The sequence below is a fragment of the Monodelphis domestica genome, chromosome X (assembly GCF_027887165.1).
Source record: "Monodelphis domestica isolate mMonDom1 chromosome X, mMonDom1.pri, whole genome shotgun sequence".
In the NCBI taxonomy this organism is placed as follows: Eukaryota; Metazoa; Chordata; class Mammalia; order Didelphimorphia; family Didelphidae; genus Monodelphis; species Monodelphis domestica.
In genome coordinates, this window is record NC_077235.1 from 1,590,522 (window position 1) to 1,660,506 (window position 69,985).

The 69,985-nt window shown below is 48.6% G+C and overlaps 2 protein-coding genes and 1 long non-coding RNA gene across 8 annotated transcripts; 1 reads left to right on the top strand and 2 right to left on the bottom strand.

Annotated features, from left to right (window-relative positions):
- Nucleotides 1–14,561: 14,561 nt before the first annotated feature.
- LOC103098855 (short transient receptor potential channel 5-like) lies at nt 14,562–54,209 on the top strand. Its single transcript, XM_007507621.3, has 6 exons — nt 14,562–16,834; nt 17,298–17,442; nt 19,008–19,149; nt 42,665–43,001; nt 44,454–44,593; nt 49,679–54,209. The coding sequence occupies exons 3-6, from the start codon at nt 19,069–19,071 to the stop codon at nt 50,003–50,005; spliced, it is 885 nt and encodes a 294-aa protein (XP_007507683.3). The 5' UTR covers nt 14,562–16,834; nt 17,298–17,442; nt 19,008–19,068; the 3' UTR covers nt 50,006–54,209.
- On the bottom strand, nt 23,679–28,092 carry LOC130456148 (C-X-C chemokine receptor type 3-like). Of its 5 annotated transcripts, none has more exons than XM_056809428.1 (4): nt 27,542–28,092; nt 26,078–26,164; nt 25,716–25,812; nt 23,679–25,259 (listed from the first exon to the last, which is right to left on the bottom strand). In XM_056809428.1, the coding sequence occupies exons 3-4, from the start codon at nt 25,722–25,724 to the stop codon at nt 24,168–24,170; spliced, it is 1,101 nt and encodes a 366-aa protein (XP_056665406.1). In that variant the 5' UTR covers nt 25,725–25,812; nt 26,078–26,164; nt 27,542–28,092; the 3' UTR covers nt 23,679–24,167. The 5 variants fall into 5 exon arrangements, with proteins under 5 accessions (XP_056665406.1, XP_056665405.1, XP_056665404.1 ...); XM_056809427.1 differs by having other exon boundaries at nt 25,716–25,912; XM_056809426.1 differs by having other exon boundaries at nt 25,716–25,912; nt 26,078–26,183.
- Nucleotides 28,098–31,301, bottom strand: LOC130456149 (uncharacterized). 2 transcript variants are annotated; one of them, XR_008914662.1, is made up of 3 exons: nt 30,608–31,301; nt 29,580–30,218; nt 28,098–28,822 (listed from the first exon to the last, which is right to left on the bottom strand). It is a non-coding gene; the product is annotated as an uncharacterized LOC130456149 (long non-coding RNA). The 2 variants fall into 2 exon arrangements; XR_008914661.1 differs by having other exon boundaries at nt 29,580–29,732; nt 29,852–31,301.
- Nucleotides 54,210–69,985: the final 15,776 nt, after the last annotated feature.

The following is a 69,985-nucleotide window of genomic DNA, read 5'->3' on the forward strand; positions in this document are numbered from 1 at the left end:
AGCCCCCCACCCCCACCCCGGGACATAAGCCCAGCCCATATGATCCCGGAGCTCGAGCCTCTCCATGAGAAGAGGATGCTCTTTCCCCTTTTAAGTTTAAACTGACATCTTTCCCCATACGTTTGCCTCGGTCTTTTATTCGAGGAGCTTCCCTGCCTTCCCTCCCTTCCTTCCTCTCCCCACACACTGAGAAGGCAAGAAAAACAAAATCCACTACAAATCTGTATCCATGCCCAAAAAGAAAGAAAAGAGAATATGTCACAACCTGCACTCTGAGTGCACCAACTGTCTGTCTAGAAGTGGGCAGCACATCCTGGGGAATCGTCGGGGGCCATTGCACTGATCAGAGTTTCCAAGGCTTTCCAAAGAGGATTCTTTGCAAAATGTTGCTGTCTTTCTTGAACATTTTCTCCTGCTTCAAATATCACTTTTCAAGGGGTTTTTAGGCTTGTGGGTTACAGAGGCAGAATGGGGGCTGTAGGAAATCCTATAGCTCTGCAGGAGTGGGGTTTCTGTCACTGGAAAGCTTTTTTTAGTTTTTTACATTTTATTTTCCCAAATACACATAACAGGAGTGTATGGGGTGCTCAGGGAGGAGTAATATCTTTGGTATGGAGGGCTTGTCATGCCCTCCTAGGGCAGCTCTCCAGCCTCTGACCCTCACCTGACACCCAGCTCTCACTTGTGGCTCCCAGTAGCTGCTAGCATGTGGCAGCGGCCACACCCCGGGCAACGGCTTCGACAGGCCGGCTAAACCTTGTGAGGGTAGCCATCGGGTCGTCGACCCCTGGTGAACCAGGGCTTTGCTCACCCAGCATGTGAAGACTGCTTCGGCGGAACAGACAGAAGAAACCAACAAGAAGGTTCAACGGCTGAGAGGGCGACGCAGCAAAGCACTGTGGAGTGCTCAGGGCGTGTTGGAGCACAAAAGACAACACGGCCATCCAATGCAGCTGAGGAAGTCTCCAGGTGTAATGACTTTTTGTGCCAATGGGCCCAGGCTTCCAACGCTGAGAGAGCGGGACTGTCTCTGTGCATTGACTTTTCCACTTAAATCTTCATGCACAAGTGTCTTTGTGCACAAAAACACACAAAGACAATCGTCATCCTCGGTTACCGAGAGACTACGACCACACGTAACAATAATCTTCGACGTATGTTTTCCAAAATTCTAAGATCCAAACCATCTCCTCCACTCAGAGACAGTAAGCAATGTAATCTGGGCCATACATGTATGTGTATCATCACGCAAAACACTTCCATATTGGTCACTGTGGCAAAAGCATACTCATACAAAACCCAGATCCCCCAATGAAGCCATCAATACACTAACGTGAAAGATAGGTAGTCTGCTTTTGATCCGCAGCCATCGATCCACCAGTTCTTCCTCGGGAGCTGGAGAGCATTCCCTGTCACAAGTCTTTCAGGATGGTCCCACTTCCCAGTACTGCTGAGAGTAGCCGAGTTTTCACAGTGGATCACTGCCCAAGATGACCATCACTGTGTACAGCATTCCCCTGGTTCTGCTCATTTTGCTCTGCATCAGTCCACAGAGGTCTTTCCAGCTTTTTCTGAAAGCCTCCTGTTCCCCCTAGCTTCTAGCAGCACAATAGCATTCCATCACCAACAGTTTGTCCCCAGTTGCAGGACATCCCCTCACTTTCCAAATCTTTGCTACTACAGAGAGCTGCTATTAAGACTTTGTTCAAGTAGGTCCCCCCCTTTTAGGATCTCTTTGGGATACAGGCCTCATTGTCACCTGAAATCTTTAAGCAGAGGTTGGATGGCCACCTGGGAGGGATGTTTTTGAGAGCAGATGAGAAAACTCAAATGCCAGATATTCTGTGACAGTCCCCTGGCCTCCATGCGCTTGTGGTGCTGGAGATCACCTTCATATGTGGCTGTTCTGAGAGTGACCTCAGACTGGAGGCATCTTCAATCCATAGCTCACGTGCTCCACCCAAAACACCTCTTTCACTAGCCAACATGGCAAGAAAAGGCATTTAATGAAATGACACCACAGCTACTTCACAAGATGATTCCCAACCAAACTGGGGCATACTCTCCCACAAGTTCCTATACCACCAGCAGAGGAGGGTACATGAGCCTGGGCCATGTATAGCCAGAGAAGATGGATGGTAGGGGAATCCATGAAGGAGAATGTGGACACACATCACCCATGACCAGGGAATCTGTGTGGCTGGGGAACACACTGGGCTAGAGAAATCATACTCCTAAGGTGGCATCCCTACCTGAACCCTCCCCTGCCCCAGCCCCAAGACTGTTTCAGCTCCTTTGTCATTCCTGCCAGCTGTACCCAGCCAGCTCAGTAAAGGAGCCCAAAGGCATTGCAATCTGCCTCAAGGACTGGCCTTTTCAGTGGCTTCTCACGCACTATTCTCTCCACCTAAACTCTTATAACCTGCCAGTTGGCATCTGGTTAGCCAGGCAGGCTGAGCCGTCAATCACTCCCTGGGCCAGAGGACCCGCTGTTGCATGCCTAGGGGATCTGCTCCCCTTTCCCTTGGTATGGGCCAAGCAGTACCCATGTCACTCACCCTCCCTTCTGAAGGCCTGCTTTTCCTTCCAAACCCAATATGCCGTGCTCTCCCCGAACGAGAGAAGGGAGGAGGAAGCAGCCTGACTCTTCCCCGACTTCAGAGGCTTTTAGTAACTGGTTTTAAAACTAGGGCTATCTAGATTTTCAGTGCTTTTGCCAATATTATCATTGTAACAATCCTAGTATCCCATTTCGCTCTTCCAGCCCTACTCCCAGATCTAGTCACTCCCACATTTGGACCGAACACTTGGTCTCTGAAACTGGCAATATCCTTTCTCTCTTCCATACATGACCAACAAGCAAACTCTAACAACCCTAACAAACAGCTCAGTGAGCCCAGTGCCAGGCTCATCGAAATCACTTATATACTAGCTAGACTTCAGCTATCCACCCTCCTTTGTCTCTCTCTTTTACGGTGACCTAAGCTTCAATTTGGTGCTACAGCAGTTAGAAGGCTGAGCCTAGACTCAGGAAGATCTGAATTCAAATCCAGCCTCAGACACTTACTAAATGTGTGATCTTCGGCAAGTCACTTCACCCTGCCTGCCTCAGTTCCTCATTTGTAAAATGAGCTGGAGAAGAAAATCTTGTACCAGTATCTGTGCCAAGAAAACCCCAAAGGAGGTCAGGAAGAGTTGGACACAAGTGAAAGGACTGACTGGCCAGAAAAACAAGCTCCTAGAGATCAACTGCTTCCCTCTCCCTCTAGCTTGCCTGGCTTCTGTGGTCTTCTGCCCACAAGCACCTTTACCAAAGGTGGGGAAGAATGAGTTTGGGAGCTTAGGCCAGCCCACTCCAACAGGCAGGGTCAGGCTCGTGAATCACTGTCCCCCATGAGGGTGGCCAAAAGGCTTGTGGTATTCTGCCACGAGGGCAGAAACATTTGCAGGACTTTGCAAAATCAGGCCCAATACACTTGATCTCTCTATAAAGACACACCACAAGCATGAAAAGAGATGCCAAGAGCACGCTGTTTGTCCCAGCTGAGGGTCTGCCGTCTGGGTGAGAGCTGTGGGGCCTATGTGCTCGTGGCAAGTGGGAGGATGCACTGCTCAAAGCCTCCAGGCCTTGCTGAAGGGCTGCCCTAGTCATATTAGGGAAACAGTTCATCCCTTGTGCCATTTTCAAGACCAGGGACATGACTGGGTGCTTCCAAGGCTAAGAGAGAATGTTCTCACTCTAAATGGAGTGCAGATATTGATTGCATTGCATCGCCTTAGGGTGGGGGTGCGTGTGTGTTTTCAGAGCGGTCCGTGTGCCCAGTGTCCAAGTTTCTCAGAACAGTGTCTGACTGTTCTGGTATTTCATCTCTCCCTCAGGTGCCAAAAGCTACCAACTTTATGCTGCCTTAATAGTATGAACTGCTTTTCTCCTTAAACCGCCTCTTCTTATCTGCAGCCCTCCCAGAAGGTCACTAAATGTTTCTTCTTGCTCCAGGAAACTACTGGAGTCTTGGAGCCAAAGTGGGCCTTGCACACCAGAAGGCACCATTAGAACACTGATGGGACTCCAAAGGGGGCTTGGGAGGGCGGCAGGGTGTCCTAGAAATCTGTTGGGCTCCATGGAGATTTTCCAGTGTTCCCAGATTCAAACGAATGTTTTAAACAGAAATTTTGTATGTGGCATCAAGAGAATGAAGACAGGAAAATGGGGTATAATCGGAGAAACACCAAGAGCCGGAGAAGAAAATAGTAACAGTTCACATCAAATGCAGCAAGTCAGAGGAGCTCTCCTCTGCCTCCATGAGGAACCAGAATACGTGCAACGGGGCAGTTCCCTTGTGCTCCATTAGCTCTTCTGTGACAAGACAATCTAGCTGTCCCTACCTAAGCAGGATGAATTGGAGTAGGGAGAAAATGAGGCAGGCAGACCCCTAGCAGATACTACCGTAATCCAGGCAGGAGGTGATAGAGTCTAGGCTAAGGTGGGGACAGTGTCAGGGGAGATAAGGGGGCAAATTCACGAGTGATGGTGCAGGGGGCAGCTACACAGCTCAGCAGATAGTGTGGCAGGCCCAGAGAGGGAAGGTCCTGGGTTCCAATCTGACCTCAGACACTTCCTAGCTGGATGACCCTGGGCAAGTCCCTTCACCCCCATTGCCTGACCCTCACTGTTCTGCCTGGGAACCAATACACAGTATTGACTCTAAAACAGAAGATGAGGGTAAAAAAAAGAGTGATGCTAGAGAGGTGAAATCCACAGGCAAGAACTTATATGGGAGTGAGAGTGGAGAGACCAGGATGACTCCTAGCTTGTGAGGCTGCAGGATTTGCCCTTGACAGCAATAGAGAAGTTGGAAGAGGCCTGGAGGAGTTCAATTTGGGACATGTTGAGTTCAGGATGCCTCACATACGGTTGGAGATCAGGAGGAAAATTATGGCTGGATGAATACAGCTGAGAATCATCTGCATAAAGATGATAACTGAATCTCTGAGAGCTGATGAGATCAAACAAAAAAGTAGAGGGAAACAGGGGGGGAGGGAGGGCAAGAGAGACAGAGACAGAGACACAGAGAGAGAAAGAGGAGGGAGAGATTGAGAAAAGGGCCCAGAGCTGTAGGGCTAAGCATTGTTAGGGGGCATGACCTGGATGAAGATCCAGCAAAGGAAGACTGAGAAGGAACAGTCAGAGAGATAGGTGAACCAGAAAAGAGCAGTGTCATGAAAACCTAGGGAAGAGGGAATATCAAGGAGAAGAGGGGGATTGACAGTGTTCCAGAAGGATGAGGATTGAGAAATGGCCTTTTGATTAGGCAACTAAGAGATCATTAGCAGCCTTAGAGAAAGCAGTATTGCTTGGATGATGAGGTCAGAAGCCAGATTGTAGAGAGTGAGAGGTAAGGAAATGGAGCCACTTATAGGAAGCCTTCCCAAGGAGGTTAGCCATGAAAAGGGAGGAAAGCTACAAGATGGTAGCTGGAGGGGATGGATGAATGAGTAAGGGCTTTTCCGAGGATAGAGGGAGAGAAGATAACGAGAGAGTGGGGTTGACAGAAAGGACAATCTACCGGAGAAAATGGGATGGAGTGGAATAACTTGGGCATGGAGAGGCATTTACCTTGGCAAGGAGTAGGGCTACCAGCTCATGTGACACAGTGGGGAAGGAGGAGAGAGTGGCAGGAGACGTCTAAGTAACAGATGACGAAGGGAGAAGAAGTCACTCTTGGCAAATTGCCTCCATTTTTTCAATGAAATAAAAGACAAGCTGAGAGGAGTGTGTTGGGGAGAGGTATTGGAAGTCTGAAGAGGGAACAAAAAGGTTTGGAAAAGTCACTGTGGTGAGTGGAGGTGGAGGTGAGTGCTGCGGTGAGGACCCAATCAAGATTATAGTAGACTCAATCAAAAGTTTTGTGATTTGCTTCACTTTCATTCAATAGATAAGACAGGAATGAAAGTAGTGGATGGTGGAATTATAACAGGGATATGCTGGTAAAAGTTTAACAACCAGTTCTGGGGGGAGGGAGGGAGAAATATGTACATGACATACTTCTGGGTTTAATCTGCATTATTACCATTTTCTCCATCCCTTTTTAAATTCCAGATAATTAACAAAGTAATAAATTAAGTCCCATTTTGTAGTGTTTGCTGATTACCAAGGCATAAATGCTCAAACCAAAAACTTAATGATTGTTTTTGAAACCCTCACCTTCCTCCTTAGAATCCATACTGTGTCTTGGTTCCAAGACAGAAGCGCAGTTAGGACAGACAATGGGGGTGAAGTGACTTGTCCAGGGTCACACAGCTGGGCAGTGTCTGAGGCCAGATCAGAACTCAGGAAGTCCTGTCTCTAGGCCTGGCTCGCTATCCACTGAGCTACTCAGCTGCCCCCAATAATTGATTTTTGCAAGCCAGTTCAGCACACTCCTGCTTTAGTAATCCCATATGAAGATGAGGCTCTGCATGGCAAGGTAGGCAATAGGATAAGGAGGTAAGTGATTTGAGAGGACAGAATAGAGTTAAACGGGCTGGTCAAAGAATTGACATGGGCAAGGGGGGAAGAGTGCAGCCACCAGAGGGCTGCAGCTTAGGAAAGGACTGAGGGACTGGAAGATTCGGAGGTCTTGGTGAGAATCCAAAGGCAGAGGGGAAATGGGGTGATGGCAAATGATGATCAGATAAGGAGATTTCAGAGTTCCCAAACATGGATGTGGAGCACGTGTGGCTGATGACAAGAGCAGATCATGAGAAAGTAGTAAGTTGGGGGGCAGCTGGGTAGCTCAGTGGATTGAGAGCCAGGCCTAGAGATGGGAGGTCCTAGGTTCAAATCTGACCTCAGACACTTCCCAGTTGTGTGACTCTGGGCAAGTCACTTGACCCCCATTGCCTAGCCCTGACCACTCTTCTGCCTTGGAGCCAATACACAGTAGTAACTCCAAGATGGAAGGTAAGGGTTTAAAAAAAAAAGAAAGTAGTAAGTTGGGGCATTGGAAGTTTAGGTGTTTGAGGACATATCGACAAGATAGGCTGAAGTTCCTCGGTATGAAGGCCCTTGGGGAGGGGAGAAAACCGATAAGCCAGGCAATGAGCTCCTTGATGGAGTGTCTCTTGGAGGCTAGTAGATAGCAGCCATCAGAATTCTGAGCAGTGGATCAACATGGTTTGGATGGACCTCAAAATGGAGAGGTAGTAGAGGAAGAGTGTAGAAGTAGTGATAGGGAGCCTTCTCTGCCATGACCAGAGAGCCAAGGAGAATGAGTGAAAGTACAGCCAGTACTATAAAGGGAGGCCACCAAGACTGTCATGGGAGGGGGGCGCAGGGAGAGTAAGAAGATGGGGAGAGTGAGAAAGGAAAAAGCTTAAGAGGAACACTAGTGGATGGAGTGAAAGGTGGGAATAAGGGAGTAGTCCATGGGGGAAAGAGATTAAGGGTTAAACCATGGCAGCCGGGGGGCTTAGAATCACTGCAATGGGTGAGGGGGTTAATGGGGTGGGAGTCTATTAACCTTGGAGACATCCATAGTGGGGGTTCTGCCTTGGGTGGAGTAGACCCAGGACGTCGGCAGATGAGAGTATCTAGAGAGACGGGTGGGGGTGGGGGCAAGGCTGCTGTTGTGGAGACAAGAGAATGGAGAGTGTCTAGGTGGGATGGAATGGCTGCTCAGAGAAACAAGTGTGTAGGCAAGGCAACTGCTCTGGAGCTGCAGGGTGGCCAGGTAGTGTTTTCTATCTTTCTGAGTCAGCAAATCTTTCTGTAACTGGCAGCTTGGTCCCCTTCAGTTAGCCTCTGGATCTCAGCAGCCATCGCTTGTCCCCTCACTATGGCACCTATCCCAGAATTTCCCCAGCAGAAGCTCTTTTCCCAGCAAAATTTCCTCCATCCCTTCTATGACACCAAATGGCCAGACTACTAGGCTCCATCAACAGCTCTTCCAGCGACTAAAACGGAATCTGCACTGCTGAGATGGGACAAAGCTGGAGGACAGAGTGGGAAGATCTCACAATCACAGCCCAGAGTGCCCAACTAAAGCACGCCATCATTGCCCAGGCCAGTGCCAAGATGGCCTCCACTCTCACAAACGACCTCAGTGTGAGCCTGCCCTCTGGGATCCAGCAGTCTTCAGGAAAAATCCGAAGCCTGGCCTAGCTACTGTGATACTGGCTTCCACCATGTCCTTCAGAACCAGAACCAAAGTGGCCTGGACCCTTTTCTGATTCCCATCCCTTCCTCTGCTGCAAGACAGTTTTCTTGGAGCTCTGGTGACACCAAATGGCTCCAACATTAACAACACCCCAGAGGAAGACACCACCCATTTGGCTAGGGCAGACAAAAGACCTGGAACAGGGGGGAAAGAGAGGAAGGGAGGAGAAAGCTCAGGGTAGGGGGAAGAGGGGGAGGCCAGTAAAGGGTGCTTAGAAATTCTCTAACAAGAGGCTAGATGGCAACAGCAATGGAGCCTACCACCATTCCGAAAGAAGAAGTCTCAGTCTTCGGTGGTCCCAGAGATTCTGACGCCTCATGCCCAGCCCTATGCCAATCCTGCCATTCGTCCCCTTCTCCCTACACCAATCCTAGTTCTCTGGTCCTGGGGCCAACATCTCTAGCAGGAAGGCCAGACCTGACTTGTGCAGGGACCCTCACCCAGCTCTCAGCCATGTGTAACATCTCCAGCATCAACCTCAATCCAAGATTGGCCTCTGGTACCCCGAACCTGTGCTCAACTCCACTCACTCTAGTGTGCCTGCAACCATTTCTGCTGCTTCTTCCTACTCCTGCCTCACTGCATGCTATCTCTTCATGTGATTCTGGTGACATCAAGTGACCTCAGTCTCAACAGCTAGGCCTAGAGAGCTCCCTTTAACTGGTACCCAACATGGAGATCAAGAGCAGTGGGTTCCAGCCCCTATCCCCTGGTTCTAAGTGGTGGTGTGACTCTGGGTCCCAGCCCTTTTCCAACTTCTCCTACCAGGCATGCTTTAATCCAATGACTCTGACTTCCATGTTCAAGAGCCTTCATCTCTCAGCTCCAGGCATTTTCTCTGGCTGGGGCTGCCCCGCTCTCCCCCATGGAAAGCTCATCTCCACATACTGAGCTCTCTGGCTCCCCTTTGACAAAAACCCTTTGCCATCTCAGAATCAGTACTCAGTATTGGTTCCGAGGCAGAAGAGCCATAAGGGCCAGGCAATGGAGGTGAAGGGACTTGCCCAGGCTCAAGAAAATCCTAGTTTATGAATAACATGGAAATGGCTAGCAAGTGACAACATTTGTATAACCCAGGGGAAGTGCTTGTGGGATCTGGGAGGGGGAGGGAAGAAGGGGGGGGGGAGAACATGAACCATGGAAAATGGGAAAATAGTCTAAAAGAAAAGGAAACCCCACTGTTTCTAGGAAGCCTTCCCCAACCCCTCTAGATTTCAGTGCCATCCCTTTTCCCATTGAAGAGAATCTCTGTAAAGTGTTTGGCCCAGAATAAGTAGGCACAATAGAAATGCTTATTCCCTTTGTCGTCCTCCTCCCGATTCCCTCTTTGTCCGGTCGGGAGCTCATTTGTGCTTATTTGTTTACTTGTTCATGCCCTCCGATGGCCTGGGAGTTCCAGGACGGCAGGAATCGCCTTTTGTCTCTCCCCGGATGCCCATGCACACACTAGGTGCTTAATCAGTGCTCATCGACGGACTGAAGGAGTTCTGGCGGCCTTCTCTGTATCCTCAGGGAGATGGCATAGCGCCCGGCACACAGTAGGGGTTTAATAACTGGGTAGTGATTGTTGTGGGGCAGTATCATGGATTTCTAGAAGGTATACCCGTCAAGACATTTGGGGGAGGAGCGATGAGTGACTGATTCCGACCCTAGCGAGGAGCCGTAGCAATTGTGAGTCCCGCAGTCTTGTTTCTTATACTTGAAAAATGCCCCATCCTACCTAGGTCTACTGTCTTCCCGAAAGCCCCCTGGAATTCTGGGAGGCGTAGTTCCGAGATTTGAGATGAACAAATCAAGGTCTGTAGTGGGCAATAAAACTCCATAGTAAAATACAAATATGAATGGAGAGGAAAGATGGGCGACTGATTTTGACCCTCATGAGGCGCCGTAACACAGCTAATCTCCTCTATCTCGATCTGCGGACCCTTGATACTTTGCAGTTTGTGGCGCCTTTCCGAAAGCGAGTGCTAGAGTTTCCCAGAATTGTATAGGTTCCGGAGAGGGAATACGATGAGACTCTGAAAGCCCCCTGGCATTCTGGGACTTGTAGTTCGCAGACGAGAAACAAGTTAAGGTCTGTAGGGGGCAGCAAAATTCCAGGTTTGAATGCAAATATAATGAGGGAGGGGCGACGAATGACTGAATCTGACTCTCGCGAGACGGCCATAGGACGAGGAAAAAGTGAGTCGTGCGGCCTTGTTTCTTAACTTGAGGGAGGGCCCACTCCTGGCTCAGTTCCCATTCAGAGGAGCGCTTACACATGTCAAATTAAGGCGAGTTCTGGGCATCCCGGGAATCATGCTAACCCCGAAATTCCATCGAGTTTGGCTTTGAAAGCCCACTGGCATTCTGGGTTTTCTATCCTGTACATGAAAATGCAGGCCCTGTTACATGTGTCACCCCTCCCCAGGTTGTGTCTTCCCTGAACCGAGGCAACAGATGTCGAGCCCAGAGAGGAATCAAACACATATAGAAAGAAAAAGCCATTCTCGCTTTTATTTCCCCCAGTTGCATATAACACAATTTCCAACCTTTCAAAAGGAATTCCAAGTCTCCAAGTCTGCCCCCTCCTCAAGGTATGCAATTTCTTAGATTTCACTTGTGCAAGCCTGTGAAATAGTTTTCCACATTCGGCCTTTCGTGGAAGGAAACTCAGAGAAAAAAATAGGAAAGAAAATGAGCAAGGCTTGCTTTGGACTGTCAACTTGGAGAAAACCCAGCAGCACTGAAGTAGCCAGGAAGACCAGTCTTGAATCGGGACAAGAGACAGCCTGCACACAGAGCCAAAGAGTAAAGGAACCGAGGGCTCTTCTGTACGTCCAGGGAAATGCCACAGAACGCTGACTGGCTACAAGCAGGCCTGGGAAAGAGGCTAAACCAGACGCTACCCTGGCCACCAAAGGATGGTTCCATCCCGGTGCTGGTCTTCTTGATATCAAAGACCAAAAGGGCCCCTGAGGATTTGGACATTTCTATCACTCCTATTCAGGACACTTCATGGATGCTTGGCCAACCATTGTTCAGTCTAAGGCAAGGTCACTTTGTCATGGGGTTCAGATGTGCACCCCTGGGGTTCAGGAAGGATACCTATGCAAGCATGCGAGACTCCAAAACTTAGCTTAAAAACAAAAAGAGAAATTTATTAATTTAGAAAGTAATGTTGAGAGTGGCCAGGAGGATAGCAAGGTGGAACAGCAAGATGGGGAGCAGTTCCTTGGGAGGACAGCATGAATGGAAAGGCTGTTTCCCCAGAGGACATCAGTTCTGGGGATTTTATACTCTTTACAACAGATGCTGTGTCATGGTGTGGACATGACTTAGACTGCTAGTCACTCCAGCATTTGGTGGGGCGAGGTGAGGTGGTCATCTGACTGGGATCTGCCTGGAGGCATAAAGATTCATCTCTTTGTCCATCTTAAATCTAGAGGACAATCAAAGAGGATAAACATCTCAGGACCCTGGGGGGGGGGGGGGTCATTGGGTGTTTCTAGGTTCAGAGTCACCAGGGTGCAAGGGAGCAAGGGAGTTTCCCTGATAATAGTTCGCCTGGGTTTCTGGGGGTACAGTGCCCATGTCAACTTTGGGACTTCCCTTAAGGCAAGCTCCCAAGCAACAGGGGCAAACTTGGGGCCTCCAAAAATACCGTTGACAGTCTGGATTCAGATTCCATCACTTCTTTCTCTGGAAGCAGGTGGCATTTTTTTTCATGAGTCCTTTGGGATTGTTTCTGATCATTGTATTGCTGCAAATAACTTAAAGTTATTCACAGTTGTTCATTGTACAGCATTCCTGTCACTGTATAATGTTATCCTGATTCTGCCTATTTCTTTTTTTTAAACCCTTACCTTCCATCTTGGAGTCACTACTGTGTATTGGCTCCAAGGCAGAAGAGTGGTAAGGGCTAGGCAGTGGGGGTCAAGTGACTTACCCAGGGTCGGAAGTATCTGAGGCCAGATTTGTACCTAGGACCTCCTGACTCTCAATCCACTGATTCCAGCTGCCCCCTGATTCTGCCTATTTCTGCTTCAGTTTGTTTTAAGTCTTGCCAAGTTTTTCTGAGCTTGTCCTGCTTGTCATTTCTTCTAGCATAACAGTATTCCGTTACAATCATATATGATAACTTACTCAGCCACTGTCCAATTGACGGCTATCCCCTCACTTTCCACTTTTGTCCCCACAAAAAGAGCTGCTTGCAACATTTTTGTACCTTTAATACTTCTGTTTGTTTGACGTCTTTGGGATACAAACCTAGTAATGGCCTAGGTCCAAATTGCTTTCCACAATGGTTGAATTCAGTTTTCGACTCCACAGTGCATTAGTGTCGCAGTTTTCCCACATCCTCTCCATGTTTTGTCATTTTTCTGTTGTAATAACCAATCTGATAGGTATAGGGTGATACCTCACAGTTGCTTTAATTCTCATTTTTCTAATACTGATTTAGAGCATTTTTTTGGCATGTCTAGAGAGCTTTAATTACTTTGTCTGAGGACTTCCTGTTCACATCCTTTGACCACTTGGAAAAACACGGAACTACTAAAGTAGATAAAACCAAGTGTTTAATCAGGAAAGAGATAGTTTCAATATTCGGCTACCATCACAGAGCCAACTGCCACAAACTACACAGAGTCAAAACCCAGAGCTCTGGGGACAGTATCTCCAGGAGAATGCACTGCTTGAGGTGATTCTCCAAAGAATAATAGAACTGGGGATCGTTTATACCTTTGGAGAACTCAGGGCATCAAACCTACACTGACAGGTTGTAAGTAGGCTTGGGAAAGAGGCTATAGCCAGGGGCCATGGTATTTGGAATGGTCTACTACAAAGGATTCTGAAAGGATGGTTCCAGCCCAGGTGTTGGTTCTTCTTGGGAATGGATCTCTGATACAATGTGGGAAACTTCTAAGACTAAAAGGATACTTAACATTTGATTAGGTCCTCTTGTCCCACCTAAACTGGGATCATCTAGTACTTTAAGGTCTATTGTTCAGTCTGAAATGGATGAGTCTAGAACTGCCCGCAGGGTGAGTTCTCATGGGACAGGAACAAATTCAGGGCTCCCAAAAAACCCAGTTGACACCTTTGACCATTTATCATTTGGGGAATGACTTGCATTCTAATACATTCTAATAAATCTCTATGTATTTGAGAAATTAGGCCTTTATTAGAGAGATTTGTAAAAAAAATTTGCACCTTTATGATTACTGTGTATTACTCTCCATCCTATTTCCCCATTTGGTTTCGGACTACATACCTCCCCCAATTTGTGCTCTTTTCTATCAACCCCACCTGCCTTCTCTTATCTGCTTCCAGTCCTGCTTTTCTGTAGGGTAAGAAAGATTTCTAAGCCAAAATGATTGTGTATGTTCTTCTCTCATTGAGCCTCTTCTGATGAGAGTAAGTTTCACAGGCTCCCTTCCACAGCTCCCCTGTTTTCCCCTCCACTGTAAAAGCTCTTTCATCCCTTTTTTAAGTGCAATAATTTATTCCATTCTATTATTCCTATCCCTCTTCTCCCAATGCATTTCTCTCTCAAGTCTTATTTTTTAAAATTATTTTCATCCCATCCTATTCAACTAACGCCCATACCCTCCCTATATATATTCTCCTTTTAACAGCCCTAAGTATTGACAAAGTTCTTAGGAGTTACAAGAATCATCTTCCCATGTAGGTATGTAAACAATTTTAACTTATTGAATGACTTTTGACTTCTGTTTCTTGTTTGCCTTTTTATGCTTCTCTTGAGTCTTGTATTTGAGTCAGATTTTCCATTTGGCTCTGGGCTTTACATCAGGAATGTTTGGAAATCCTTTGTTTTGCTGAATATCTATTTTTTCCACTGAAGGATTATGCTTAGTTTTGTTGGCTAAGTGATTTTTGGTTGAAGACTCAGCTCCTCTGCCCTCTGGAATATATTTCTGGCCCACCTGTCCTTTAATGTAGAAGCTGTTCAATCTTGTGTTATTCTGACTGGCTCAAAGATATTTGAATTGTTTCTTTTTGGCTGTTTGCAATATTTTCTCCTTGACCTGGGAGTTTTAGAATTTGGCTATAATATTCCTAGAATTATCCTTTTGGGATCCTTTTCAGGGGGTGATCAATGGATTCTTTCCATTTCTATTTTACCCTCTGGTTCTAGAATATCAGGGCAGCTTTCCTTGATGATTTCTTGAAAGATGCTGTTATTCATCTTTTTTTTTAATCATAGCTTTCAGGGAGTCCAATAATCCTTAGATTATCTCCTGTATTTATTTTCCAGGTCATCTGTTTTCCAAATAAGGATATTCCACAGTTTTCTTTTTCAGTTTTTTTAGGAAAAAAACCTGTGGCCTGAAGTCAGGGAAGGCATCATGGAGGAGTTTTGTCATTTAAGGGGAGGTCTTGAGGAATGGGGTCAATTCTTGGTCTGGATACTCCTATTTCCTTTCCATCATGAACTCCTTAAATTGTTAACTCTAGCTCCCTCTCACCTTTGAGAGCCAATGAAAACATTGCTGGGACTCTTCACCTCTGTGCTCTTGTCACCTCTGTAAGCCACGTTGGGTTTGAAGCTTTTAGTCAGTGGCTGGTTTTAAAAATGCTCTGGAAATGGCGTGGAACTTGGATATTTCAGGGTGTCTTGGAGGGGAGTTGCTAGGTATACAGATGCCACTGTCCCTGAAGACTGCTTCTGTTCACAAGGGGGCTTCCGTGTCCAGGACTCCAGGGCCGTGTGCCAGGCCTCTGTCTTTCCTCCAGGGTCTTCCCAGTGAGGCTCTTGTCAGCCTTGAATCTAGCACATCTGCCTTCAGTGCCTGCTTTTGAGACAGGGCAGTCCTAGTGGCCCGCCTCCGTTCTGGATCCTGGCCACCTCTCTCTGGCCTAGTCTTCACTCCAGGGTCTTCCCAGCACCCTGCCTCAGCTCTGGATTTGGACCACCCACTGGTGTCCAGAGAGGCTTCAGAAAAGGTGACCAAATCTAATGGCTTTTTGTCCAGTCCTCATCTTGACCTCTTCATAGTCTTGGGCCCTGCCAGTCCCCCTGTTCTCTTGGATCCTTCTCCTCAGTATCGGTTACTGAATCTTCGTTCAGGTCATGTCGACCAACCAAAAGTGTCCTGGGCCCTCTTCTTCCTCCTAACGGGCTTTGTCAAAGACACCTTCTGCTACTCCGAGGGGGCGAGGTTACAATGTAATTGGGTGGGGTAGCTAGTAGCACAGTGCCTGGCCCGAAGTCTGGAGGACCTGGGTTCAAATCAGCTACTTCCTAGCTGTGTGACTGGTCAAATCACTGAACCCCGATTGCCTAACTCTTGCCTCTCTTCTATCTAGAACTGATACTAAGACGGAAAGTAAAGAGTTTAAGAAAAAATATAATTGGGAGATATATCCCTCCTATGTGCCAGGCACTGGGCTAAGCACTGGGGAGATAGCCTCTGCCCTCAGGAAACTTACATTCTAATGGGGAAAGGCAGCTGAAATGGGGGGATGGTGTCAGGAATGGGTCCTGGGCCCTTCCTTCACCTGGAAGTTCTGGGAGGGATTGACCAATCAGAGGAAGGAGCTCCAGGGACAGGAAGGATCTTCCAAGGTGAGGAGGCTGTTTGGTGAATGATTGGGAGGTTGGAGAGTTAGAGCCCCCTAGTTCAAATCCTGTCTCTGTGTGACTGCAAATCACATCAGTTGGGCTTAAAGAGATGGGTTAAATGACTGCGTGTATGTGGGCCAGCAACTTGCTTAACTGCTCAGTGCCTCAGTTTCCTCATCTCTAAAATGAAGGAGTTTGACTTGATGGTCTCTAAGGACCCTTCCAGCTCTAGTTCTATGTAGGCCTCTATCCCTGGGCCAGCTCACATCATCTGCTTTGTCTGAGACTGGCATTGAATTTGTCCTTGCTTATGGTTCTTCCACTTCCATCTGCCATATGACTGCTAATTGGCTAACCATACAGCCGGTCCTCTGATGCTTACCTTCGATCTTCTCTCATTCTATGCTCTTGGACACCACGGCGATAGATCCCTCCCAAGGACATTGTTGTTTGATGGTGAGCTCTGGGAGATGTTTTGTTTCCATGGTGCTTAGTACACAGTAGATGCCTCATCAGAGTTTGGTGACAGATGGGGGTAGCACTTCACTTGGGGAGCATGGATTGCATTCTAGCGTCTAGTTGATGGGAAGTGAGGAAGTGGGTATAGGTTGGGATAGAATGCCTCTGGGAGAGGACAGGAATGCATAAGAAATTGGAAGTCCAGGTTTCACAGTTATAACAACATCATAATTTCTTTTTCCAGTTTTAGAAAGTATTATAATGTAGGCATATTCCCAAAGGGTGCCCCCAAAGTGACCAAAGCTAAAAAAGGTACCAAGACTGGTAATAACCTGTTAATCCAGACTATGCAGCATCTCATGATCTATTGGTCCAGAATCTCTAGGACTTTGTAGCGATTTTCTTCCTGCCTGTTAGACTGAGCCTTTGGTTTTTGCAAATTGAACTTTGTTTTCTTCCATTACAAATCAATTCTCTCTCCCTTTCAATTCCTTCTTCCCTTTCTCCCTTCCCATGTGAAAAAAAGAAAAAAAACGATTGCGACAAACATACATCATCGAACAAAACTAGTTCCCCCATTGGCCATGTCCTCCAAAACATGGCTGCATTCAATGTAAGTGACATTTCTGAAGGGTTTCTTCTGGGTGAGGCTTGACGGGTCAAGACCAGTGATTGTGAACCTTTTAGAGACCTAGTACCCAAACTGCAACCCTCACACTGCATGTGAGCCTGCCACCTTAGCCCAGGCAGGGGAGGGAGGAAGCACTCACATTGGGCTGCTGGGCTGGGGGGGGGCAGTGGGTCATGTGAGTAATGTCCTCAGGCATGTATTTGGAGAGGGTGGAGGGAGCAGCCCTCCCCCCAGCACATGTGCCATAAATTTGCCAACAGGGGTCAAGGTCTGGGAGGCCTGTGGGAAGGGAAAGGAAGAATGCAGGGGGAAATGGGCTGGGGGCTGGGAAGGTGAGGCAGGAGCTGAGGTCTAGACTTCAGACAGGAGAAGGAACGTGTTGGGGATCAAATGGTAGACAATGATTTAGGTTGTTAGCCAAACTGATGGGAGTTTATCTCTGCAGGAAGAAGACATGCCGGGTGGCCGACTGCTTCTTGGCTGAGCTGTCCAATCCCTCATCGGACTACGTCAAGTACTTTCATCTGAAGAAGGAAGAGCTGACTGCCAAGCTGTATCAGTTGTATAATTCCTCCATCTTTAGGGAACAGGTAGAGGCTGTCACTTGGTGAAAGGGTGGGTGGGGGTACAGAGTGGGAAATATGGGACTTTGTGCCCTCAGGGGGATGCTGGGTAGGCCAGTGGACACAATATACCAGAGATCAGATAGCAGCACACATTCTACCAGCCAAGGGGCTTTGGAGGAGGTTCTCAGGGAAAGAAGACTTTTCTGGTGGATGGACAGGATTTCAGAGACACAACGTAGTGGAAGAAGTCTAGATGAAGGGAACCGAAGATGGAAAGCACATAGATCCAAAGGGGGTTAGGGGGGTTAAGGTGGTACAGAAACTGGCATGAATGACTGCATATGTGGTGGGTGGGTGTTGGGGAATTGTGAAAGATGGGACAGGGGAAGCTAAACTTTGATTCCTCACAAAAATCTAGAACACGTTGTTGATGGCATATGGGGAGAGAGAGAAAAAGAAATACTTGTTACTGAAAAAATGAAAAACTGGGAGAAAAAACTCATTGACGGGGTGACGTATAGGCATGAGTTTGAAATGTGCTTGGTTTGGAGTCAGGAAAACCTGTGTTTGAGTCCCCTCTCCCTGCCTCCCAGGTACTCTCAGCCTCAGTTTCCTCATCTGTAAAAGGGAATTATTGATCCTCCTCAAAGTCATTGTGAGGACCAAATGAGATTTATCAGAACTACTTTGCAAACCGTGAAGGGCTGTAAACGTACACTAGTCCCCTGGCCTTCTCCCTCCTCTTCTCTTCCTTTTCTACTACCTCCTCTTTGAAGCCCTTTGCAATCCTCCCAGGCAGTAGTCATCTGGCTTCTGGAACCTCACACAGTCTTATATTTTGTCATCATCGTCATTGACTAATTGACTAAATGTCTGACTCTTCATGACCCTGTTTGGAGTTTTTCGCCAGTCCTGGATTGAAGGGTTCTTAATCTCATAGACTGAGCTGGCTTTGTGTCCTAGCTCCCAGTGAGCTCCAGGAGGGTCTTATTTTCGCTTTTTTTCCTCTTAAGGAAAGGCTTTTTATATGTGGCACTTGAAACAAAATGCCGCGTGCCCCAAGCAGATCATCTTTTACGTGTGTACATGAGTGTGCTGCTTTGCAAGATGGAGACTAGGGCCATATGGAGCTTCTGCTGCTGAGCTGGAGTCCCGCTGCCTGGACTAGAGTCACTCCATGCCTTCATCCTTAGCATTTCACTCTGACTAAAGTATAGGCTTTTTTGGGCAGTTGTTTGGGTCATAATCCCATTTGGTTGGGGGAAAGTGACTGACTGACTGACTGACTGAATGAGAGAGAGAGAGAGAGAGAGAGAGAGAGAGAGAGAGAGAGAGAGAGAGAGAAGCATTTGTTATGCACTTACTAAAAAGGAGGGAGAAAAAGACAAAAGTGAGGCAAGTCCTTGCCCTAAAGGGGCTTCTAGCAGAGAGAGACACACATAAAGGAAGGCACTGAGGGACAAAAGGGGCAGGCCATGGGGGCTTGGGTGACAGTGTTGAGAGGGTGGAAGGGGTGGCAAGAGTGCACTCCTGCTCTGATCTGCTTAGGGACGCTTTCCTGACTGCCCTCATTTGTTCTTTGCCCTTAGTTACCTGAGAAAATCAGCATAACCTGGAACAAGAAGCTTCGTACAACTGCAGGATACTGTCATGTTTCAGGCAAGGAAAGTGGTCCACAGTCATCACGCTCCATCAGAATTGAGCTTTCTGAGAAAGTCTGTGACTCTGCAGGTAATGGGACAGATATGCCTCCACCGAGGCAATGAGTGGCATGCCCAGAGTGGGACCCGAACACCCTTCCCAACACTCTGGCTGATAGCTTCAGCTTCTCCCAGGCACCTGGGCCAGAAACCTCAGAGTCATTTTTGGACTCTCCCTACTCCCCTGTTTCTCATCCCAAGCTAGTCACTAAGACCCAGTCCTTCTTCCTTGGTGATAGTCCTTTTCTGCTCCTGTTGCCACCACCTTAGTGCAGGCCTTCACGATCTCACACTTGGATTGTTAGAGTTGCCTCATACTTTGGCTGCGTCCTGCCTCCATTCTCTTTTCTTCCAGGCCATGGCTGTAAGTGATGGTATAGAAAAAGCTCTGGGTTTGGAATCCGAGGATCCATGTGACCTCGTCCAAGTGCCTTTTCCTACTCTGAGCCTCCTTTTTCTCCCTTATCAAATGAGGGGACTGAATCAATGTATATCTCAGGACCTTCTCAGCTGTAACTCCTGTGGTTACCTTCCAGTCTGTCACCAGATTAGCCTTGAAAAAAAGTTCCTAATGCTCTCTTCTCCTTGGTACTCTCTGCTTTATGGGTTTTCATGCCACCTCTCTCTTTCCCTTAGTCTTGTCAGTGGAATTACTAGCCAGAAGTGAATTTGAATTTGGCTATAACATTCTTGGGTGTTGTCAGTTGGGGATTAAGTATTGGAAGTGATCTGTGGATTCTTTCAATCTCAACTTTTTCCTCTTGTTCTAGAATATCGGGGCAGTTTTCTTGGATAATTTCCTGTAGTATGATGTCCAGGCTTTTTCTTTTGTCATGGTCTTCCAGTAGACCAATGATTCTTAAGTTGTTTCTCCTGGAACAATTTTCTGAATCTTATGTTTTGTGAATGAGGTGCTTCATATTTTCCTCTATTTTTTTCATTCTTTTGATTTTGTTCTATAGTGTCCTGCTGCCTTGTGAAGTCACTTGATTCTAGGTGTTGTATTCTGGATTTTAAAGTCTGGATTTCATCTCTGGCTTTTTGGTCATCCTCCTTCTGGTCTGATTTTCTTTGGAGGTCATCTTTCATCTCCTTTGCCTCATCTTTCAAGCTGGTTAATTTTGACTTTCAAGGCACTGTTTTCTTGTTTTAGTTCAAGTGCCTCTGTGTCCAGATGATTTATCTTACTTTTTAAGTTCTTTTCCCAGTTGTCTTTAGCCTATCTTAATTGTGTTTTGAATTGTATTTTGAGTTCTTCCAGAGCCTGTATCCAATTCGCTGGGTTTTCTGCTTTTTTGCTTGGTGTTCCTTCATCCTTCTCTGTTCCGTTTGCTCTTTGTTCGTTGCCTGTATAGAAGCTGTTGATTGTGATTTCTTTTTTCTTTTTCTCTTGTTTCCTCATATTTACCCCCTTCTTCACTCCCTGCCTGTGCTCTTGCTCCTCTCATTTTTTTGTGGTTTTGGGCTTTTCTTTCAGCCTTCATCCTTGGAGCTTTGTCAGCAAATCTCTCAACATAGTCTGTGGGGGAGGGGTGTTGGAGTTTGAGCATCCCTGCTGTCTGAAGGCTTTGATGGGATTAAGTCCAGCTGGGTTGAGCTGGATTTGCCCTGAGGATAAAACGTTGGGGGGGGGGCAATATGGAGTGCCTCCACTGCTGCAACTAGGCTGCCTGCTCTGCACTTCTTCTCTAACTGCTTCCCCACCACCTGTGTTCGATGCTCTGAGCCTGGCACTGCTTTGCCCACAAGGTACTCCCTCCAGAGCAATACCTTTGCCTGCCCAGGGGTTCCAGCTGCCCTGGAGGCTTAGTGCTCTAGGTGGGGGGGGGGGCAGGACCTTCTTTCTTCCTTTCCCTTAAACCCAAGTGTTCTCGAATTCTGGCTTTTGGGGGCATACCTTTTAAATTGAGTCCAGCAGGAGGGTTCCTTGGCTTTGTCTTGTTGTTAGGTTTGATTTTCAGTCCCCTAGGAGCATTTAGTTTGTAATAGGTAAGGAAGGGTTTTCAGAGGTCTGAACTTTCACTGCCTCTATGGCGCCATCTTGACTCTGCCTCCCCAGAAGTGAATTTGAGCAAAAGGAGGCTGTAGTAGGAGCTGGCCAGGGTGGGGGTGGAGACAGATAGTTGTACAAAGGAGAGAGCATTAGGCCTGGGTTCAGGGAGACTCATTTTCCTGAGTTCAAATCCAGCCTCAGACACTTGCTAGCTGGGTGACCCTGGTCAAGTCATTTCTCCCCACTTGCCTCAGCTTCCTCATCTGGAAAATGATCTGGGAGCGGGAAATGGCAAACCACTCCAATATCTTTGCCAAAGGGTCGGACGTGAATGAGATGACCGAATGGCATCAAAGGCAGTGAGTAGCGGAGGGAATCGGTCAGAAAGGCATCTGCTGGCTGAGTGAGTAAATTCCTAAGAAAGCGAGTGAACGTTATATTCCAAACCTGTCTCCCTACTGTGGATTGTGGTAACTGTGTCACTTCAAGAAGAAGAGCTTGGAACTGCACATGTATTTCTAATGGTGACATTCTAAAAGACCTCCCACCTCTTTCCCCCCCGGGCTGCCTTTTGAAACAGATGATTTGCTGGTAGTTCCAAGTACTGTGGGACAGTGCCTTTGGCCGCTAACTAGCTTCTCCTCCTAGCTTTCTGACCCTTCTGCCTCAGTCTCCTTTGCTGAACTTTGGTCCAGGTAGGTCATGCCCACTAACCACCGGTGGCCCCCAGGGCTCTGTCCTAGACCGTCTGCTCTTTTCTTCTCTCTCCTAGACCCTCTTCCCTTTGCTTCTCTCTCGTATCAGTCACCTCGGTGACCTCAACAGCTTTCTGGGTTCATATATCATCTCTGTGCTTCTGATTCCAAGATCTACTTATCCAGCCCTAAGTTCTCTCCTGACTTGGTCTCCCACCTCTTGGACATGTTGAACTGGCTGTCCAGTAGGCGTGTCCAAACTCGTCGTCTCTGCCCAACCCTTCACTCTGCCTGACTTTTCTGTTACTGTCAAGGACGACCACCATCCTCATCTCAGCCTCACGATCTAGGTGCCATGCTCGGGCCTGTGTTCACCCCACCGATGTCCAGTTCTACCTCTGAGCATCTCTTGAACATACCCCCTTCTGCCAGTGGTGATGGTCAGGTCGGGTTCAAGTGTAGCCAGCAGAGAGACAGCCAATAGATTGGTGAGAGTGTGGACGACAGGGAGGGCAGTGTTGGAGAAGAAGGGCTGGCCTGGGCAAGGAGGAGAGTTCACGCTCTTCCCGTAAGCTGGGTCAGGAGAAGAGAGAGTCTGAAGGCCTCTGATTGCCGTGGCGTGAGGAGGCTGGGAGGAAGGGGAAGCACTCGGCAAACAGCCTCCTGTTTTTGGCGAAGTAGAACATTTTCAGGCTCTCCATGGAGAGGGTGGAGGTAGGGGTGCCGGGAAGGCGAGAGGGAAAAATTAGTGGGGCAGGGACTCCATTAGGGGTGTAGCATTGCCTCGCTGTAGTAAGGGCCCACTTAGGATTCTGTAACATCAGTTTTCAGTTAGTGTGGTTTGGAGATTTCCTCCAGCCCCCATTTTGCAGCATGTGAACAGGTGTGAAAAGAATGGATGGGGGAAGGTTTGGGGTTGCCATGTGGCATAGGGTGAGGGGGTAAGAGCCTCAAGCGTGGACTTGAGTTGGTTCACCGATGGCAGGGGGGGTGTCAAGACAGATATAGGAGGAGAGCGTAGCCAGGATGGCCTGGACTAAAACTGAGAGTTGGAGAGAATGGAGAGGTTCATGAGGCCCGGGTTAGGAGTCATAAAGCAAAGGAAAAGGGGGAATGAGAAAAGACCATGAACAGGTAAAGGGATTTCGGAGTTCGTGACCACAGAACACTTGTGGCCGCATGTGTGGTCAGTATGACTGTCTCTGGGTGTAGGGGAGGGAGGGAGGGAGGGCGGAGGAAGAGGAAGAGCTCATGGGAGATGAGTAAGTTGAGGAACTGGGGGGAGCAGTGTTGGTGTTGTATTGGAAGGGAGCATCAGTCTGGGTGCCCATGTCGCCCGGCATGAGGGCAAGAGTCAGGGAGGAAGGACTCTAAAGGTGGTACCGAAGGGGGCAGATCAAAGAGATCAGTGTCCTTGGCCGGTAGACGATTGCCGTCGGATCCGGACCACACACTGGGACAGCACGAATGTCACGGGAGAAGTTGCCGAGCGGTGGTGGCAGAGGGGGTCTGGAAGTGTCAGGGTTGGGGGTGAATGGGAAGAAGGAGTTCCCAGATTCCTAGGCGATGAGAGGGAAATGTGGCCAGTGGTAGAAAGGTGAGCTACGTGGCTGCTTCATGGGGTCAGGGGATGCCATGGTCCCTTCTGGAAGGTTTATGCCCAAAGATCTGCCCTGGTGCACCCAGAACTGCCTGTGGTTAAACGGTCCCACAATTAGGACATTCATTATAAGTACACGTATGAATGTGGCGATTGCAGAGCCAGGTAAGGATGCTGCTTTGCCCTCCCCCCAACAGATTCCCCAAGACTGCAGGTGGGCAAACAGCTCTTGCCCACCCCCGCCCCCTCCAAAGAACAACTAGGAGCCAGAATCGGGGAAGTCATTTTTATTTGTTTTCCTTTGTTACTCTTTCTGGGCACGGGGCCTGCAGGGTCTGGTTCTTGGGCTCTGGGCCTTTCTGGGCCTTCACCTCCTGGAGTCTGGGCTCACTCTCCTGTCCTGGCCATAGAGCTTAAAGCTAGGCTAGCTCCAGCCTTCTCTCTGGGGCTCCACCCTGAGCCATGGCCACTGGCACAAGCTGTTCCACCACTCCGGGCACTCACGCGCATCACCCGGGGCTTCTCCACCTCGGCTCCCGGAGCCCTTTGGTGGCTTGGGGAAAGTCCTCGGAACAGCTAAATGTCATTTAGAGGCCAGTGCAAAGCAAGAGGTCCTGGTTGTCATCCATGTCCATGGCCCCCGGGAAGAAGTGCTGCCCCGCACCTCGTGCCGGAGGCCTTGAAGGGGACAGGCTGGCATCTGTGGAGAAATGGGGTAGACTAGGGGAAGGCGGTGAGAAGCGAAGCCGGGCTCTTCATCTTTACAGGCCCGAATAGGAGGCCTCCGTGGTCTCAGACCAAGAGGAACCTCTCCGAGAAGATGCTGGGGTGGGCCGGAGGAGCGCCTTCCGGCCCGGGCAGCCCAGTCTCACCAGCAGGGTCCACATCCGGTCTCGGAACTTGGCCCCCACGAAGGCGTAGAGCAGGGGGTTGAGGCAGCAGTGCACGAATCCCAGGCCCGAAGCCACGGACTTGGCCACGTCCAGCCGGCTCTCCCAGTCGCAGTCCCGGCTCACGACCCTCAGGTCGAGGAGGATGTCCAGCAGCGTAGTCAGGTGGTAGGGTGTCCAGCAGAGGACAAAGGCCACCACCACGGTGACTACGACCCGCATGGCCCGAAGCCTTCGCTGTCCCCGAGAGCCCAACAACACCAGGAGGATGCGAGTGTAACAGTAGGCCATGATGAGCAGAGGCAAGAGGAAACCGGCCAGGAGCTGGAGGATGCTCAGGGCCGTGTGACCGGCGGGGGGGAAGCTATAAAGGCAACGCGTGGCGTTGAGGCGGGGCTCATGCCGGGCTGAGAGGAAGAGCAAGTCGGGCAAGGCCAAGGGCAGGCAGAGTCCCCAGACCCCAGCAAACGTGAGGGTCACACGTGTCCCAGGGCCCCGCCGGTAGAGTCGGGCAGCACATACGATGTTCAGGTAGCGGTCAAAGCTGACGCAGGCCAACAAGAAGGCCCCGGCGTAGAAATTGATCTTGAAGAGGGCCCCTGCCACCTTGCAGAGGCCAGAACCGAAGACCCACTCCCGGGCAGCCTCCACAGCCCAGAGTGGGAGGGTCAGCACCAGCAGTGTGTCAGCCAGAGCCAGATGGAGCAGGAAGGTGTCGGTGCTGCTCAGGGCTGGGCGCTGCCTCACAAGGACGGCCGCCACGGCTCCATTTCCCAGCAGGCCGAAGAAGAAGAGAAGGCCGTAGAGGGCAGGCAGGAAGGCCTGGTCGAAAGCCAGGATGAAGTCTTGGCCACAGGGTGGAGAGGAGCAGCAGGGCGCCGACTCATTTTCTGGGTAGTCGTAGGGAAAACTGCTGTTTTCCAGGAAGGCGAGATCATCCAGCACAAGGTGCTGGGAAGGGACCTGGGAAGTGACGGTGGAAGGGTCGGGGCCTGGGGGGCTCAGTGATAGGCTGCCCAGCCCTTCCTGGTACTCTGCCCTGGAGCTTCCCCTTTTCGAGAAGGGCCCCTCCACTTCCCATCTTGTTGTGGTGCCTAGTCCTCCAGAAGCCTCCCCTCTCCCCTCTGGTTCCCCTCCAGCCCCAGCCCTGGGCATCAGGGGAACTGGCAGCCTGGAACCACCCTCTGGGCATCTCCTCTGGGGCTTCTGGCTGGGAAACAGCAGTACCCGGTCCCCCACCCCCCACCCCCCCCCCTGCAGTGGGTGGAGGCTGCCCCACATAAGCCTGTCACCAGGACCTTGGGCCTGTTCTCTCGCCCCCGCCCTGACCCTCCCTGCCACCCTACGCCCACCCCAAAGTGCTCCCCTCAGGCTGCAGTTTCACCCACCCCATCAAGTGTGTGCCCAAACGCTACTTACTGCAGACATGATGGCTGTCCTGGAGCTCAGCAGCCCTGGGCAAAAGTGGCTCCAGGGGTTGGAGGCTGTGTGCTGCTCTCTGCCTCCCACCAGCCAGCTGGGGGTTGAAATCTGGACTGAGTAGCTCAGAGGAAGTGAAGGTACAGGCAGGCGGGCAGGCAGGTGGGCGGGTGCACTCCCCCCCCAACACTAGGCTCCTTTACACAAGAGAATCCCAACAGAAGTCCATCTCAGCCACAGGGCAGCCTACAGGGAGCTCAGGCCTGCCTCTGCCCCCTCCCCAAGCAGCCAGCCCTGGGGTGAGGGAGAGTGGGGGGGGGGGGTAGTAGTAAGGGGCAGCGCTAGGGGCAGCCACCACTTACCACCTCTGCTGCTGCTGCTGCTACTTTGGCATGATGAGTGATGGGCATTGCTTCTGGGCCAGGGCTGAAATTCGTGGCTTGGTGCATCTGGAAGGAAAGCTTCAGCCTAGGGCATAATCGCCAGGGAGAGGGAGGGGAGCCTGGGGCACAGCCCCAGGCAGCCAGCATTGAGTCAGCACCTCCTGGGTACCCACCCTTCCCTCGAAGAGCTCCCAATGGCACCGGGAGGACAGCCTCAGGTTCCCAATCTCTTTTCTCCTCCATCCATCCCACATTCCAGTTTGGTTACCTCTGGGGTGCAGGGTGGTCTGGGGGGGATGCCCCAGGGGCTTCCTGGGCCTTGGAAATGGCCTTCATTTCCTCCTTCCCTCCCTCATGCCATCTGTGTAATTCCCCCCTGGAGGACTGCAGATGTACAGGGGAATCTGGGACTGCCAGGTCCATTCCCCTCATTGGAAGGTGAGGCAGCTGAGGCACACAGCTTAAGTGCCCAGCCTAAGGGCACCCAAGCAGCTTGGATCCCGGGTCCTCTGACTCACTGTACCACTGAGGGACTGTGTTTGCCACGAGCCTGTCTCTTTCCACATGCAGAGAGCAGCGTCAGGGAAAGGGTATGTCAAAGGAGGGCATGACTGAGAAGGGCTGCCTAGCTTGGACTGGAGAGCACAGCAGGGGCCATTTAGAGTGCCCTGCAGCTGGGCCCCAACAGCCTGACTGCCTGTCCTCCAGCCTCTAGAGCCTTGGCCAGCCCTGGTCACTAGCTTCCAGAGCAGCCCAGTCCAATTTTCACCAGCTCTCAGTTTGAATGAGTTTTGATCTAGCAAAGCTACGCCCCGATCCGGGGTAGCCCTCGTGTGCCTCTGCCGTCGGGGCTCAGACACTCTCCCACGTTTCAGCCTCTCAAATAGGCAATGACTGCTCCCACCAGACAGAGACAGATAGCCAACACTCGCCAAGCTTCTCCTGTGGGCCAAGTGCCGTGCTCAGCCACGGGGACAAAAAGACAAGAAAAGGAGCTCCCTGTCTAATGAGGGAAGCTGAAAAGGACGGGATGGGTGTGATGTCACAAAAGTCTCAAAGTAGTGTGGCTGGTGGGGAAGGGGAAGAAGACCCTGATGGCGGTGGCGGCAGTGGCAGTCGGAGCCCCTGGCCCTGCCCTTTTTGAGTCTGTTTCTTCTGCAGCCTAAAGGGGCCCAGGCCCTTCACCCGCTTCTCCCTCAGCAACCTTGGCCTCTCACCCAGGTGATCCGTGGTGGCCAGAACCCAAAGGCCGGTGGAGGTGATCCCCAGGAGAAGCCTCCATTTCAGGGACTAATAGCAGGAGGGGGCATTGATGCAGGAACCAACATTTCTGGGACATCCACTGCGTGCTGGGCATCGGGCTCCACTCGGGAAGTCCAAAACCCAATGGTGGTGATCCCCTCCCTCTTTCTAAAGAAAATATTGAGCAGAAGCCGGCCTTACCCCGGGTCGCACCCCAACTTGGGGCTGGTCCCAGGCGAGCCGTTGCCTCGGTTTCCTCGTCTGTAAGATAGAGGTGATGACCCCTCTGGGATGTGCCTGGTGAGGCTGTGGTGGGCCTCAAAGGAGATGACGTGTCCATAGTGCTTGGCTTCAGGGAGGGCATGAGCCAGGCTTAGCCTAGAGCAACCTCTGCTGCCCCTGGCACTGAAGGAATCCGAGATGGAGAGGGTTCTGGGAGCTGGCAGCGGACAGCTAGGTGATGAAACAGGGGGAGCCCAGTGGGCTAAAGGCCCCCCAGGAACAGTGGCAGAGGCACAACTGGAACCCAGTCCAGGGACCGTGTCTGGGTCTGGGCATTCTCCCCACTGGCACCCAGGGTCTGACCAGATCAAAGGATTCGCCTCTGTCGCCCTGCCCAACCGAGCGGGTAGAGAATCAGGAAGGGGCTTTGCTCAGCCAGTGATTTCCTCCAGGGGTGATGGGCAGAGATAAGAGTTGAGCCTGGGAGAGGAAAGGGGGGAGGGAGGCAGCCGGCCCCCCTTCCTGCCCTTCCCCCAGACTCTGAAGAGAGGCAGGCTGGGCTGGGGTCAGGAGGGAAGGAAATTACTCAGAAGGAAGCAGCTCCAGGCGGGCCTGTGGCAGAGGTGTGAAGAGCAGAGGAGCACCTGTATCCTTTCCACACCCCTGGCCTCCTCCAGGCAGGAAGGCTGGGGGCTGCTTTGAGCTGCTGTTGTCTTCACACCTTGGGGCTGTGGTTGGGGGGGAGGGAACATGGGGGCCCTTCTAAGCAGCTCCCCCAAAGCTGGGTTCTGAGGAGGGAGTGGAACTCAAGGAGCGGGTGGGCAGGTGAGGGCTGTTCCTTCTCTGGAGGATCTAGACCTAGATGGCCTCTAGTCAGGGGTCCCCTGAACTCCCTCCTCAGAGAGGAGCTCCCTTGAGGAGGCCAACAGCCTTGGTCAAAGTGAGGAGGAAGGGAGAGGAGGGCGAGGCCCACAGGAAGAAATAGAAAGTCGGGCACTGAGATTGAAGAGGTGGATTCTGGATGGATCCGTGAGGCCTGGTAAAATGGCAGCCAGTCTGAAAAACTGGGGGGTGGAGGGGCAAGCTCAGGGGGAAGAAGTGGTACTCAGTAGGCCAGAGGACTCTTGGGAAGGCCCCCCCACCTCCCAGGAGGCCTGGGTTCCGCTCCCGAGACCCCCGCCATTCTGAGGCAGAATTACTCTGGCCCCAACACTCCAGCTGAGGTCCCTTGGGGCTCGGGGATTCCGTGAAGAGATTTTCCTGTAAGCAAAAAAGGATGAACAGAGATTTAAGTCCATTTGGACATTGTGAGCACAGGGTTGACCATCTGGGATTGGTACTGCTTGCTAGGGACTGGGATCCAAGAAACTGGGGAAAGCAGGAAGGCCATGGGTCCCAAGGCCTCTCGGCCCTGCCAGTCAATGTTTGGTTCTGCAAAGGACCCTGGCCACGCTGGATTTCTTCCCTCTTCTCCACCTGGAACCCTCCTAGCCCCTGGCAAGGCAGACAGGAATCAGGGAGAGCAGCCAGAGCTCCCGGACTCCCAGAAGGGCTGGCTTGACTCAGTCTGCCACTTTTTAAGCTTGGAAGATCTCTTCCTCTTGACCAGTGTTCCTGGCCTGCCCTCTAGGCACCCTGGGTTGGAGCTCTGGGGATTGGACATAGAGATCTAGGTGTCAGCTGCAAAGGAATGGTTCCAGAATCCAGGAGACTTGATGGGGAGGGTGGGAGGAGGGATGACAGCAGGAACAGACTACTGGATCGATAGAGGGATGGAGTGGGGAAGGAGAGAGATGCAGAGATAGAGAGGAGAAAGACAGGCTGATTGGCACAGACGCAGCTAGAAAGAGAATGAAGTGCATGAAGATGGAGATGCAGAAGATGGAGACACATATGGTCACAGAGTGAGAAGGACAGAGAGAAGAGACTGACGGAAATCGTGGAGCTTTGGGACAGAAGGACAGCCAGAGAGGCCCGACACCGGTCTGTGAATGAATCTCGGAACTGACCAGCTCACCCAATCAATGTGTGAACAGCTCGGGGCCTCCTGGGCTCCCATGTGTCCACTTCTGCTTGGAGTCGTCCAGTGAGGGCAAGGAGCTCCTGGGGCAGTCAAGGAGCCAGAATTAACCCTCTCACTGCTTCTACCTCTTCTTCCTTGGTCTGCCCTCTGGGATAAAGCACAGTGGCTCTAGTCCTTTGGGATTCTCCTCAACAAAGGGGGACTTTTGGGGTTTCAGGAAAAAGCAATCCCATCCCGATTGAATTCCTATCCTCGGACTCTCATACCCAAGAAAACGCTTAAGCCACCGCCCGGCCTCCTCCAACAGCGTCTTTCTCTTTCGGTCTGTTTGACCTCACTGGGAACGTTGAAGCAAACAAAGCAAAAGAGGATAGAGGATAGATGGTGCCAATTTGGCGTTTACTGAGGCAATGGGCTTCGGAGGTGGGTACCTCTCCCTCTGAAGGCATCTGACTCCTGGCACTGATTTTTCTTGTCCAATTGCTCTGGTTGGCTTTTGTAGCTCTCCATCTATACGGCCAACGTTTCTACAAGGCTTGCAAAACACCTTTGTCCATTAGCTTCACAGTGAAGACCAGGAAAACCTTCCTTCATTCAACCCAGACCTGTGGTTAGAAAAGCTTCCTCCAAATGCTGCTCCAAAAGCCCATTCGAAGGAAGGAAGGAAGGAAGGAAGGAAGGAAGGAAGGAAGGAAGGAAGGAAGGAAGGAAGGAAGGAAGGAAGGAGTGAGCCTTTTGTTCTGCTTTTAGAAAAGGCTCATTCTAAACAACAGGCTATGCATCAGCAGGTTCTTCTTTTCATATCTAGTGAAGAAACCAAGTAACTTTGTTGTTAATGTGCTCTCTGAGGGTTTGACTCCCCAGTCTTTCCTTCTGGTCAAATTTCCTTCCTGGCTCCTCCCAGTCCTCCCACCTCTCTTGGAATCCTGCTCTTTCTTCAAGGGCAGCTTCTTCCCTGAAGCCTTCCTTGGTCTCCTGCCTTGTAGTGTTTTCTCCCCAGTCAAATTGCTTTGTAGGCTTACTTTTCTTTGTGTGTACACCAGGAAAAAGGCACAATGTTTGGTACATGCCATCCATGGTGTCTGACTCTTTGTGACCCCATTTCAGGTTTTCTTGGCAGAGGTACTGGAGCTAGTTGCCGGGTCTTTCTCCGGCTCTCTTTACAGATGAGGAAACTGAGGGAAACAGGGTGAAGTGACTTACCCAGGGTCACACAGCTGGTAAGTGACTGAGTGTTCTGTACACAGTATGTGCTCAAAATTTATTTGGTTAATCGGATTGAAAGAGAATCTTATAGACACTCAAAAAAAAAAAAGAGAATTTCCAACCTTTCTTGTTCATGAGCCACCTCCCTCCTTTTTTTTCTAGCTCTCCATCTCCCTGATGGCATTGTTTCTGCACCCCGTGGCACATAATTCTGCACTGGTACCATGCTGTAGCCCAGCAGTGGGTGGCACGTTGACCCCAAGAACCCCCAATGGATGCTATGTCGTATTGGGATTTAGTTTGTGAACCCTTCCCAAGGGACATTTGCATCTGGTTTGGGCAGCACCTTGGCAGCTGGACTCCTCCACTTTAACCACTCTCACTTCCTGGCTTTTTCTCTATTGCCCATTGGGTGGGGGAACTTGTGAGTCCTTTGCAGTGTGTGGCATTCAGTGATTCAGAAGCCATTCACTATTGCCAAGAGAATACTTCAGAAAGATGGCCCTAGGTTTCTTGATGTCATTATTTTTTTTAATTTTAAACATTATTTTATTTGGTCATTTCCAAACATTATTCACTGGAAACAAAGATCATTTTCTTTTCCTCCCGCCCCCCCCACCACCACCACCACCTTTCCCTCTCCCGTAGCCGACGCACGATTCCACTGGTTATCACATGTATTCTTGACTCAAACCCATTTCCCTGTTGTTGGTATTTGCATTAGTGTTCATTTAGAGTCTCTCCTCAGTCATATCCCCTCCACCCCTGTAGTCAAGCAGTTGCTTTTCATCGGTGTTTTTACTACCACAGTTTATCCTCTGCTTGTGGATAGTGTTTTTTAGATCCCTGCAGATTGTTCAGGGACATTGCACCGCTACTAATGGAGAAGTCCATCACCTTCAATTGTTCCACAATGTATCTGTCTCTGTGTATAATGTTCTCCTGGTTCTGCTCCTCTCGCTCTGCATCACTTCCTGGAGGTTGTTCCAGTCACCATGGAACTCCTCCACTTTGAGCACAATAGTATTCCATCACCAACATATACCACAATGTGTTCAGCCATTCCCCAATTGAAGGGCAGCACCTCATTTTCCAGTTTTTTGCCACCACAAAGAGTGCAGCTATGAATATTCTTGTACAAGTCTTTTTGTCCATTATCTCTTTGGGGTACAAACCCAGCAGTGCTATGGCTGGATCAAAGGGTAGACATTCTTTTATTGCCCTTTGGGCATAGTTCCAAATTGCCCTCCAGAATGGTTGGATCAATTCACCACTCCACCAGCAATGCATTAATGTCCCTACTTTGCCACATCCCCTCCAGCATTCATTACTTTCCTTTGCTGTCATGTTAGCCAATCTGCTAGGTGTGAGGTGATACCTCAGAGTTGCTTTGATTTGCATCTCTCTGATTATAAGAGATTTAGAGCACTTTTTCATGTGCTTATTAATAGTTTTGATTTCTTTGGCTGAGAACTGCCTATCCATGTCCATTGCCCATTTATCAAATGGAGAATGGCTTGATTTTTTGTACAATTGATTTAGTTCTTTGTAAATTTGAGTAATTAAACCTTTGTCAGAGGTTTCTATGAAGATTTTTTCCCAATTTGTTGTTTTCCTTCTGATTTTAGTTTTTTTTTGTTTGTACAAAAACTTTTTAATTTGATGTATTCCAGATTATTTATTTTGCATTTTGTAACTCTTTCTAATTCTTGCTTGGTTTTGAAGTCTTTCCCTTCCCAAAGGTCTGACATGTATACTATTCTGTGTTCGCCTAATTTTCTTATAGTTTCCTTCTTTATGTTCAAGTCATTCACCCATTTTGAATTTATCTTGGTGTAGGGTGTGAGGTGTTGATCTAAACCTAATCTTTCCCACACTGTCTTCCAATTTTCCCAGCAGTTTTTATTGAATAGTGGATTTTTGTCCCAAAAGCTGGGATCTTTGGGTTTATCGTATACTGTCTTGCTGAGGTTGCTTGCCCCCAGTCTATTCCACTGATCCTCCTTTCTGTCTCTTAGCCAGTACCAAATTGTTTTGATGACTGCTGCTTTATAATATAGTCTGAGATATGGGACTGCAAGGTCACCTTCCTTTGTGTTTTTTTTCATTATTTCCCTGGATATCCTTGATCTTTTGTTCTTCCAAATGAATTTTGTTATGGTTTTTTCTAAATCAGTAAAAAAATTTTTTAGAAGTTCCATGGGTATGGCACTAAATAGATAGATGAGTTTGGGTAGGATGGTCATTTTTATTATATTGGCTCGTCCTACCCATGAGCAGTTAATATTCTTCCCAATTGTTCAAGTCTAGTTTTAGTTGTGTGGAGAATGTTTTGTAGTTGTGTTCATAAAGTTCTTGTGTTTGTCTCGGGAGATAGATTCCTAGGTATTTTATTTTGTCTAAGGTAATTTTGAATGGGATTTCTCTTTCTAGATCTTGCTGCTGAGCTGTGTTGGAGATATATAGAAAAGCTGATGATTTATGTGGGTTTATTTTGCATCCTGCAACTTTGCTAAAGTTGTTGATGATTTCAATTAGCTTTTTGGTTGAATCTCTAGGATTCTTTAAGTAGACCATCATGTCATCTGCAAAGAGTGATAACTCGGTCTCTTCCTTGCCTATTTTGATGCCTTCAATTTCTTTTTCTTCTCTAATTGCTACTGCTAGTGTTTCTAGTACAATGTCAAATAGTAGGGGTGATAATGGGCATCCTTGTTTCACTCCTGATCTTATTGGGAATGCATCTAGTTTATCCCCATTGCAGATGATATTAGCAGATGGTTTTAGATATATACTGTTTATTATTTTTAGGAATGACCCTTCTATTCCTATGCTTTCTAGTGTTTTTAATAGGAATGGGTGTTGTATTTTATCAAAGGCTTTTCTGCGTCTATTGACATAATCATGTGGTTCTTGTTGGTTTGCTTGTTGATGTGGTCAATGATGTGGATGGTTTTCCTAATATTGAACCAGCCCTGCATCCCTGGTATAAATCCTACTCGATCATGGTGAATGACCCTTCTGATCACTTGCTGGAGTCTTTTTGCTAGTATCTTATTTAAGATTTTTGCATCTATATTCATTAGGGAGATTGGTCTATAGTTTTCTTTCTCTGTTTTTGGCCTGCCTGGCTTTGGGATTAGTACCATGTCTTGATGTCATTATTAAAAGTACCACATGTCAGTGAGAAGCTCAGACAAGGCACCAATTCATATAGGTTTGGTGAAAAGAGAGAATTAGGGAAAATCCATATTGCTGAAAGCACCTATGCCAATTAAATATGGAGACTCGAGGCAGCTGAGTGACCCAGTGAATAGACCTCCAGGCCTTGGAGTGGGCAAAATGTTGGATTGGAATCATTTGGTCTCTTGGGCTGGTCTGCTGCCTGTCAAATGTTCTGTCTGTGTCTTGTAGGGAGGGCCCCTTCCAAGTTCCCTTTTTGCCCTGGAGGATCATGTCTGACTTCCTGGGATGTTATTCCATGGCAAGAGTCATTTTCTTGTCCTTTTGGCTATGTCCCATCTCACTTGTTCTCCCCACCCCACCCCCCACCAGTCAACATTTATTAGGCACCTACTAAGTGCCAGGCTAAAATGGGGATACTGAGATTTGTTTATCAAGCAGTCCCAGTCCTCAAGGAGCTAACAATCTAAAAGGGGAGGGGAACAGCCCAAAAAAGGAGGCAGGAGGGTGGGGGAAAGGGAAGGGGTACCAAGCTCTTGGGGCATCTCATTCACCATTCCCTCAGGTGAAGCCAGGCAGTAGCAGCATCTGTGAGTGGTATGGACTGAAACTTCAAGGGGGCATTGGGCAGAGCTTGGCACTCCTATAAGGATTTAAATTGGGGTTTTTGATTCAATAAGGGAGTTATAAAGTAATGTTGTGGTTGCCAATTTTAAACTATTACAGCTTAAGTCCAAATGACTTTTAGCAGCTTTTATTTACAAAGAGGTGGAAAGAGTGAAAGGGGAAAATGTAGTTAAAAAAGGAAGATTCCTAACTAGCCTACCAACCCTAAGAGCTTCTCCAGTGAAGTGAAGTCTGATTCAGCACCCCTACAGGAGGCTTCCTCAGGTCTCAATGGAGCCTTCAGCCAGAAATCCACCAGTGCAGCCTCCTCTAGAGCCCAAGCCACTCACCCAGGGAGCCAATACAGAATCCAGGGAAAGAGTCTCCTCTAAAGCCAAGGCAGGAATCTCAGCCAATCTCTCCAAACTCCAGGAAAGGAATCGTGTCCTAGACCACATTGGCCTCTTTTTATACCCCTTTTTACGCATTATTTCCTGTCTCTTCCCCACCACAGAAACCAATTGCCATCTTTCAATTTGTGTAGTACTATCCAAGGTGGGGGGCAGTGCTTGTGGCCTTTGGGGGTGTGAATTAGTAAGTGACTTGAGAGCTCCCTTACCTAATGTTTAAATGGGGTACTTTAAGTTCTTGATTTGATTAGCTAAAAATAGGCCAGGAGAGAGTTAATCCTATCTTCACACTCCCTATCAATCAGAGGGTGAGGAGGCTGAGGCAGGCAGTGTCCATCACAGTTCCAGGGAAGAGCTCAGGAGGTGAGAGTCCCTAAGCCCCTTTGTTGTCTGGGAGAGGGCTTCTCTTGCTCCCTGAAAGCTCAGTGATGTATGGAGTAGTCTGGGAGGCAAAGTGGAGAGAGGAGCTGGAGGAGGCTGGCTTCTGCCCTCTGAGAAGCCAACAGGCATTGGGAAGAACTTTTTCCTGGCTGCTGGGAGGCTGTTCCTGAGCAGTTCTGGCTGAAGTCCCGGATTCAGTGATGATCTTTTCTTCTTTCTCCTCTTCCTCCTCCCCCTCCTCCATTCTTCGTTCTATTTTTCCTTTGTGTGGAAGTTTCTCAACTTGTGGGCTGAGCCACAGATTTAAGTTCCAAGCTTCCTTCTTTCCCACATCAGGCCTTTTCTTCCTGTTTCTGTGGGGCTTTTCCCACCCTTGCCTCTCTGAGATTCTTCCCATTCTCTTTTGAGGACTTCTACACCCAGAGGGAGGTTTCTCTTGAATTCCTTGGTCTGGGAAATGGCCCAGCATTCCTTTGGTGCACAGGACTTCCTCAGTGTCCTGGGGCGTTGCTCTGCACCTTCCTTCTCTTTGCCTGCACTGACTTTTCTGTGGAAGATCCATTCGGGAGGGGCTTCTCCCTCTCCTCTCTTTTGGTTGCCAGACTTTCTCTTTGCTTGGCACCTTTCTTCTTGTTTTGACACAAAGAAGGGCAGCTGGGCTTATACCATCTCTCTCTATCTCTCTGGGCCATCTTGTTGCAAGGCCCCTGCTAAGGCTTTTATAATTGTTCTCTTGCCTTAGGTCACTCACCTCCGTGTTCACACCATCCCAAATGCATCCATTCCACCCCAAAGTACTTTTCTTAGGATTTTCTTAGCACATGTCGAACCATGTCATCCTCTATTCTCAATAGACTGCTGTGGCTCCCTATGGACCTTGGTGTAATATAGACTCTTGGGGGGAGCATTTCAAGCCCTCTATAACCTGGAACTAGGCTGCCCTTTCACCTTTATTCTGTGTTACTCCCCTTTTCATGTTCTAGAACCTGGTGGGGGGTGGGGGGACTTCTTGTCTCCAGTCACCACACTTGTCACAATATCTTTTGTCTCCAAGCCTTTGTGCTGGCTGGCACTCAGGTCTGGAATGCTTAATCTCTCTGTACCTCAGTGTCCCCATATGTAAAAGAGGTCCCCAAAGCACTTGATTTGGAGAGGCACAATGGAAACACTGCTCCATTGAGAGCCAGAGAATCTGAATCCCTCTGTCTTGTGATGGCCCTTCAGATATTCCAAGCCAACTAGCATGTTCCTCCCAAGATTTTTCTAGGCCAAACATCCCCAGTTCTTCCCCCCACCCCACCCCCATCCATGTATAACGGTTAAATTCAAGGCCTTTCACTACCTTCTTTGTCTTCCTTTAGACATACCCCAGTCTACCTGCATCCTTCCCAAAACATGGTGCCCAGGTGTGATCCCATCAGGTCAGAGTAAGGACCATGGGACCATGGCTTCCCTAGGCCAGGGCACTAGACCAAAGAACCTGTTGACTGTCATGACTACCATATCTCAGGGGTGACTCATCTGAAGCTTATGGTACACTAAAACCCCGGGATCTTTTTCAAATTGCTCCCTAGTCATGCCCTCTCTATTTCCCAGCATTCCTTTCACTACACCATACAGCTTCACCATTCTTACTTACTGAATCTGGGATTTCATCAGCATGAGGAACTCATGATATATAGCCACTCCTTCCACTGATGCAGATGGGCACCCTGTCCATTACTTAGTGTACAGGGTACTGCAGGGTTCAATGACTCACTCACGATCACACATAGCTGGTGCTCATTAGAAGCAGAAGTCTTGAGTATAAGACCACCTTCTATCCACCACACTGCCTCCCCAGGGAATAAGCTTTGGTGGATGGCCAGGGTGCTCAGGTCTAACCCCCGTGCCTCTCCCTCTGTCACCTTAGCTCCCATCACTCCTTTGACTAGACCTTGGACTTAGTCATCTGGGCCACTCCCATCCCCAAAAGATTCTCCCTATTCCCCACTTTGTGCATCTCCATCCTGCTTGAGAAGCTGTGTGTCCCAGTAGAAGAGCTCTGGCTTTGGGGTCAGAGGCCCTGGCCTCCACTTCCAGCTTGACCATTTAGGACCTGGTGGCCCTGGGTCAGTCAGCCTCCCCGTGCTCCTTAGATGAGAAAACTGGATCAGGAGGCCTCTTGGAGGGCCCTTGTGGCTCTGGTATCTCTGATATGCTGATCCCTGGCCTTCAAGGACTGGCCCAAATGCCACCCATCCAGTGAAGCCCTCTTGAGGGTTCTCATCTGGAACTGGGGACAGTGTTCCTCCACTCTCTCCCCACTCCTTTGGCACATGCACTGTCTGTGATGGTTGGTTCAGGGCTTTACTTGCAGAAGCATCAGGGGTGGGTGGTTCTGGCCAAGAAGACTTGGAGCTCCCCTCCCTGGGTACGTAAGGTGGCTTGCTTGCACTTCTTGACTCAAATGGCATGAACAGCCTAGCACAGGAGGCAGCAAGTTTCACCTGCTATCCCAGGCCTCTCCAACCTCCATCTACCATTTCTGATTGTGCTTTTCAGAGGCCAACCTAAGAATGCCCAATTCCTCTTTCACGAGATGGCCCCTCAAGTATTTTAGACAAAAGCTGGAAGAGAGGGAGGGGCCTCAGAGGCCATCTATCAGTCACTTTGGTAGGCTTACCATGAGACAGAGGCAAAGCATAACCAGAAGCTGCCCTCGAGGAGTTTCCATTCTACTGGAGGGTCCAAGACCCTCTACACATAAATAGGGACATCCAAGTCCCTTTCTGAGAACTCAAATATAACCTCAGAGGTGACGGCACTAGGAGCTGGGAGCAACCAGAGAGAAATAATCCCGAAAGACAATGCAGGAAGTAGTCCTTAAGGTGAATGGGGGGGGGGAGTTTGGGGTCATCATAGACCGAGGTAAGGAGGAAAAGCATGCCGGGGCTGTACAGGAAATGTGAAAGAAATATCAAGTATATTCTGGCTGGATGGTGAACTGCATGAATGGGGCCAGGGGCCAGTAATGTGTAAGAAGAGGGAAAGCTAGGAAGGAGTGAAGTTCTCAAGATGCCTAAGTGCCAAAAAGGGGAGCTGCTATGAGATCCTACAAGTACTAGGGAGCCACTGATGTGAACTGAGTAGACGGAGGTGGAGACTGCATGGTCAGGCCTATGCTTTATGAAAATCCCTTTGGCCACTGAGTAGATGATGGATCACAGTAGGGAGAAATTGGAGTCAGAGGGAGACCAGTTAGGAGGCCACTGAAGAAGTCCAGGTAATGGGTGATGAGGCTCTGCATTCAGAATGGTAGCAGAGTCAGAGGAGAAGGGACAGATGCGAGAAATGTGATTAAAGGAAGAAACAAGATGTAACAACAGAGTGGATACGTGGGATGAGGAAAATGGAAAGTTGAGGAGGAAAATGGAGAGTTGAGGAGGAAAATGGAGAGTTGAGGAGGAAAATGGAGAGTTGAGGAGGGAACTGGGAGGATGATGATGTCCTCATTAGTGACGGAGAAGTAGAGTTCAGTGTTGGGTTTGTTGGGTTCAAGACATCCAATGGGTTGTTGGTGAGATATGGCTAGAGCTCAGGAGAGAAGCCAAGGCACCTGGGAGCTGATGAGATCAACAAGCATAGACCAGATGAGCCAAACACACAACTCATGATTGCAATTTCAGCGTGACCTGCAACACTCCTAAGTATAGCCCAAACCAAATTAAAATGTTCTTCTTGTTTGGTTCTTCAGTTATATCCAACTCTTAGTGACCTCATGGACCATGGCTGTTTGTGGCATTTTCTTGGCAAGGACACTAGAGTGGTTTTCCATTTCCTTCTTCAGTGGATCCTTTGTCAAACAATTAGAGGTTAAGTGACTTCTCCAGAGTCACACAACTAGGAAATATCTGAAGCCAAATTTGAACTTAGGTCTTCCTGACTCAAGGCCCAGTATTCTATCCATTTTGCTACTAGCTACTTCATGATTAAAATGTAATTGGGAAATATTTAATGAAAGCACAATAGAACATAAATAATGTTAACATGTGGTTTTCAAAGTCAATAGGAAGCTATAGGGATCTTTATAGTTTAGTGGCCCCCTTTTCTATTTGAGTTTGATGACAATGGCATGTGTGCCATAACATGCCAGAGAAGGCGGCTCCCTTCCCCCTCTCCACATGTGCCTGAGGACATTTCTCCCATCACCCACCCCTCTACCCAGCAGCCCAATGGGAGCACTTCCTCCCTCCCCTGTCTGGGGTAAGGCACGGGGCTCCCATGTGGCATGAGGGTTGCAGTTTGGGCACTTGGTCTCTAAAAGGTTCGCCACCACTGCCCTAAACCATAGTGAGAACAGAGAAGAGGGCCTTGGACAAAGCCTTGGGGGAAGACCACATTTAGTGGGTATGACCTGAAAGAACAAAGTAAACTGAGAAGGAGAATGAGGTAAAAAGACAACCAAGAGAGAGCCACCTCATCAGAAGCCAAAGAAGAGAGAGTAACTAGGAAGAGAAAGTAGGCACCCATCTCATGTTTGAGGGTTGGGCTAACTGAGTTTCTTTCCAACTCTTAATCCTGGATCCTACACTACTAAGTACTTAAAACAAGTAGGATATTTCAGTCTGGGCCCTGCAAAATGGAACCAAGAACTACCAACTACCACCATCAAGTCACCCACTACCTAGGTGGGAATTACATGGAGGTAGATTTTGGCTTGTCAGAAAAACTTTCCTGGCGATGCCAAATGCCCCAAGTAGAGCCCTGGATCCTACCACCAGAAGGTGGCAGGCCACCCCTCGCTGGAGGTCACTGAGCCAAAACGTGCTGGAGAGGGGCTCTGGAGTCGGGATAGGTCAGACAGTTGCCTTTGAGGTTGTGTAGGCCTGCTGTCTTTTGTCCACCAGCCTGGATCCGTGTCCCTCACTTCACAGTATCTATTTATGCTCAGGTCTATTCCGTTTGCCTCTTTCGAAGGTGGGGCCATGTTTCCTCCTTCCAGCAGAAGTGACCTAGTTGCTTGGGAGCTGCGAGACAAGCTGTTCATCTCCCTGCCCCTTCCTACTTCCCCCCTCCTTCACCACCACACCGGCACTGACCCCAGGAAGATTTGAGACCTGGTGATGTTACTGAGTCTCTAATCTTGGTGGCCCATTTTCAGAGGGAGGCCCTCCTCCTGCCCCATCCTTACCCTCTGTGGCACTCTCCTGTGTGATCCCATGCACTCTACATAGGAAGAAACTGAGGACCAGAGAATGAGTCTCAGAGAAAGAAGGCTCATGCCAGAGTTAGGACTAAAGCCCAGGCTTTCTGTTCCCAAATCCAGCAGCCTTTCCAGGTATATCACTTTTCTCTCCAGCAAATTGGGCAAATCCTCCATTTCTTCCATATTACTGAGGCTCAGCTATGATTCCATCAGGGTCTACTTCCTTCTATATGTTTTGGGGTTTCAGATAATATGGAGATAAAAATAATAAAATTTAATTTAAGTTTTAAAAAAAAAGATCCTCTTCCTTGGGGGCAGCTAGGTGGCTCAGAGGATTGAGGGCCAGGCTTAGAGACAGGAAGTCCTAGGTTCAAATCTAGCCTCAGGCAGTCCCTAGCTGTGTGACCCTGGGCAAGTCACTTAAGCCCCACTGCCTAGTCCTTACCAGACTTCTGCATTGGAACCAATATGGAATGTTGATTCTAAGAGGGAAGGTAAAGGTTTTAAATCATCATTAAAAAGATCTACTGTCTCACCAGGATGAGAAGAGGAGGAACGTGGGCTGCTTTAGTGCTAGGATGATGGCAGTTTATAGAGGGGGCACACACACACAGGGAGAACAAGCTGCAACCTCCAAGTACCATGGACAGCGGTGCTGCCGATTCCCTTACCTGCCTAGATGCTGCTATTCTGTGGGCTGAGTGGGCTAGTTTCCTGGGCTTCAAACTAAGAAGAGGAGCGATTGTGCCGGTTTGTTTAGCCTGCTCGGTGGCTGGCCGAGAGCTAAGTCGCGTGGGAAGCAGGATGTAGGCACGATCGCAGTTCAGTTTCCAATTGAGCCACTTGCTAGGAAGTAGCAGCTGGAGGATCCCCCATGAAGCCAATGAGTCCTTAATTATTAATCACTGACATTTTGTAGCCTGCCTTTCAATAAAATCTCACTGAGGCTCCTATAAGCTATTCTAATTTGGGCCCCAAACATTCGCCGCCCCCCTTGTCAGTTGTCTAGACTGGAGAGGATATAGAATGGGAGGCCGACTGGAAGGGAGCCTGATTCATTGAGTTCCACCCAAGGATGCTTTCAAATTCCAACTGAGCTTGATCCACCAGCAATGGCTTGTTCCTGCTGTGGAGTGTGCTCGTCCTCATCATGTGGCTTGTGGAGCCAGCAGCTTGGTGGTCCCCATAGAGAATATCTGGTCGATGAATTAGAATGACCAGCTGCAAAGGAGAAAATGGGAGGCTCTCACTACACCCCCACCCCCACCCCCGCCAGTCAGACCCTCGTATGGGAGCCCGCAGCCTCTGACTGCCAGGATTCCACCCAAGAAAGCAGGGATGCACTCCAAAAGTGACGGCAAGGATGGGTGTCTTCACTGATGTGGCGACGATCACCGTCCCACAGACTCAAGTCCCCAACAGCTCATAGCACAGCCCATCGGCAAGACTCTTCTCAGGGACAAGGGGAAGACCTCGCAGCAGAGGTCACTGTGCTAACCTGACCTGACAGACAGAGGGATGATCTAAATGGCTTTCTCCTATCACCACGGTTGTACTAGCGTGGCTCAGGCCTTGGGTAGATCACTTTTTAGAGGCTGACTCGATGTGGTGGCAAAGGGAGAACAGGGGCCGGTGCCCTCCTCGGGGTCACTGGCAACAGCTCTTGCCTTCCTGTCCCACAGCTCACTCTCCCTGCTTTCCAGCTCCTGGTCCCACACCCACAAGTGAAGACAAGGACCTTCTCAGTTCCTACAGGACCAGCTTTCACTCCACTCCTTCATTTTCATGCTATAGTGAACGATACAGAAAAATTGCTAGGGAGAAATTTGAACGCGGTGCTTAAAAATTGTTGTTATTGGGGCAGTGGTGCTGGCAGTGAATTAGAGAAATAGACTTATTTGTGGAGAAAATCCAGTTCTGCCGCTGGGCTGGTACGGCCATCCTTGATGTAGAAGAGGCCAAGAGGTCCTTGACACAAGCGGCCCAGGCTCAAGAGCCACAGGCGGCTGGGGCTGTAAACAATCAGAAAGGGAGGGGTATGTGGGGTTATGGGGCCTCCTGAGGTGCCCTAAACACTTAACTCTGCCTCTCTCTTCCCTTTTCAGTTTGTTGCTCAGCCAAACTGCCAGCAGCTGCTGGCCACACTGTGGTATGATGGCTTTCCAGGCTGGCGGCGGAGACATTGGGGAGTCAAAATGTTGACCTGCATCACCATTGGCCTCCTGTTCCCCATGCTGTCTATAGCCTACTTGGTTGCCCCCAGGAGCAACCTGGGGCTCTTCATCAAGAAACCCTTCATCAAGTTTATCTGCCACACGGCCTCCTACCTGACGTTCCTCTTCATGCTTCTCCTGGCATCCCAGCACATAGTCAGGACAGACCTGCACGTGCAGGGGCCACCGCCCACTGTGGTAGAGTGGATGATACTGCCTTGGGTTCTAGGTAAGTCAAACAGGTCTGCCCATTTCTAGATCAGGCTGCCACCAACTCACTCTAGCCAAGAACATCATTGGTCCCGGCGCCACATCCAGCCTCCAGGTATAGCCTTCAAGGCTTCCCACCCTCATGCCAGGAGGGAGCTACCAGGTTCCAACTGACCAAGCTCACTGGAAGTTGAAGGAGTTAGGGGTGTTGAGCTTTAAGAAGAGATGTGGGCTAGGAGTGGTGAGCAAGGAACGGACGGACGTGCTGGCTGTCTTCAGCAGGTGGAAGAAAGGTTCAGCTTGTTCTGTTGGGCTCCCGAAGGCAGAACTAGGCGCAATGGGGAGAGGGCAGAGGTGCAGAGAGCCAGATTTAGGCCGGATGGCAATCAGAGCGTCTCAAAGTGGTGATCTCTGGAGGGAACAGATTCCTATCCCTGAGCGGTTCCCAGCAGAGGCTAAACACCCTTGTCAAGGATACGTGAACGGAATTGGGTTCTAGGAGAGGTTAGACTAGAGAACCACAGAGACCCCTTCCAGCTCAGAAATTCTGTGTGTGAATCCCAGCACTGGGCAACCCCCCCACTCCCACCCCCAAGAGGAAGGCCAGCTATCATCACTTCCATACGTGACGAAGGTCACTTAAGTGGGAATCCTGGCATTTGTAGCATAGCTGACTTCCAGCCACCTCATTCACGATCAGAGGCTAGAGACCAGGCTTTGTTTAAGAGCCCACCAGAGAGTGTGCAGCTCCCCCAAACAAGGGACGGGCTCAAGCACAAATGGTGGAATTTCTCCCATCAGTCAATGGGAAGGGGAGGGCGGGTGATCTCTTTGCCACCTCAGAAATTCTAATTGCCCTGGCTGACTTCGCCCATCCCCTGCCCACTTACTCCCAACGGTGCCCCATGTGCCCTGCCAGGCCCTCCCTTGGGGCAGAGGCTCTTGTTAACGTGCAAAGGTTAGCCATGACACTAGCTGCTCTCGAAACCAAGACGAGGCAAAGGACATTGACCCGAGGGCAGCGGGAGGACTCGGTTGTATATATCTCGGTTCCTGGTGTCCCACAGAACTTTCAAGAACTCCATGATTTGCCATCTGTCCACCTTCAGCTGCTCAGAAATGGTGGTGGCTTTAGTGAGACCACGATATTCCCAGCATTTGGCATCCTTCCCAAAGCCACCCCTCGATCTTCTTCCATGTCTAGTACCATGGGAAGGAGAGGTGAGCCTGAGTGATGCCCCAAATCACCATATGACAAATTACAGCATTTCCCCTTTCCTGGGCCCCTTAAGGGAATCCCACCCCTCTCGTGGGGCTCTGAGGACAGCCATCAATGGCCAAAGCCCAAGTCCTGCCTGCCACTGGCCAAATGGAACTATAAACTCAATGATTTTGTTTACCCCTCCTATGAAGATTGGGAGCGATGACCCCTGCTCCGCAGGTCGAACCTTTCTTTCCGTCTCTCCCTCAGGTTTCATTTGGGGAGAAATTAAGGAGATGTGGGACGGCGGCTTCAACGAGTACATCCACGACTGGTGGAACCTGATGGATTTTGCCATGAACTCGCTCTATCTGGCGACAATCTCACTGAAAATCGTTGCCTATGTCAAGGTATTGTGCATCTCCGTCTCTTAAGTCAGACAAGGCGGCCTCTTTGAATTCTTCCATTGAACCTTAGCCCATGGGGTGGGGCGTGAGTGGGGGAGGGAAAAGGTATCCACAGCTCCAAACCAGCAGCCTCATCAGCCCAGCTGTCAACCCTCCCATCAGGCAATTCCCACTATAATTTACCTCCTCTGTGCTCAGCAGAGGGGACACAGAGCCAAGACCCAAACATCCCCGGCCCTCTGAGTTGACCTTCTGCTGAGAAGGGCTGCAGCCAGATGTTTGGGCAGCCTTTCCAGGCGGCAGTGAATGGGCTGAGTCTCCCATGAATCCCGATAATTGGTTAGCCGACCTGAGGGCATCCAAGGCAGCCCCCCTGCTGGAGCCTGCTCTGGGAGCCAGCCTTCTGTGGGAAAGAGCTTCAGTCGCCTCCTTTCCTCCTTTGGTTGTGTGTGGACAGAGAGCCGGCTGGGCCCCATGCAATACCCCAGAGACCTTGTGGCTGCTGCCTGGAATTGAACTGTTCCTGGGTGAGGACAGGCTAAGTGCCATTCTGGCCCTCCATGCCACATCGCTCTGGCATCTCAGATGGGGGAGTGTGCTTCCACCGAGAGCCCCACGTCCCACCATATTTCTAACTCCAATAGCAGGAAGCAGCAGGAGGCTCGGGGAGTTGAACAGAGTGGCTAAGGGAACAAACATCTTTTAAAGCAGCCTAAGAGTTTGCTTCCTCCACACGCTCACTGTTTAATGCATAATTATCAGCCTTCTCCCAAGAAAATGTCTGAAAAGTGGGCACAAACTGGCATCGTGGCCCGTGGGCTCCTCTTGTGGATGTCTTGTTGACTCAACCAGTCTTGAGCATCCATTTTGGGGACACGTGATGTTTTTGAGGGGCTGTAAGTGCAAGGCCAGTATGGTGTGGTGGTCAGTGAGTTAAAAGAGAGGCCTGCTTGAAAGTGGGCTTGGGATGAGATGAGAAGAGGATATCTTGGAGGGGGCACACCCAACACCCCGCTTTGCTCCAGAGCATGGCTCCCTTCACTGGCAATGACTTGGAGGCATCGCATAGAGCCAGGAATTCTTACTAGTTCTGTTGATGCGTACCCCCTTTCCTCAGTTTCCTTATTTGAAAAATGGAGTTCACAATACCCGTAGCACCCATCGCACAAGGTTGTTGCAAGTCCAAAACAACATACTGTCTTTACAGCCCTTTGTAAATCTTCACCCTCTGTAGCCAGCATGTGATTGTTGCATAGCCTAGATGGCTTCAAGGGTGGAGACTGAGAGGCCACACGGTGTAGGGAACAGAGTGCTGAATTTGGGGTCAGGAAGACCTGGTTTCGAGACCCACCTCTAACACCTGGGAGCCATGGGACTCTGAACAGGTCTTGGGGTCTCTGCGTCTTGGGGTCTCTGATCCAGGACAATCAGCGCTTGGAGAACAGAACGCCCCTCCTCCTGTCCAAGGCACTGAGCCAGGGTCTACTGATCCCAAGACAAAAATGAAAAATGGCCCCTGCCCTCAAAGAGCTTCTAGTCTCCTGGGAGAGCCAGCTCTATTTCCTCTTGTGTAGAATGGGGCCTGAGGAGACCTGGAGGCAAACAGAGGCACAGCAAATTGTAGCTAGGGCTCTCCCCCGTCCTGCCTCTATGAAACCAGACCCATAACAATGCAGATAACCTCCATCCAATGCCTTCCTTCACAGGCCTAGTAGGAGGCTTCATCTGAGATCCAATTGAGCCCAACAAGTGTGGGGGTCTGGCCCGAGACTGTCTATCTAAACCCCAGGCAAACACGAGAGGACTGGATAAATGCCCGTCATTATTGTCCCAATCAGTAGTAGGCAACACCAGAGTGCACCTGGGCCTGGAAGGAATTCCTCAGAGCGAATAAAATGGCGGACAGCTGAGAAACACTTCTCCCCTAAGTCAGACTTTCCCAGCATCTCTAGGGTGGAGTGAAGTAAGGGATCCAGGGACGGCCCACCCAGAATTTTGATCTTCCAAGGGTGGCATCCTACCATACTGGGCTTGGACAATTTCTCTTAGTAAATTCCCTGGAAGACACCCACAACAGCTTGCTGCTCCCCTCTCTTCTAGGAGAATTGAGCTTCCCCTCTCATCCCCAGAGCAGCCATTGCTCTGTTTCCCTATGGGGCAGTCCCCCAGAGCCCTCCCTAACCCTCAGCCTTCCCTACTTCCCTTGAGCCATCCTGATTCTCCCAGAACCGTAACATGCTCTGCCCCAAAGCCATCTTCCCTGCCCCAGCTCTCCTACTCCCCCAAAGCCATCCCTGCCCCCTAAATCCTTTCTCCTCCCTCCAGAACCATCCTCCGCTTCCTCCTCCTCCTCCCAGAGTCCTCTCTACTTCCCTAGAACCTTCCTCGGCAACTCCTTGCATTTCTCATCCTCTAGCCACGGATCAAGTTCCTAGCCTTTCTCCAGGAGGAGCTTGCCTCTTTCGGCCTGGCTGCCTTCTGCTCTTTGCCTATCACTTGTGCGGAACGGAGGATTCCGTGGTAGCCAAGGGTGTGGCTGAATGTGCCTGGATGTTGGGGTATAAAGTGCTCCAGATATGTGCACTCGCAAGACTTGCCAAGGGTTTGTCACGTAGCCCCTTCGTTTTCCCCTGAGTGGCTCACATAGGCAGACCTGCCAGCAGACAGGTAGAGGGGAGGCAGGACAGAGGGCCTGGCTCACAGAATCCTAGAACTTTGGAGTACCTCAGTAGCTAGCTTGTCCATGTAAAAACTACCGAGAGGCCCCGGCCCTGTTCAGGGGGCATCCAGCCCCTGCTGGAGAGGATGCCCACCATTGCACTTGGGACAGCTCTCCTTGTGAGGCAGCTTTTCCCAAGATTCCGCGTCGGTTGGCTCCCTCCACCTTCACCCTCTTGCTACTGCCTCGACCCTCCCCGCACAGTCCTTCGCATCTTCTCCAGACTACCTGATCCTCCCGTGGCCTGGATTCCCCGCCCTTCTTGGCCTCCACATGGTCAGTGAGCTTGCTGAGCGAATGGTGATTTCCCAACGTAGAACACTGGCTCTAGTCCTGCGTCCATCATTCGCCAGCTGTGTGAGCCTGGGCAAGTCCCTGCCCCTTGCTAAGCCTCCGTTTCTTCTCCTGTTAAACGCAAGTAACATTCTCTTTTCCTCTCTATCTCACAACGTGGCTCTGGCCAGCTAAGTGCCTATTTCGGGTCATGATAGACCCTAGGGGTTTTGTTGTTCAGGCACGTCCGATTCTTCTTAAATCCATCTTCGAATCGATACCATGGATTGGTTTTAAGGCAGAAACGTGGTAAGGGCCAAGCAATCGGGGTTAAGTGACTCTCCTAGTCACACAGCTCAAAAGTGGCTGAGGCCAGATTTGAACCCAGTCCGTAGGCCCAGCCCTCTCTCTATCCACTGAGCCACTTGGATACCCCAGTCTTTTCTGATGCTTCATGACCCATTGCAGTTTTCTTGGCAAAGTTTGGTTTACCATTTCCTTTTCTGGCTCATCTGACAGATGAGGAAACTGAGGCCCAAAGAGGAGAAGCGTTTCACTCAAGGTCACACAGTAAATAGCAGAACAAGGATGTGAACTCATCTCCTCACTTTTAAGCCCACTTCTTTCCACTCTGCCTCTAGTACCACCTCCCTGTGGCACTCTGAGGTGGGCCAAGTGCTCTTCTGCCAGAATCTTGTGAGGGGCGTAGTGGAGGGAATGCTACCTCCGGGGAAAGATAAGGAGTTGGAAGTTGAGGATGTCTTGAGTCCTGGGGCAGGACCCAGGCAGGGTTGTACATGGGCACACGGGGGACACACACGCTGTCGAAAGAACCTTCCTTGGACTAGAGCCGAAGCCGGGTGACCACCTGATGGACAGAGTGGGTAGGCTCCGATCAGGCTAGATGGCAACCCTGTGATTGTGAGGCGCTTAGCACCGCTCCCGCATGTGAGCCCAGATGGGAACCTAAAGCTTCCTGACTCCAACGGCAGCGGGAGAGGAGCTCAAGGACGGAATTGTAGCACAGGCCTCAGAGCCTCCCGAGGCCCAGCCGCTCTGGCGTGCCTTTCTCCCATGTACCCCCTGCAGCTTAGCCTTCCTACGACTTGTGCTTCAAATGCCCATTTTCAGCTGTGCTCTCTGAGATCTCTCCTTGAAGACACAGCCATCTTCTGCCTCTCTTTGTATCCCCGGGCCCTCGCACATAGTAGGCACTTCAGAAATGTTGATTGATTGATTGGAGGTCAGAATTCAGGGGTCTGCAGGGCTGGGGTGCTAGCTGATAGCAAATGAGGCTTCTCACTTGGGGCCACTAGACCTGGCTCTTCAAAATGAATTCTGGTGATGAGGAATTTGGGGAACCTGGTAACTGCTTGAGGATAAAAACTTGGGGTTAGGTCATTGCCATTGATAAAGTCCTTCTGTTATAGGAGATCGGTGACAGAGAGAAAAAGTGACAGAGACAGAGAGACAGCGAAACAGAGACAGAGAGACAGCGAAACAGAGACAGAGAGACAGAGAGAGAAACAGAGAAACAGAGACAGAGAGAGAGACAGAGAGACAGAGAAACAGAGACAGAGAGACAGAGAGAGAAACAGAGAAACAGAGACAGAGAGAGAGACAGAGAGACAGAGAAACAGAGACAGAGAGACAGAGAAACAGAGAGAGAGAGAGAGAGAGAAACAGAGAGAGAAACAGAGAGAGGGAGAGAGAGAAACAGAGACAGAGAGACAGAGAAACAGAGAGAGAAACAGAGAGAGAGAGACAGAGAAACAGAGACAGAGAGACAGTGAAACAGAGACAGAGAGAGAGAGAAACAGAGACAGACAGAGACAGAGAGACAGAGAGAGAGACAGAGAAACAGAGACAGAGACAGACGGAGAAACAGATAGAGAGACAGACAGAAACAGGATTAGCAAGGGCCTCCTTGGTTGAAGTAGTGGGCTGAGTGTCTCTGACACTGACACCAACACTGAATGTTGGGCCATTATTGTGTACGTGGCTCCCTGGTTTATGCAGGGGCTAATGTTAGAGTTGCGGAGGGGAGTGGGATGACTATGCAAATGCTCACTGTCTGTATTTATTATTTCTTCCAGTACAATGGTTCTCGTCCCAGGGAAGAATGGGAAATGTGGCACCCGACCCTGATTGCGGAAGCTCTCTTTGCAATCTCCAACATTTTAAGTTCCTTGCGGCTCATATCCCTGTTCACAGCCAACTCCCACCTGGGACCTTTGCAGATCTCCTTGGGGCGCATGTTGCTTGACATCCTCAAATTCCTCTTTATCTATTGCCTGGTCCTACTGGCTTTTGCCAATGGATTGAACCAGCTTTACTTTTATTATGAGACCAGAGCCTCCGACGAACCCGACAACTGCAAGGGGATCCGCTGTGAGAAGCAAAACAACGCCTTCTCCACGTAAGAGCTCCAGGCCCCCAGCCCTGCCCTTTCCCTTTCTCGTCCTCTTTCCTCAGCCTTTTCCTCTCAAGATGATTCCTGGCCAGCCATAATTCTAGCTATCAGAAACTCCAGAAAGGGGACAGGACAAGAGGGGGTGTGGCTAAGGAACAGACAACCTATTGGATAGAGTGAGACAAAGCCCCAAAACAGAATTTTCCAGACAATAACAAGGAAATGATCTCTCTCCTCCTCCCTCCATCCCTCTCCCTCTTCTCTCATCCTCTTTCTCTCTTCTTTGTCTCTCTTTTCTCCCTGTCTCTCTCTTTTGCTTTCTGTCTCTTTGTCTGCTTTTCTTTCTCCCTCTCTCTTCCCTCTCCCCTCCCCCTTTCTCTTCCCCCTTTCCCCCCCTCCATCTGTCTGTCTGTCTTTCTGTCTATTTGTCTCTCTTAAACTCTGCTGGAGAGCTGGATATAGACAGTGTTGGTTGCTTTCCTTTGTCTTTGAAGGGAATGAATGGACTGCTGAGGTCTGGATTATTTCTCTGGCTCAGAAAGGCGGCCCACTGAGTGAAACTGCAGCCAAGGCCAGCCTGTTTCTTTGAGCAGGTTTCTAGCAGAGCCAACTTCTCCATTCAGAGTTTAATTGTAGATGAAATGGAGCCATCCAAGCCCCATGCCTTTAACCCATAAACAAGGGAGGTTATGACCCAGTGCTGGCTATACCCAGAGCTCCTAGAAGGGGAAATCAGCTAGTCTCCTTTAGGGGTTAGCTGTGGAAGTCAGGGGAGTAATGGTAGCCAAGAGTGCGCCCTCCCTGAGCCACCCAACCCTCATAGGGCAAGGGAGAAGCAGAGCCCCTGCCACCCAAGCTCACTACTATACCTGACCCATTAGGCCTGGAAACACTCCAAGGAACACTCGGCCCCTCTGCTGTTCCCAGGACCTGGTGTCCAAAGCATCCAAAGGCCCTTCTGCTGGCCAGCCTCTGTTCCCAGGAAGCTCTGCCTTCTCGGGCCCCTCCAGCTGCCCCTTTGTCTCTGGGTACTTCTTTCAGATTCATGCTATTTCGGGCAAATAACAAGGAAAGAATACCAAGTTGAGTGAGCAATAGAGAAAAAAAGCTAAGTCCAAGCAGGACCCCAGCTTCTACACAGGCACTTAAACAACTTAGTCCCATACCCTCTGTTTCTGTATACTTCTAACTACTATGATAATGTTAACAATTGTTAAAAGTTATAGATATCATCTTTCCATATAGATATATCAACAATTTGACTTTGTTGAAGCCCTTAAATTTTTTCTTTTTCTTATTTACCTTTTTATGGTTCTCTTGAATTTTGTATTTGGATATCAGATTGTTTAAGTCTGGTATTTTCTTCAGGAATATTTGGAAATATTCTTTTTTTTATTAAATAACCATACTTTCCCCTGAAAGAATATAGTCAGTTTTGCTGGGTAGGTGATTCTTGGTTGTAGCTCCAGTTCCCTTGCCTTCTGAAATATCACATTCCAAGCCTTCTGGTCCTTCAATGTGGAAGCTGCTAGATCCTGTATAATCTTGACTGGGGCTCCCTTATATCTGAATAGTTTCTTTCTGGTTGCTTATAGTATTTTCTCTTTGACCTGGAAGCTCTTGAACTTGGCTATAACATTCCTGGGAGATTCTTTCAATCTCAATTTACCCTCTTGTTCAAGAATATCAGGGTACTTTTCTTAGATAATTTCTTGTAATATGATATCTAGGCCTTCTTTGGTTATAACTTTCAGGTAGTCCAATAATTCTTAAATTGTCTCTCCTGGATCTATTTTCCAGGTCAGATTTTTTTCAATGAGATATTTCATATTTTCTTCTATTTTTTACTCTTTTGATTTTGTTTTATCATTTCTTAATATCTTATGAAGTCATTAGCTTCTAATTGCCCAATTCTAATTTTTAAAGACTGATTTTCTTCCATGATCTTTTGATTTTCCTTCTCCATTTGGTCAATTCTTCTTTTCAAGTCACCCTTTTCTTCATTTGATTTTTTGTTTCTTTTTCTAGTATGTCATTCTTGGTTACTAAAACACATTTTTCTTCCTTACCTTCTTGTGTTTCTTTTTCTTGTTGTTCAATTTTACTTTTTTAGCTGTTGTTTTCTTCAACTTGTCTAATTTGGTTTTTTAATTCCTTTTTTAGTTCTTCCAGAGTGTGATCCCAATTTCCAGGGTTTTTTTTGAGGTTTTGCTTAGATTTCCTTGGATCCCATCATCTTCTGCCGGTTCTGTTGTTTGTTCTTTATCCCTGTAGAAGCTTTTGATAGTTACGTTCTTTCTCTGTTGTTTATTCTTATTTTTTAAAAATTTGTTTTCTTTGGGCTATTGTTGTTGTTTTTTTGTTTTTTTGTTTGTTTTTTTGCCTGTTTACTGTAAGCTTATTGAGTCTTTCTTCTCTGTTGTTTTGCTGGATTAGGCAGGTTGTGTATTCTGCCTTGAGGTAAGCCTTTGAAAGTTTCCATCCTCTGAGGTGCTGTTTTGTTGGTGTAGCTCCAACCTGGGATCCTGGCATTGCCTAAGCCCTGGTTCTGAGTCTGGCCTGATAGGTGGGGGGTTGGTTGGCCTGCATTTTTCCATGTGCAGTTTTGCTTTTGGATCTCCCTTTTAATGTGGAAATCCCCTCTCTCTGCCTACTTTTCACATTGTGTTCAATGGGAGATCCCCTTCATTTGTCTTGTTTTGACTCCTTTCCTTTGGGGGTGATTTTAAAAATATCAATTTGGAAGGATATTCAGAGCACTTTCAGGTTTTTGCTGCTACTCTGCTGCCATCTTGGCTCTGCCCCCAAGAACTGGTCAAATTTATGTCATCCCTCAATGGATGAATGGTCAAAGGATATAAAGGAAATCAAACCTAGACAAATGCAAATTCAAACAACTCTGAGATAGTATCTCACACCTGCAAAAGGGAATTCTTTATTCTCTTTTTCTATGTTGAGTTAACACTTAGTGAATCTCTCTTTTAGTACCTCTACTTAGTACCTAGCTAACCACTAAATAAACAGAGCTCCACCTTGTTAACACAATCAGTCAGAAATGTGTGAATTCCATGATAAAAAAGTTTATACCTTCAGAGGCCTCTAATAAGAATTAAAACCTTCAGAGGTGAGAAGTGGATCCCACAAGACACTTCCCCCACCCCCAGGCAGTGCTAGACAATTAGGAAGCTGTGATTGGCCCCTGTGAAGAGGGGAAGGGACAAGAAGAAACTATAGAAAGGCCCTGAATTTCTGGGGCTGGAAAGTTGGCTTCAAGAAGTGAGGCACAGGGGCAGCTGGATAGCTCAGTGGATTGAGAACCAGGCCTAGAGATGGGAGGTCCTAGGTTCAAATCTGGCCTCAGACACTTCCTAGCTGTGTGACCCTGGGCAAGTCACTTGACCCCCATTGCCTAGCCCTTACCACTCTTCTGCCTTGAAGTCAAAGTATTGACTCCAAGACAGAAGGTATGGGTTATAAAAAAAAAAAAAAGAAGTGAGGCAACTTGAGGAAGAGTCAGCTTCAGGAGTCATCTTCAGCTTGAGTCATTTTGACCTGCCTCTTGGAGGAAACTTGGGTGAGTGAATAGTTGGCTTTCCTCTCCTGACTTCCGGAGAGAGTTTAACATCAGTTGAGAGGGTTAACAAGTTGTACCTGGCTGAATTGAGCAACAGAGCAATATTTAGTGTGACAGGCTAGACATCTTCTCTATTCCTTTTTGTATTTCTCTACTTTCACTCTTTACACCTCTTTTGTAAATAAAAGCTATTAAAAGTCATTTTGACTTTGAGCTATAATATTTTAAGTCAGCAACTACCATCTTATTTATAATGTTCATATATTTTAGTCAAAACATTAAAACTTAATTCCTACACACCTCTCTAATTGGCAAAATGATAGAAAGGGAAAATGACTGGCGGGTGGGGATGTGGAAAAATGTGGCCATGAATATTATGTTGGTGGAATTGTGAACTAATCCAACTATTTTGGAGAGCAATTTGGAATTGCTCAACCCAAAAGGTTATGAAACTGTGTATACCCTTGGACCTAGTAATACCACTTCTGAAGTTATATGATCCAAATTGTCTCCTTCCCTCCCCACTCCTGGAGCTAGCAAGCAATTCAATCTATTTCTATATTGTTCATTTCGTGAGTGAATAATCATGTAAAACCAAAACTCCCCAATAAAACCCCAAATAAATGAAAGTGAAAAATCATATGTTTTCATCGGCATTCTGACTCCAACAGTTCGTTATCTGGAAATGAAGAGCATTCTTCATTGTAAGTCCTTCAGAATTGTCCCAGATCACTTACTGCTGAGAGGAGCTAAATCTATCACAGTTGATCATTGCACAAGATTGCAGTTACTGTGTACAATGTTCTCCTGGTTCTGCTTATTTCGCTCTGCATAAATTCATTTAGGTCTTTCTAGCTCTTTCTGAAATCCTCCTGTTCATCATTCCTTACAGCACAAGAATATTCCATCACCATCCTAGACCACAATTTATTCAGCCATTCCCCAATGGATGGAATCCCCTCAATTTCCAATTCTTTGCCACCACAAAAGGAGCTGCTAGAAATATTTTTGTACAAGTAGGTCCTTTCCCCATTAGCAGATTGGAAGGACTTGCACGAAATAATGCAGAGCAAAATAAGCAAAACCAAGAGAATGTTGTATAAGTACCAGCAATATTGTTTGAAGAGTAACTGTGAATTATTAAGCTATTCTGATAATATGAACACTCAATCATCTAGAAAAGACTTAGGAAGGAAAATGCTATCTACCTCCAAAGAACAAGCTGCTATATGGAAGCATATAGTATATAAGGGCAGTGAGGTGGTCCAATGGATAGAGCACTGGGCCTAGAGTCAAGAAGACCTGAGTTCAAATTCAACCTCAGACACTAGCTGTGTGACCCTGGGAAAGTCACTTAACTGTGTCCCCTCAGTTTCTTTGTCTGTGCAATGAGCTGGAAAAGAAAAAGGCAAACAAGTCCAGTACCTTTGCCAAGAAAATACCAAATGGAATCAAGAAGAATTGGGCCTATATGAATAACAACAAAATCAATGGCTCCATATCCATCCATCTAGCTATCTAACATCTAAAATGTTGGCCTTCTCTAATGTGGAGGCAACTTGAAAGCCAACTTTGTTTAAAATGACATGCCTCCATAGGAAGGGGCAGCTGCATGATGATACAATAAAGGAGGGGCTGAGACAGAATTAGGGGCCTGTACCTATGAAGATTGCCTTGGTCTGAATTGTGCATGTTGTCTGCAGAAGCCAGAAGGTTTGAAGTTGTTTCTGGGAAACACACAAAATTTGTTTTTACCTTAAGTGCTACCATAATTCCTCTATTTCTTATTTTCCTGAGTCATCCCAGGAGAAAGTATCCACTGTGGCTCTGAAAGGCCAACTGGCATTCTGGAAGATGTGGTTCCCAGATTTGAGTATATCAAGCCCCGGTACTAAAGGGGCCAGCAAAGCCCATGGTCTTGCTATTGCCCGGTCTGACTGCTGTTACCCTCTGGACCATACTGCCCATGGGGTTTTCTTGGCAAAGAAACCAGAGTGGTTTGCCACAAACTTCTGCAGTGTTCCAAGGCAAACAGGGCTAAGTGACTTTCCCAGGGTCACACAACTAGTCAGTGTCTGGTGCTGGATTTGAACTCAGATCCTTCTGAGGAGTCCAGGCCCTGAACTCTACGTACTGGGCCATCTAACCCCGTGGTGGAATGGGAATGGGAAGGGGTGTAGGGCATCTGATTCTGACCCTCTCATGACTCCATAGGCCTGGGGCCCTGTTTCTTATACCTGATAGTATTGCTCTGTTGTTCTTTGGAACCGAACTTTGCACCTGAACACAGGAGAGCTTACAGTCACCGAAAGGGCCAGTTCTAGAGCACCAAAAGGGCATCATGCAGCCCGAGTTGGGCTAGGAGAGCCCATTGGTATTTGGGGATTTGGAGCTCACTTTGCGTTTTTCGGCCCTGCCCCTGAAGCGGGCTAACAGACGCCGAAATGATGAGTCCTTGGGTTTCCTAGCACTGCTCGTGCCCGAGAAAGGGAAGCCCATGGGGCTCTGAGCGCCCCATGGCTTTCTGGAAAAGGGAGTTCCAAGATTTGAAGTTATCAAAGCTGTCCTTCGGTAGGGGGCAGCAAAACTCCACGATCGAATGCAAATCTAAATGGGGTGGGGGCGACAAGCGCCAGATTACGACCCTTCGGAAGCTCGGGTAGTCCTAGCAAAGTGCGAATCTGGGCGCCGGGTTTCTTTTAGCTTATAAAATGCCTTCTTGTCTGCGGAACCTGGGTCCCCGACCTCTGCCCCGGAACTGAGGAGAACTTATAGACAGACAGGCCGGGGGAGGAATGTAGGGTTGCTCTGAATGCCCACTGCTGTCCTGGAAGTTGTAGTTCCGAGACGAGTTTAACAAAGCCACACTCCATATTTGAATGAGAAAGGGAAAATGGAGGGTCAATCAACGACGGACTCTCGCGAGATGCCATAGGCCTAGGGAAATATCGGATCTAAGCCTTATTTCCGGTACTTGATAACAGCTACTATCCAGGCCTGTGGCACTTAACTCGGGGCCTTTGTCCTGGAGCTTGAGATTCCACAGGTCGTGAGAACCCAATGAAGCGTCTCCAGTTTGGCCTTGAGAGCCCATTGGCATTCTGGGATTTGTCATTCGGGTCTATTATATTTGATAACATCTATCCTGGCATGCTGGCCTTTGGCCCCCAGCTCCGGCCCAGGCGCTAGTCTCTACCCTCCAACAAGGTTACAGACACCAAAAGGGAGAGCTCCGGAGATGCCCGGGGTTCTGCGTACAGCTTTGAGAACCCAGTGGCTTTCGGGGAATTGTAGTTCCGAAATTTCAAACATCGCGATCTTTTACGAGATCTGCTTTGACAACTACTCCTCTGTGGAGCCCTGCTAAATTCCGTAGCTGAATGATGCAAATTCGAGTGGGGAGGGGCAATAGGCTGCAGAGTCTGACCCTCGCAAGGCGCCGTACGCCTAGCAAAGTCCAAGTCCTGAGACCCTGTTCCCTCTATCCGATAATAGGCCTTGGCCAGGCCTGCGCGACTTTTACCCGGCCGGTCCTCGGCGGCGGCTACTGCCTTCAAGCGGAGTTACTGCTGCCAAAAGGGCGCACTCTAAAGATTCCGGGGTCTTGTGGGCCTGGGAGAATAAACTCAGAGTGGCTTTGCCAGATGCCCGGCATTAGGGAAATAGTGGTTCTGAGATTTCAAACATTGCGATCTTATACGGTAAGCGCGTAGGGGACAGTCTAGCGCCAGGTTTGAATCAAAATGCGAATGGGAGGGGGCGGTGACTTCTAATTTTGACCTTCTGGGGGCGCCGTAGCCCAGAGAAACCCTCGCCTAGGGCTTTGTTTCCCCTTCTTTACAAATCGCCATTCCCGGCTGATAGCGGTCAGCATCTGTTTCCCTCGGATGAGGTTACCGATGCCGTAATGGCGCGTGATCGCTGTGGACTCCTGGTGTCCTACTGGCACAGGATAGAGAATCTGGGGCGGCTTGGCGAGCCCACTGGAATTCTGGGACTGGTGGTTCAGAAGCAAGGTCCTGGTGTTCCCCTGAGGGATAAAGGGACTGAACTCTGGGTTTTTTCCTCTTCCAAACTCCTGCTCTCCGAGCAGGAGAGTTCACCCCCTCCCCCATCCTGCTGCTCCCTTCAACAGCCCAGCCTCTAAACTTCCTCAGTCTGCTCCTGTCCACTGAAGTTTCGCTCACAGATCATCCCAGAGGCTTGAGCGTTCCTTAGCATTCACAGGTGTGCCACCTCCGTGATCCGGAGCTCTTCGGTTCTGTTCTCTAGTTTTCGCCTCTCCCCCCCTTTGCTGAAGTGCCGCTGCCTTCTAGTAGAAATCTTTGCTCCTTCCTCCCCCTTGGGGATTTCCTCCACTTCTTGTCTGCGCGGGGCTTCCCGATCAGATTGTGGCTCCTGGACTGCAGGAGCTGTCCTTTGCCTCTCCTCGGGAGAGGCCAGAGCTCTTAGTGTGCCTAACTGGAGCTTGGTGCCTTAACCTGCCCGACAGTTCCTGCCCTTCATTCGGATTCATGCCAAGAGTAGGCCTGCTTACAGATTATGTTAGTTAATCTCCACTGCAAAGGGGCCCTCCCACTCTATTCCTCCCGGAAGCGCTGCCCTCTTCAACCTTCTCTTGGCAGCTCCTCTTCTAGCAGGTGAGAGCCCCAAAGGCTGGCTCTTACCTACTCGTCAAGATCCTTCCCCCTTGCTATTCAGTCAGTAAACTCAGAGAAGTATTTACAAGGCATCCCTTCCAACATCCCCGGCACACTGCCTCGGATGTGCCTGGAGCCCAGCAGGGAGCGCGAGGAGGAACACACAGACCCGTTCCGACGCACACTACGAGGCTCCCTTCCACCAAAGTGCTGTCCTCGTTTTCTTTTGGCTTTGGCTTTGAATTAAGTGTATTTATTTAATTCATTCGTTTGGGATATTTTCCCTGCTTCCATGATTCATGTTCTTCCCAATTCCACGGGGTTTTACATGTGTCCTTGTGCTATGTTCTTTTTAGTTGGATTTTTTAACCCCTCGCCTTCCATCTTGGAGTCAACACTGTGTATTGGCTCCAAGGCAGAAGAGTGGTAAGGGCTAGGCAATGGGGGTCAAGTGACTTGCCCAGGGTCACACAGCTGGGAGAACCCAGGACCTCCCATCTCTAGGCCTGACTCTCTATCCACTGAGCCACTCAGCTGCCTCCAGCTGGCTTTTTTAAACATCTTTTTTCCTGGGACAACTCTCCTCAGTTTAGGATGGACTTCTTTTTATCTCCCACACTCCTTTGGGAGTCTTCCTAGGTGAGTGGCTAAGGACCTATGCATATGCAATCTATGCTCTGCAAACTAGTCATTGTCTTTCTGGCCTTTTCATGTGCAATGGAGGTCTAAAAGCCTTTTGTATCTGGAGGCCTTTCCTTTTGTCTGTCTTTGGGTTCCTGCTAACCATCCTTTTTGCAGAATTTTCTGTAGGGTGGACCCTCTTCCTCTCCGGAATAATGGCTTGGTTCCCTCTGAAGCCTTCCCCTTAATTAACACAACACTGAATCTGGTTGTAGTAGTGGTGACATTTGATGCCCTCGGGCCCAGAGGTGCCAATCCCACCCAAAGAAAAGAGATCAGGTTCAAACTTATGATCCCAGAGTAGAGCTTCCGGGAAAATGTCTGCTACAAAGTGGCAGAAGCTCAGCTAGTCTAACACCAGCACCTTCTTAGTTCATGTCCTATCAAAGAGTGGAATTTGAACCTCCTGGAACATGTAACCAAAGCTCTTTACTTTCCCATGCCACAAAGATACAGTGGCCTTGGCTTCTCTGGATACTGTTCCCTTGGCTCCACTTGGAACCAGGACTAGTCGGTAGGTCGTCAAGATCCCAGAGTTCAGGTTTTATGCCCTTCAGTGACTAGGAAGCTCCTTCTGGGAAGTCAGGGGCACATTTGTCCTGAGGCAGCCCCATGTTAGCTTGGGATGGAGAGTGAGGAACTGCCCTGGGACAGCTTTGTCAGATTACAGGTAGCAGTTTAAGTGCTTCTGGGACTTTTACTGGACAGCCCTAGCTGGGGCAGTAGTAAGGGGGTGGGGGGAGGAGAGGGGGAAACAAAACACACACACAAACACAAAACCCAAAAATAGGGGTAGAGCAAAAGCCCACATGAAGGACAAGGGGTAGGTAGGCCAAAGAAAACCCCAGAGTCCTGCACAGTTAGTCAAATTTGGGGGAATAGAATGAGTGAGAAAAAGCCTGAGAATTCTAGGCACAGTCTAGAATAAGTTCCTCTGATCTAAGAAAGAAGTCCAAAGACTTCTTGGACTTCAGGTTTTGGAGAATTCGCATTCCCCACCCAATGATCCTGAAAGTCTCCATTTCTGGAGCTATCCATAAGCAGGGCCCAGAAGAGGCTACAGCAAAGCAGCTGGTCTAGCTCTCCCCTGGGGCTCTTATGACCCTGCAGAGTTCATGTTTCTGAAGTTCTCTGGCCATAAAGACCAAGCACCTAGGAGTGGCCAAAAGTATCTTGAACTTGGTGTTCTGCAGAGTTGCCTCATTTCCCAATGAGAGAAATGGTGCAAAGTGCCAGGGTGGGAAGCGCCATCCTCCTGCTTCTCCTCTTCCTCCTCCTGGGAACTGATGGGATAAGCCTGAAACTCGCTTACCACAGTCACTCCCCTAAATATTCTCTCCTCTAGGCTCCTGGCTTCAGTCTCAACAGGAACATGATCAGGAGGGCTCTGGTGATACTCAAGCACAATGTGAGCCACAAGGCCATTTCATCTCATCTCTTAGTTCCAGACCAAATGAGGCCCTCAGAAATAACTGAATATTTACCCAAGAAGGTTCACTTTGCCCTAACACAGCAAGACCCTAGTACTTCGCTTCTCAGGAGCTGAGGCCTCCTCATCCACCTGAAAGTTCCATTGGTCAGTAGGTCATCAGGGTATAGCAACTAGCATGGACTCAGGCACTCACCAAATCCCAGAGTGAGCCCACCACATGGCTGGGAATTCTTATGGCCTTCAATAACCAGGAAGCTGTTTCAGAGAAGCTGGGATCAAGCAAGCCCAGGGACAGCTTTATCTGAGGCCTACCCGTGACCCCATGTTGGCTGGGATTTGGCCAAAGGAAGCTGAATCAGGGAAGCTTCCTTCTTCCTTCTTCTTCGTACTGCATAGGAGATATCAGCAATAATGTATACAACTAGTGGATGTTGAAGTGATCAAAAAAATCTCCCAGGATTTGCTGATGGATACTGCTGCCAATCCCACTTATTCAGAGTGTGGGTGAAATTGTTGGTGTCTAACAAGCCAGAACCCCAATCGAGTCCCCAAACCTAATACCATAAACTTAGGAACCAATGCAGCTTCATTGAGTTTGTCCGCCCTCACAGGAACGGAAGGTTTCCATCTGGGCAAGAGGTGAATTGGGTATGGCGTACAACAGGAGTGGACAGCCCTGTTGCTGGGCTGCTGACAAGAAAGGCTCTTCCTCAGGTTCTCGATCTTGTCCCCCTGCTCTAGAACTGTCCTTGCTGTTTCAGCAATAAAGAAGATCACAGGGTAGGGTCAAGGGTGCTACAGAGGAATTGCAGACAGAATGGAGGTGCTTTGGCTTTCTCTGCCATCCATAAGAGATAGCTTGTAGCAGGTTTATTATATACTTGGAGCATAGTTCCATGGTTGTTAAAGGGGGGGGGGCACAAGTCACATTTTTCATCATCTTTTATCTAAGCAGCAGGCACAATGGGCCCAATTGGAATGTTTACAGACCCAAGAGAGAACATGCAGATTCACACCCTGAGGAACTGCTATAATATTTTTTATATATAATCCAAGGGGAAGAGCTACATAGGTTAAACTTATAAAGTGATTGGTAAATACCAGAGGATATGTTCTGGAACTGACAATTAGCCAGAAAATGCTAAACAGGAGAAAATAAAATTGGGCCAGAAACTCTTTTATCATTAACCAGTTAGTCACCTGGATTAAACCACTGAAGATTTCTGCTAAATTCCATAAAAAGAAAACATTTCTGCTAGTTACATGACAGTCTTTAAGAACAAAATGGCTGGTGGAAAGTCCTAGGTTCAAATATGGCCTTAGAAGCTTCCTAGCTATATGACCCTGGGCAAGTCACTTCACTGCAATCACCTAGCCCTTATTTTTCTTCTGCCTTAGAACTGATATTTAGTATCAATTGATTCAGAGAAAGAAGGAACAGGTTTTCAATTTAATTTTTTAAAGGAATATTGAGGGAAATTTTGTAGCAAGTAGCCTCATTTCTTGGTGGCAGCTGGGTAGCTCAGTGGATGGAGAGCCAGGCCTAGAGACAGGAGGTCCTGGGTTCAAATCTGCCCTCAGACACTGCCCAGCTGGGTGACCCTGGACAAGTCACTTGACCCCCACTGCCTAGCCCTTACCACTCTTCTGCCTTGGAGCCAATACACAGTATTGATTCCAAGACAGAAGGTAAGGATTTTTTAAAAAGCCTCATTTCTCATATGGAGAACAGAGTCAAATTGATAAGAACACAAAGCATCCCCCAAACAAAAAATGGTCAAAGGATATGAACAGGCAGTTCTCAGAGGAAGAAATTAAAACTATCCTTAGTCATATCAAAAGATGCACCAAATCACTATTGATCAGAGAAATGCAAATTAAAACAACTCTGAAACACCATCTCACATCTACCAGATTGGCAAAAGGAAAATGGTCAGTGTTAGAGGGGATGTGGGAAAATGGAGACACTAATACACTGGAGCTATGAAACTGATACAGCCATTCTGCCGAGCAATGTGGAACCAGGCCCGAAGGGTCACAAAACTACGCAAACCCTTTGACCCAGCAACACCATGAGTGGGGCTGTATCCCAAAGGGATCAGGGAAAAGGACTTGATTGTACAAAACTATTTTCAGCAGCTCTTTTTGTAGAGGTGAAGAATTGGAAACTGAGGGGTTGTCCATCACTTGGGGAACGAATGAACGAGTTGTGGTATAAGGTCGTGACGGAATGCTATTGTGCCATAAGGAGCCATGAACGCAATGAGTTCAGAAAACCCCCCAAAGATTTCTATGAACTGATAATAATCAACTATGGAGGGCTCAACCACAATCAATAAAGCAAGTCTCCAAGGTAACTGCAAGGGACCCATGATGAAATATGATCTCCATAGCCAAAGAAGGAACTACTGGAGTCAGTACAGGTCAAAGCATGCCATCTTCTGCTATATATCCTTCATGAGATTTCTATCATAGGTATAATATCCATCTTGTATTATGACGAGCAATATGGAAATGTATATAATATGAAAGTGTAATTTATATTAGACTGTTCACTTCCTGGGGTGAGGAGGAGAGGGAGGGATAAAATCTGAATTTTAAAGTGTCAAAAAACAGTTGTCAAAATGCCCTCCAATTGGGGAATGGCTGAACACATTGTGGCATATGTTGGTGATGGAATACTATTGTGCTAAAAGGAATAATAAAGTGGAGGAATTCCATGGAGACTGGAACAACCTCCAGGAAGTGATGCAGAGTGAGAGGAGCAGAACCAGGAGAACATTGTACACAGAGACTAATACACTGTGGTATAATCGAACGTAATGGACTTCTCCATTAGTGGCAATGCAGTGATCCAGGACAACTTGGAGAGATCTATGAGAAAGAACACGATCCACATCCAAAGAACTGTGGGAGCAGAAACACAGAAGAAAAACAAGTGCTTGAATACATGGGTCGCTGGGATATGGCTGGGGATGGAGACTCCAAATGATCACACTGGTGCAAATATCAATAATATGGAAATGGGTTCTGATCAAGGACACAGGTAATACCCACTAGAATTGCGAGTTGGCTACAGGAAGGGTGGGGGCAGGAGAGGAAGGGAAAAAATCTAATTCTTGTAACCAAGAAATAATGTTATAAATTGACTAGATAAATTAATTTAAATTTAAAAAAACAGTTGTCAAAATGGTTTCTACATGTAACTGAAAAAAATTTTATTTGGAGGGAAAAAAGAATAAAATGGCTGTATTGTAGTCAATAGAAAAGAAATGGAAATTCCTCTTATAACAGCAGCAAGAATATACCCTTGCCTAGGTGAGTCTGAGCATGGATCTCCACTCCCTGAGTGCCTCTTCTATTTTGTGTTCCTTTCTTTAAGTCAGGTCCAAGGGCCTCTGCTGGAAGTGCAATGGAGAGATGATCCCAAGATTGTCCCCCAAGTAAGCTACCTAAAAGAGAGAGGGAAGTGGAGCATCCAGACAGCTCTTATAGCCAACCGTTGGGAATTCTGTTCCCCATGACTTCAGTGGCCAATTCTCCTTGCTACAACTTTTAGTCACAGAGAAACTCGGGGACTACTGGAGTTACTGAGTCGTCTCACAAAATGGAGTGCCTATCCCTCAGGAAGAGGTCAGTGAGCATGACCATGGAACCAGGATACATGCTTCGTGGGAAGACCCTGGTGATCCTAACAACCCCAATTGGGGCCTCGGGCTCATAGCCCTCTAAGACCATCCCTAACCCCAGACCTGGGATATATTTGTAGTAAAGACTAGCACCAGAGAACTCTATGATACCACTAAGGCCAGGAGAATTTACTATGAAACCATTCATGGAAGGGGGGGGGGTTGGGGGGGGGGCAAAAAGACTAAGGCCGAGAAGATCTTAGGGATGCCTGGGATCTGAGAAAGGAGAGAATCCAGTGGGAAGAGAGCCCTGATATTCAGATCATGTGGATCAGTTGGATCATGTGAGAAACTGGGTAGGGCTTGGGGATGCTAGCAAATATTCAGTCAACCAAAAAAGCATTGAAGTGATTACTATATGTCAGTTATTGTGCCAAGCCTTGGGGATGCAAAGAAAGGCAAAACCGCTTCCTGTTCTCCAGGCGCCCATATCACGATAAAGAGACCTGTGTGTGCAAGAGATGCACGCAAGGAATTTGTGAGAAAGAACCTCAGGGGGAGGGAACCAGGAAAGGCCTCATGATGAAGGCAGTGTTGGATCTGGGTGCTGAGGGAAGTCAGGGGCTCTAAGAGATTGGGGTGAAGTGGAAGAATGTTGTAGACATGAGTCAGCCGGGGAGGAAGAGAACCAAGAGGGGGAAATGGAGAAAATGGTGACCAGCAGTGCCCACCTAGTGCTTCACAGAGGTGAAGAGTGATGAGGATTTTAAAAGGTGACTAGAAGTGGCTGTGAAGAGAAGGGAGGAATGATAAGGAGACTAGTGTGTGGAGCCATGGATACTTGGTATCAATTCCAAGGCAGAAAAACAGTAAGGACTGGGCAATGGGGGTTAAGTGACTTGCCCAGGGTCACACAGCTAGGAAGTATCTGATCAGATTGGAAGCCAGGTCCTCCTGACTCCAGGCCCGATGCTCTTTCCACTGTGCTATCCGGCTGCCCCTAGTTCGTTGATTCTTTTTTTTATTAAAATTTTTACCATTTTCTTTAAAGATATTTTATTTTCTCAATTACATGTAATAACAATTTTCACCATACATTTTCCAAAATTATAAGATCTAAATTGTCCCCCCCTTGAGATGGTAAGCAGTTTATTCTGGCTTATACATGTTTTATCATGCAAAACACTCCCACATTGATCATTGTTTTAAGAGAATACTCATGTAGAACCAGAACCCCCAAATAAAGCCCTCAGTCAACTCATGTGAAAGCTAGTCTGCGTTCCCACTCCAGAAGTTCTTTCTCTGGAGGTGGAGAGCATTCTTTGTCCTAAGTCTTTCTTTCAGAACTGCCCTAGCTCACTGTACTGTTGAGAGAAGCTAAGTCCTCCGCAGCTCATCGTCGTACAGTATTTCTCTTGCTGTGTCCAGTGTTCTGGTTCTGTGGTCCATCCACTCTCAAATATTTCCTCCTTGAGAGGGTGCTGGGCCCGAGTTCAAGTATGCCCTCAGACACTTTGTGACTCTGAGCAAGTCACTTGAGCTTTCTATCCTGAGCCATAAAATGAAGAGAGCAATAGTGCTTCTCTCTCAGGACTGTAGTAAGGCTCAAGTGAGATGTTTGTGAAGTGCTTAATTCAATACCTAGCTTAGTAAAGTAGGAGCTTAATAAAAGCTTGTTAATCCCCTTTCTTCCTTCCTTTGGTCGATTTTCTAGGGTGGCTGTTTCTGCTATCCCATACCTTATATTTTCTTCGATTTTTCTCAGCCTTTTGATTTTATTTTACTATGATTGTGGAGCCATCGACTTGCATTTGGCCCATCCTAATTTTCAGGCAGAAAAGGTTGTAAACCTGTTGCACCAAGTTGTGAATTCCACTCCCAAGTCTTTCTTCCATAGCTTTTCTTTCTTTTGCATTTCTTTCTTCTAATACTGTCAGTCGTCAAACGTTTTAAACTCTTAAACACGCTTGTTTCCTCTCTTCCAGGCATTCTGGTTGAATCAGTGCCTGAGCTGTGTTTGTCTTTGAAGCTTTGCTGGGAAGCGTCCTGCAATCCTTCGGTTCTTTTCTGTTTGTATCCTGACGGCCTGTCACCATCATAGCTTTTTGTGGGAGCACTTTTTTAAGGCTCATTCTTCCAGCCCACTTTCTGAGTTTGGACTTGATGTTAGAAGCAGGCTCTCCCCGCTTCTGGAGAGAATGTCTGGACTGGTCCTGTTGCTGTTGTATTGGCAGCATTGACTATTGTGTTATTCCATGATCTCAGAGAAAGGCCCGATGGGGGATCTGCAAACTTTCAGGATCCGAAAAGTGGTCTGTTTGAGGGCAAAGTCTAATCGTTGTCCTCCTTGTCCAACCTCTGCAGGTTCCTGAAGTGGGTTTGGGTCTGAGCAATAGTAAATGCTGTTGGGCTCAACCGCTGGTTCAGGCTTCCCTTTGGCCTGAGATTCCTGGCCTGTTACTCCTCTACAGGCTTCACATTGGGCTCTGAGCTAGTATTGACACTCTGTTCCATTCTTTGGGTCTGAGCCAAACTGCTGCTACTTGCTTCTGGATTTCCTCTTTGCTCCATGCACAGACTAGTGTCTGCAACCACTCCTCCCCCAGGAGCACAGATCGCTTCCTTCGTCCACCTTGGAGCTCTGACCCAGAACTGGGGCGTGAGTGATAGACCTGCCAGCTGTACCTGTCCTTGCACTCTGCACACTGTCATGGTGCCCTTTAGAGTTTGACGAACTCCTCTTGCCCTAGAGTGCTCCAAGTGCCTCATTCTTCAACGTCTGGGCTGTAAAATGATGCATTATGACTTTTTCTTGGATTTTCAACCAGGCTTTGGTCAGATTCATTTTGTAAATCTGTTTGGGAGAGTTTGGTGACTAGGCAGGGCAGCTCCCTGAACTTCTTCCCGATGCCCCAGCATCCTGGCTCTGCCTTGCTAATCTCTCCTTATTTACCGGCTCCTTCCTGGTGACCTATGACCCGGAAGAAGTTTACTTTTTCCTTACTACCAAAAAAGCCCTTGTAACTAAACAGGATTGACCCTGCTTTGTCATTCAATTAAAAGTCATTTCTGTTGGTCCCATCTGCTTTCTCTTTTATGACGGTGCTTGATTTGGCCATGGAGCTTTCCATTGTAATTATTGATATAAAAACCCACAAAAAGGCAGGTCTTCTAGGAAATGCATTCATAGTGATCTGCATAGAGATATGCCACCCTAAGTCATCAATGAGTTAGCATATGGGCTGCCTCTTCCAGGAGCCAGTTGTTTCATTCAAAAAATGGCAGCTCATCTGGATAGAAGGGCATTCGGCAGCATGTCTAGGGTAGGCAGTGATATATAAGCTGTTAGGTGCACTTAACCCCTGGCCACTTAATATAGCATCCAGACTCAGTGTGTAAACAGAAGGACGCACCGTCCCTAGAAAGGCTCCCCCTACTCATGGCCATGCTTCACCCAGCTGCCAAAGGGACTTTCCTGAAGTACAATTTGACTCTGTCCCTTCCAAGTCCTTTACAGAGTCTGGAAGCGACTACTTTGACCACCTTTTTACACAGTACTCTCCTTCACATACTCTAGCCTCCTCAAACAACACTCCATGTCCCATCTCCATGCCTGTGGAATGGCCTACCTCCTCATTTATTTCATCTCCTAGAACTCTTTGTTAGATCCAAGGTCTCCCCTCCCACCAGCTGCTAATGCCTTGGCCACCTCCCAAGTCCCCATGGATCCATTTTGCATTCCGTGTGTGTGTGTGTGTGTGTGTGTGTGTGTGTGTGTTAAATCTAGCACAGTAGTTAGAGAGCTCTGAGGTCACAGAGCCTGGCTTCAAGTCACACCCATGGCACAGTTCATTGTCTGGAAGATGCTCCTCATGAATGAGTTCCCTTAACAAGGGAATACTTGAGGATGGTGGAACCTTTGCCTTGTCACCCTCTTCTTTGGACCTCACCCTCTGTACAAGAAAAGGTGTGAACCTGTCTAGACAAAGGGAAAAGGCTCCTGTGCTTCTTTCTCAGCACCCACTGGAAATGGACTAGAGAGGCCAGTGGCTCCCTGTAATGGCACTTCATAGGTTGCTATGAAGTCATGTAGCCACAAAGTGTGGCAGAGTCCTGTGACAGAGAAAATTGGACACTCCAATTTTTCGGTGTCCTTCTGAACCCCAGAATCCTCCCTATGAGGACAGGAAGCCTGTCACCTCTTTATTCTTGGAAGGCCCATTTCTTAATGTTGCCCAAGATAGCATTAACTCATTTGGTTGCTGACCTTTCTTGGATTCTCAGATATTTTTCATTTGAAAGCTTGCTGTGGCGTCCTATGGACCACCCACCTCCATGTTGTCCTTTTGTACCTCAGTGGAAGACTTTCCCTTTGCTCCTCCTGAATTTCATCTTTTCCGGATCTCACCTGTTATCCCTCTCAGCTGTGTGCAGAATGTCTGCACATTCAAGAAGCTTATGCCTTACTCACTCAAGTCATCATGTGAAGAAGCACAAGACCAAGCACAGGTCCTGGGGTAGTCTAGAGGAGACCCCCAGAAGTGGAATCATGGAATCCTATGTACCTCTCTGAGGCCAGTCATGCAGCCAGTTTGGACTTCATCAAACTCGATATCCTGCCCTTGTCTTCTCCACAAAAATGCTAACAGATGAGTAGCTGGGAAAGACTACTCTACTCACTGCAGTGATCTAAGATGCTCCCAAAGGGCCAGCCATTTGGGAAAATGCCCTCTGCCTCCTGAGAGGCAACCAATGAACTCAAAGCACAATTGCATCACCCCCACTTCATTTTCTTGCTTTTACCTGCTTGCCTTTTTCTGCCACATGGCTAATATGGGAATATGTTTTGAATACCTTCACATATATAATTGCTATTATATTGCTCGCCTTCTCAGTGGGTCACAGGAGAGAATTTGGGACTCAGGCAATAAAAACAAATGAAAAAGAAGGGTGCTATCAGGTACGGTGTTGAATGCTTTGCCACCTGAACAGTAGCCAACTTGAGCTATTTCTCAAAGTTTTCCAAAGTCTCCTGGGCCACAAGGCCTCAGGCATCCAGCGGCCAGGGCTCTGAAATACCTTCCTGGGTCAATTAGAGGAAGGAGCTCTGCTCCTTGGTGAGCCACTTTCTCTGAGAGCACACGACCAGCTGAAGTGTGATCTGGAGAAACTCCCTCTCTACATGGCAGTTGGTCCTATTCTCAGTGAAGTCTCATGGCCCCACCAGAGGAATCGTGTCAAATTTCTCTGGGACTGCACAATCACCTGATGTATCCCTGGCAGCCTTGGTTATACCAGGGCACACAAAATGGGTCTAGGCAAGCCCCTGAGGCCTATTACTCTGATGTGGGTACCCTTACAACCGAGTTCCGATGGCAAGCCTGAAGCTGCCAAAGCAATGGTGGTTTGGTCCTCCAGCCCTGTGAAGAACTGGCACAATAAAGTAGGCAGGTGACAGAGGGAAGGCCCAACCCCTCGCTGCCATTCACAAAGGACTAAAGGAAGGGGTTGATTTTTTCAAAGCCAGCAGGGTTCGGAGATCCGTTCTCCCATCTTCATCATTTTCTGTGACACATTCTACCTCCGTGGCTGAAGAGCAGTGCAGGTCTGGTGATCGGTAACAAGGGCCAGACTTATTCGCAGGCCCCAAGTAGCTCAGGGCAAGGATCTCCCTTTGGAGATCTGGCTACCCCTAGGACAGTCATGGGCTTCCAAACAGCCCTTTATGTTGATGATTGGAAAAGGCAGCAGGTCAGAAGTGTGAAGAGCAGCTGGGAGAGCTTGTCAACATTGTCAGCAAGTGTCTGACTTAGAGAACCTTGGACACCCTCTACACGTACCTGCTGTGAAAATTGCGCAGGTGACCTATTGCAGGCCTCAGACAAGCCAAACCTGTGGAAGAGCTGCACGGAGAAGATGAACTCATCTTCCTTGTCTTCCATCAAGTCACTGAAGAAGTAGAGCAACCACCCAGGTGTGATCCTAGAGAAGTGTTTGGAAGAAGATGGAGGCCTTTCCCCACCCCCACCCCCTT

Coding starts and splice junctions, on each gene's coding strand:
- LOC103098855 (XM_007507621.3), top strand. CDS start 19,069: ATGTTTCAGGCAAGGAAAGTGGTCCACAGTCATCACGCTCCATCAGAA. Junction 43,002..44,453: donor GATACTGCCTTGGGTTCTAG/GTAAGTCAAACA, acceptor TCTCTCCCTCAG/GTTTCATTTGGGGAGAAATT. Junction 44,594..49,678: donor AAATCGTTGCCTATGTCAAG/GTATTGTGCATC, acceptor TATTTCTTCCAG/TACAATGGTTCTCGTCCCAG.